General features: G+C 41.7%; 1 protein-coding gene across 4 annotated transcripts; it reads left to right on the top strand.

Annotated features, from left to right (window-relative positions):
- Window positions 1–4438: 4438 nt before the first annotated feature.
- CLVS2 (clavesin 2) lies at window positions 4439–59032 on the top strand. Of its 4 annotated transcripts, none has more exons than XR_012158040.1 (7): window positions 4439–5025; window positions 6093–6466; window positions 17462–17636; window positions 48237–48347; window positions 52829–53049; window positions 54306–54410; window positions 57797–57882. XR_012158040.1 is itself a non-coding variant. In XM_073337199.1 (7 exons), the coding sequence occupies exons 1-6, from the start codon at window positions 4990–4992 to the stop codon at window positions 54371–54373; spliced, it is 927 nt and encodes a 308-aa protein (XP_073193300.1). In that variant the 5' UTR covers window positions 4439–4989; the 3' UTR covers window positions 54374–54410; window positions 57797–57882. The 4 variants fall into 4 exon arrangements, 3 of the variants coding, with proteins under 3 accessions (XP_073193300.1, XP_073193297.1, XP_073193298.1); XM_073337199.1 differs by having other exon boundaries at window positions 54364–54410; XM_073337196.1 differs by lacking the exon at window positions 54306–54410 and having other exon boundaries at window positions 4442–5025; window positions 57797–59032.
- Window positions 59033–72089: the final 13057 nt, after the last annotated feature.

A 72089-nucleotide genomic window follows, 5' to 3' on the forward strand; every position in this document is an offset into this window, starting at 1 on the left:
GACATGAATAAATGGACTTTAGTTACTCACTTGCTAGAAATTAAGCTTAGATTTACCTGCATTGCTGAATCAGGACTTTATTGGTGCCTGATAGATGAGCTCTTTTGAAAATCTGGCCTTATGTGTGTAGCTGCACTATGGTAAAATCAGGAGCAGAAATGCTGCTGCTTCTAAAACTTAGAATTACTTACTTGCAGCAGTAGGAACGGCCCGAAAGCCTTGATCCCTTTCCACAGAGGGAAAAGGCATCAAGGAACCCCTGGTGTAATTACTTCCTTATAAGCCCATCCATTATTTCTTTTATCTAGTTACACATTCTTACATTCTTGTTACAGCTCCTACACTCCTCTGTATATTAATTTTGTTAAACAATTTCATTCTAAATGAGAATTAGCATCTCTGAAGACATCTTCAGTAAGAACCTCTGCTTAATTGACTTATTTTTGTTTCAAATCTGGTAACTGATTTGTAGTACTTGTAGAACTGTTGTGATCCTAATTTTTAATTGTACGAAGTTTGGGGCTAAAGTGACTCTAAAAGCATCAAGGAAAAATAATAGTTTATAAATGCAACAGGAAATAGGCTTAGATTTACATAATGGATTTATTCACCCGTACCATTTTACAGAGGGAAAAGTAGGGATGCATAATAAATAAATTACATCATGCCATCAATATGTTACATTTAACTACACTGCTGGCTCTGTTTTTCTTACTGTTTAGGTTGGGTGACATTGGAAAACACATGTTTCTTCATTACGCTATTTTAAATGGGTTGGTAAATCTGCTTTCAGATGACAGTAAAATCCCTTATTGCTTCTAGCAACTCATTTATTTTAGAACAAACCTTTCACATTTTTATATACAAGAATTGAAAATAACACAAAAGCACTGTCACCGTGAGCCCCTGCTGTGGCCCATCTGGCTCAAGGAGAACATGTCCAAGGCTGTATTCTTTAAGCATCCTCTGGTTTCAGGCTGCCCAGCTATGTGCATCTTTCTTAATGTCCCTGTTCTGGATCCATTCAGTCCAGGAAGGGCCATCTGTTTCAGTTATTTTGAGGACATTTCGGTCTTTGTCTGTACAATTCACAGATTTTTATCAAAATGCTCATAACAGGAAGCTTGTGAATTGCACTTTACTGTGGTATAGAGTGGTTGAAAATTTTTGAATGACAATTTTTTAAATAGAAAAAGGGCCTTTGCTAAAAATGAAATGCTCACAGAGCATTTTTTGTTCTGGGAATTTTTTTTTGGACAAAAATCAAAACCATTTTTGTTTTCTCTGTCTCCTCCCCCCCTCACTGATTTTTCCCCTACCCCCTGCCTCTTTTTCAGTGATAAAATAGAAAAAGGGATCAAGGGGGTGTGGGCTGAGAGAGGAGAAAGTGAGGAAAGAAACTGAAAAGCTCCAAATTATTGAAAATTTTTAGGAAAAAAATTTGCAAAAAATTTCTAAATCAGTTCTTTTTTAAAAAAAATTGAAATGTTTCAAAATATTCAACACTTGTAGCAATTTTCTTCTGTTTTTCAATCAGCTCTACTCTGGTATCTAGATACAGGAATGGTGAAAACCAGGATAGTAGGGACCACTGATGTATGGGTGTTTGCCATTGCAAAAAATAGATATTTTACAAAATGTGGTGTTTTCTTATGATAGGTCGCAACTAGTGTGCATAATGGGCCTGATGTTACAAGGTGCTGAATAACTTCTTCTTGTGTTGACTTGGATGGGAGTTTGGGGCACTCATCACATTCCTGTACTCCTGCGTTGGTTTACTGAGAAAGGTGTTATCATTGCTGTTCACTGTATATACTTCTATGTTTACCTGTTTCTTTACACAGTGATGAGTATGTTTTGAGTATCTGAGTGCTATTTGTTCACTGGATAGAGGATTTGGTTAACTGATTGGGGGAAATTGATTTAATTTAGAATTTTGGGTGGGTTTTTGGGGTAATTTAGATCACTTTTTTCACTAGCTCAGGAAAATCTGAATCTGGCTCAGATTCACAGAGCTGTTAAGGCTCCTAATTTCCTTTGATTTCAATGGAAGTTTGCCACTTAAACACCTTTCGTAGGTCTGGGCCTCTCTCCTTGCCCTTACCATCCTTTCCATTGCTTTTCCTCTTTTGCCTTTGTACCTCTTTAAGTTTTGGATTTTTAACTGGATAATCTTGCAAAGAAAACAGTGTAATATTGGATTGGGTAAAAGAACTATGTACGTGTTGTAGTCTTTCATGCACACCCAATGACTTTTAAAGCTTAATAACATTTATTTGCATACTAAGGGCCCAGTCATGCACTCCTTTCTTAAGCAAAGCTCACATTAGCTTCAGTGGGGGGCTAGATTCACAAAGGGATTTAGGCACACAAGTCCAAAATGTAGCTCCTCAAAACCGTGGCATAGCTGCTACTTAACCAGGTAGGTGCCTAAAGTCCCTAGGAGCCTAAGTTTCTGCTGCTAAAGTCCCTTAAGTACCTAAACATCTGCAGCTGGGCATGCACATAGGCACCTCAGTCCTGTTGCCTGGACAACTAGCTCACTCCTAAACCCTGGTGGGATCCTCAAACTAGGCATTCCTTATCTATCTCAACTGTGGGGCCCAATACAGTAGGTGTGTTTAGAGGCTAACCGATCAAACCTTGCACAAAATGGCATAGGAAGAGGGAGTACTAATACCTCCTTATAAGTTGTAGCTTAGTGGTTAGTATAGTCACCCGCATGTGGGAGAACCAGGTTCAATTATTATCTCTGCCAGATGTGGAGACTGGATATGAACCCATAGTTCCCCCTCTTAGCTGAGTGCACAAGCTATTGGGCTATGTCCTCTCAGTCTCTCCTTTTGAAACTGTTCCACTTTGTGTAAGTAGTCATTGGAACAGGGACTTGAATTTGGGTCTTCTACAGCTTAAGGGAGTGCTCTAACTGATAGGCTAAAGGTTAGAAGGGTGCATCTACTTCTTTGGGTTTTTTTTTGTTTGTCTGTTTTTGTGTGTTTTTGTTTTGTTGCAAAAAAGGACTTTGGCAACTAACTCCAGGAGAGGGTTCATAGCTGTGTAGTCCAAGCAGAGGGAGGAGTTTTCTTCCAACCCCGATTTATGCACCTAACTTCCTTTGAGGAAAGAGGCCTTAGACCACACCCTTCTCTTTAGCATTTTCTATTGGCTAATTTAGGCAAATCCATGCTCATCCTGCTGGCTTTTGTGGATCCCATTCATAGGCATCTAACCTGCCTGTGCATTGTGTAGGGAGCTACAGCACCTAACTAAGGGCTGGGAATTGAGTTAGGTGTTGCAATGCTAAGGAGCTAGAGCTAGGAGTTTAGCCTGAGTAAGAAGTGCAAGCTCATGGTGAAAGACACCAGGGAAAGACAGTAGTCTTCACTAAGGGCTAAATCCAATTTTAAGAAGCAGAGTATTCCTTTGTAATATAATGAATTCAAAGAGGAATGGCCTGTAGCTCAAGGAAAACTGGGAGTTTTATTTATTTTAATTAAATGGAGGCTCTTTTCCCTTAACATTTCTGTTTTCAGAAAACTCAACCAAAAAGGAGTGAGTATAACTGGAGTATAAAACCAAAAGAAACAGCCAGATAAAGAAGAAAAACAAAATTCTGGCACTGCAACCAGGACTTGATCCTACAAAGATATATGCATGTGTTTAATTTTAGAAATGTCAGTAATCTGAAAGGATTCAAAGAGATTTGCATTTGCAGGATTGAGGCCTAATTTGGGATTGTGGTTTTTCTGTGTATTTCTATAATCAGAAAACCACAGTCAAAAGAAGCCGTGTTTGAGTTGTCAGAGTGCAAATCATCATTGAAAAAAAATCTTAACAGAAAACCATGTTCAAATGTCTCAAAACTGGCCAATCTGAATTTTACTGAACTTTCCAAATACATCAGAAGTCACTTTTAGGCTGAGAACAAGCAAGAATCATTCTCCACAAAGGGTCAATGGTTTCCCCAGCAGTTGTGTGTTTCTGAATTAAAGAATTTACAATTAGAGGGTCACAGGGGCTGCTATAATTTACCATTGCTGAACCCCCTTTCTCCATCCCATACACACTGCCAAGTAGTTCTGGATTTCTCTTCTAAACTTTCCTGCCGCAAAGGCATTTTTAATAACCCAAAGCCACCAATGTGTGGGGGTTGTTTTGTTTTTTTGTAGTATCTCAAATGCATTTAGAAGAGGGATGGTTCCTGTAGGAACTAGACACTAATGAGTGTCAATATGAATCGAAATCAACAATAGCTGCTAATTCCACTGCAGTTCGGCTCTCTGTACACAAAAGAGTGGGAAGGACTAGATGGGTTGGGGGAAAGGGAGGGCAGGGGGGCGTTTCTCAGCTGCCGAAATATAAATATTCCATTGCAAGAGGCCTGCTGGTGGCCCAAGGAGGGGCAGGGGAGCAGGTGCAGGGGGGAACCGGGGGCATGGGCTGGAGCGATCTGGGGGCTGCTCTGTGGGTTTTTCTCTTTCTCCCGCGGACAGCAAGCAGGGGGAAGGGCGTGAGCGAGAGAGGGGCTGATCTGAGCTGGAGTCACCGGCAGCAGCCGCCTAGGGAGCCCTGATTGACGCAAACCTGCCAGCAGCCGCGCACTGAACACGAGGCAGAGCCGCAGCAGCCGCACAAGAAGCCGCCGGCTTGCTCCAGCCCAACACAAAGGCGGCGGCGGCGGCGGCGGCGCGGAGCCCGCGCTCTCTGCAAGCGGAGCCGCAGCATCGCCCCGGCCAGACACCAGCCGGGCTCCGCCGCAGGTCCTGGGCTCCGGGCTCCGGGCTCGGCGACTCTGCCTCTCCTCCCAGCTGCCTAGCTCCGGGCTTGCCGGCGAGAGGAGCTGCTGTTGCTGATGGATGCCGGGAGGTGCCGCATTGCCTAGGTTTTTGTTTGCCTGGCGAGCTGTCTTCCCAGCCCTTTTTTCCTTGCTGCTAAGTACCGTGCGTTTTGCAAAGCGATTGAATTCAGCCGTCCGGGAGAAGGAGGAGGATGGGCTGGAGACCAGTCCCTCCGAGGCGGCGTGCGGTGCGTGGGAAGACCTGGCTGAGATAAAAAAAAAAAAGAAAAATAAATAAAATAATAGAGCGGGGGTGGGGGAAATACAACAACCAGCACCAGATCCTGCGGGTACCATCTGAGATCGCTGTGTACGTAGGTGGGGAGAAGGAAAAAGCCCACCCCAAGCCATAGGCAGTTTTTTTCTGGAGTCCTTGTCTGCGCTCAAGAGGATCTTTAAATATAGACCAGCAAACGAACGACATGTAGCTTTTTTCCTTTTCTTTTTAAATCAAAGAAAAATGCCTCTTAACCATGGCAGTCCTTGGTCTTAAATAAATGGTCCTTCTTTTGGAAAGCAACCTCTACCGGGAACTCTCAGTTTGAGGCACCACCTTTATTTAATTTATTTATTTATTATTATTATTATTTATTATTATTGGTGTTGTTTCTCTAGTGACTGCAGCATCAGGGGTGAGATCACTGTTTGCACGGGGGAGGGATAAAAACCTCATCCCAAATCCAGAGAGAGTCCTTCATCCTGCTTTTTGGACTCGCTCTCTGTGATCATGTGGCTCTTAAAAAACCACCACAACTGCAGCTTTTTATTACACCGATAAAATGCCTACTTAACCAAAGGGGCAAACTTGGGTCTTCTGGGGGAAAGAACCCTCCCCCCTTCCTGGAAACTCTGCTGGGGATCCACTTTATTAATTATTATTACTAGCTGTTGCTGGGCTTCTTCCCATAGTGATTTGCAGCAATAGGGTGTTTGTGTGTGGCGTGGTGTTATTGTTATATTGGCTTTTCTCTCTACAGTGACTGCAGCATCAGGCTATTGGGGTTCTGGGGGAACGGTTATTTGCCAGGTGGAAGAGGGGTCTCATAAGGGACAGGAGCAGCAGGTTGCTGGGGCTAGGGGATACATTCTACAAGGAAGAGGAGCAGCAGGTTGTGGGGAGATTTAGGGAGGGGGGTACATGTTCTAAGGAACAACTGCATCAGCCTTTTGGGGTTGTGTGGGGGTGCATCCTGTAAGGGAAAGGAGCACAGTTAGCAGCGACAGAGGAGGGAGCAGCACTATGACTCATTTGCAGGCAGGTCTGTCCCCAGAGACGCTGGAGAAAGCCCGGCTGGAGCTGAATGAGAACCCGGATACCCTGCACCAGGACATCCAGGAGGTGCGGGACATGGTGATCACTCGGCCAGACATTGGCTTCCTCCGCACAGATGATGCCTTCATTCTACGCTTCCTGAGAGCCAGGAAATTTCAGCACTTCGAGGCATTCCGCCTGCTGGCTCAGTACTTTGAGTACCGGCAGCAGAACCTGGACATGTTCAAGAGCTTCAAGGCCACTGACCCTGGCATCAAGCAGGCACTGAAGGATGGCTTCCCCGGCGGGCTGGCCAACCTTGACCACTATGGAAGGAAGATCCTGGTCCTGTTTGCTGCCAACTGGGACCAGAGCAGGTAAATACTGAGCCCAGACTCTAACACATGCCCCTTCCCACCTGGCTGAGATGCACTCATTCATTAACCCACCCACCACCATTGGACTGCATATCTTATGGTCCTAAAAGCTCATGCTTCAGGGTTTCAGTTGGCCACCAGCCAGGGTCAGGAAGGGACTCTTCCTCCCAGTGTATTCTGGGTTTTTTTGGGGTGGTGGTAGTTGTATCTCCTTCCTCTGAAGCATCAGGAATGGCCACAGCTAGAGATGAGACTTTGGACAGGGTGAGCAAAGGCTGTGAGATGGCACCAAGCATTTTCTCTCTCAGGTGCTTGGCTGGTTCATGTGCTCAGGGTCTAACTGATCACCATATGTGGTACCTGTAAGGAATTTTCCCCCAGGTCAGATAGGTAGTGACATTGGCGGGCCATCACCTTCTGCAGCGTATGGGTGCAGATCATGTGCCAGGATCATCTGGGTGTATCTTCCTTAATCATTTCCCTGCCATTGCAGGGGCCTTGGACACTGGTGCACCTAAGTCCCTCCTGTGGCACAGAACAGTCTAGTCTCCTTTGGGCTGTAATGCTTTTGGTCTGATTTCAGTTGTTGAGTTTAGCATGTAGGTGCTGAGTGTTGGTGGTGGCCTGTGATATACAGAAGGTTGAGATGATCTGGTGGTCCCTTCTGGCCTTAAACTTTATGACTTTATGATTGAAACCTCCCCCCACCACTGATGAAATCCAGTAGTTACAGGATGATGGGGAGGGCAATAGGGACACACCCTGCTTTACACACAGCAGGACTGGACCGCAGCATGGAGCAGGAAAAAGGAAATAGCGATGACACATTTTGACTTAAAGCTCCCTCTGTGCACTGCCCTGTATATTCAGGGCGGAGGATAGGGACTCCTTTTTCCCTTATTGATGGATTAGGCAAAGGACATGCTCCTTGATTTACATTCCTCTGCCTCTTCCCCAGCTGAAATAATGATGCATTTAAAAGAGGCAAAACAGATAATTTGTCCAACTGGCCTGACAAATATTTATTAGATCTTGTCTCAGCTCCTTTTGCTTAAGCACACAATACATCTCAAGTAATGAAAGAGAGGGCTGCTTGGTAGTGCTCATTTGCATATCAGTAATACCCACAATGCTCTTCCAGCTCAGGGCTAATTCCCATTTCTGAAGAGGAACTGAAAAGTCTGGACGCACATGAAGCTCAGGCTCTGACTACTTTTCCTCAGCCAGAGAAGGCAAGATTAGTTACTGAACCATCTAATTATGTATGTGTCAGACTGATGTTAAACATCTCTTCCCTTCACCTCTCCTACTCTGCATCTGACGGTCTCCTTGGTGAAATTATCAGTGAGATGGGAGGGGTCTTTATACAAGTTTTTTGCCGCAAGGTTTCAAAACTGAATGAGGCTCCAAGGGCCCTAAAACTGACTGTGGTCCGTTCTGGCGTGAGGATGGCTTAGTGAGCTCATGCAAGTGCTGTGTATTATTATCAAGGCCGGGTATGTGAGCAACGGGCAGCGTGTTCTGTGGGGGGGGGGAAATTGGTTTAAAAATGCATCACTGGGGATGCTATACATAATTTCCTTCTGTTATTGGTGGATCACCTATAGCCTTCAAATTACAGGCAGTTTAAACATTGTTTAACTTTCAATACAGATCTATTCATGGATTCCTTAGGTGCGAACTATTTATGGCCCACTCCTGCAAACTATACTCCTGCGAGTAATCTCATTAAAATCACTAAGGTTACCCAAGAGAGCAAGTACTATTGATGTGTGCAAAGGTTGCAGGATCAGGCACTGCCACAATAATAATAATAAATAGTTACGTCACTATAGCTCCTTACCCTGTAACGACAACCTCAAGCCTTTTCTTAAATTAAGAAGCTGGTAATATCCTAAAAGAAAGAGCAAAATGACAGGAATAAGTGGAAGGACATGACAAGTTAGACATCTTTTTGAAGTTGTACTTCTGCTATGATGAAATTCTCTCACCAATCTAGTCTGGCCTGTCTCGAGTATGATCAATTTTCTTCTTCATAATTGCACTCTGGTAAAATAAGTTTTATGTGGAAATACGCAGAGCACTAGTTCTTAGTCAAAGTACAAAAAAATAGCACTTGTTAATCACTTGTTTTTAATGTGGCAAGAGTGGGTTTATTCTCCTGTATTAATAGTGAGATGTGTTCTTATTTGATTTAAATTACATGAGATCATCTGGGAGAATATTAAAAAGACAAAACATAATTACAATTTTATGTAAGTTTAACTGAACACATTATTATTTATATTACAGTCGTAGTGTGACTGAGATACCCCAACTGAGATTGAAATCCCACTGTCCTTGCCCTAAAGAGAGAGTTATTTGTCCACAGGGATAAGACAGACAAAGGGAGGAGAACAAAGGTACAGAAAGGGGAATTGACTTGCTGAAGGTCACACAGCAGGTCAGTGGCAGATCTGGGAATAAAACTTAGATTTCCTGACTCCCAGGCGAGTATCCCATCCAAGGGACTGCACTGCCTCCCCACGAATGCAGCTGACCTGATATTCATTTAGTGCCTGATCCTGAGTGGTGCTATGCACCCGTCTCTCACATTGATTAAGCCCTTAATGCGTTAACAGTACGCAAACCAGTGTGCTTTTTACTTATAACAAGACTTTTCAAAAGCTTCTGTTCAATCAGTGAATTTCCTGCATACTTTCTTGACTAAATTAACAGTGCGCTACAAGCCAATAAATATAATTTATCATATGTGTGCAATTTATTATAGCCAACATATTAACAGTTCCAACTAAAAAGTGACAATTGTTTTTTTAAAATGAATAACAGCCACAGATCAGAGGATTTATATAGCATCAACAGTCATTTATATAGTTCCAATTACCATCAAACCAATTAAAGGACTTAGGAATAGGAAAAGAATGAAACAAAACATTCCTATGAGAAAACAAGCCCATGTGCCAAACAAGACATTACATTCACTAAATTAAAGCAGGGCCTGAAAACTCTACCAGATGCCCTACAGTCTGAAAGACTAAACCAGAAACCTATAAAAAAGATGGGGTGAGGTTCTAGTGCAAGGATTAAGGGGAATGTCTTAGTGAGCAGTCCACCACTTCTCTCAGCAGTTGGGTAGGGAAAAGGTGATGGGATTCCTACCAGGGGCTGTGCCTGGGTTGTACATAGGGCTCAATCTTTCATATTAACTTCTGATTAATATGAGGTATATGATTACATTTGGATAATAGGTGTATAATTTATCTATTTTATGCTTCCAACTGGTTGCTGGAAGGGAGATTGTCTTCTCCTCCCGCACCCCCCAGGCATAGCCTTTTGATTGTTGGGAGCAAGGATCTCTATTATCTTACTCCTTCCAAAAATTTTCTGGCTATTGCAGTGGGTGAGGGCTTTTTTTTTGTATCCTCATCCTCCACTACCCTTTGTGGGTATTTTGGAATATCTTCCTAGATAACTACCACTAATGTTTGCTTCAACTATCACTCAGAGCTTTCCCAAGAATGGCAGAATAAAATTGGCATTATTCCTGTCAGTTTCACAGCTGTCTGCAGGGTTCTGAATATCAGCGGTGAAATTGACCAGACTTGTTAATTTTACTCTGCTGTCCCCTGGGGAAATCTATAAGCTGAATCAAAGGCACTGGAGCGGTCTGTTGAGGACTCAGGAACAAGACACTGCACGGGTTCACATTCAAAAGGCTGTTTTCACAACCACATGGGTTAGAAACTTTTTTAAATGGCAGCTTAAATTCCTCAAACATTAAAGGCTCATCCTACTCTGCGACTCCCTAGTCACCAGATGAGTTAGCAAGTAGATTTTTGAAGCGATGAGTTGAACAAAATGTCAAAATAATTATGCAAATAAATAGTAACACTACTTGGATATTAAGGTCAGTCTATGTGTGAAATAATATATTTTTTTAAAATATGAATTATAATTAATGAAAACACTATAATAGAAGTTTGTTACTCTGGGTATTAATGGCAAATCCAAAAGATCAAAGCTGTAAGATCTTTGGGGCAAAAGCTATACTTCCCTATGCTTTGTACAACGTCTAACACAGTAGGCTTTTTGATCTTGATTGCGGCTTCTGGGTGCTAACACAATAGACATAAAACAAAAGATTTTTAACTTTAGCTGACTTTTATGAGGTCTCCTCTTTTGTCAGTACCCACACCTGTACCCAGATTGACAAGAGTCAAGGAGATCTGAGGCATCTCTTGTAGTTGAGTTGTCTTGCCAAAACCTTCTAAAATTATCTACCATTGTTGGTTAACTAGATACTAGATGCTAGAGACTGAATGAAGTGATTTTTTTTTTGGAGCAGTGACTTTACAAGAGCTTCTTTAATGGAAGCCTTCACCAGCCAGGGTGGACATGATTCTAAAAGGTTGTGGTATGATTATATTCCCAACACATCTAGTACCTCAGGAAGCTACACTGACCTAAACTCAAGTGGAGACCACTTTGCATCCACAGAAGCAGACTGAATCCACACAAAATTTCCTCATAATGGTAGGGACTCACGTCAGCCATAGAGCTAATGCGACATCTCAGAGGAACCAGACTGTCTGCTATTCAAAACAAATGGGAATTAGCTGATGCAAGATTTGACAGATGCTATGGTAAAGGCAAAGAAACTCTACTTTGCTTCCCACATAACTCTGGCATAAGATGTTAAAAACATCTGACATAGGTGATTTGATTTGACATAAGACTTCTGCTACCAGTGATCTAGCTGTCTTCTTTCTAGTTTCAGTTGTTGCATGAGGATGAAGCCAGGGCACAGGATGGTTGCTCTTCTTCCTCCTCCTCTCCACCCCACCCCAACTTCTTGCAAAAAATGCCATATGCACCTAATTCTAAGCAAGGGTTCACATCTGAGAATCCCATGCCAAGAGAGCTGCTTCCTTCCAGCCTATATTGTAGGTGCTGAATTCTGTGAGGGAGTGAAGTTTAGGACACACCCCTCTCCTCAGCATCTCCCATTGGTTGGCTTATCCAAGGAGCTGCCTAGCTTGCTTGTTTTTTGAATTATATTCTTAGGTATCTGTCTCTCTCCATTCATTGCACATAAAGCCTGGGCGCCTAACTCAGGCCTTGTGTATCTCAGTGATTTCCTAGGTGCCTAAAAATTGGACGTTGTGATGCTTTTTGTGAACCTAGCCCACAGTGTTCATTCAGTACATGATCACCTGTTTCCAGCTTCGTTACTTTTAGCCTAGAAAAACGTATCAGTATTGTATAAATCATGGTTGTATAAATAGGAGGCAATAAATACAGTTACTAGTGAATTCTAGATTATTTAAAAGAATTAGTTACACACTACTAGCTACTGTATGTCATGTGAGAGGCTATATGAAAAAGTGTGACTGTCAGCCATTAATAAAACAGGATTTATTTCTCCAGCAGTGGGGTGCAGGTTAGCTCTAGGTTATTGTAAAGCCATACATCATAGCAAATCAGACACAATGCACATTGCTCACCTGAAACCACTGTCGCAGTAATTGGAAAACTGGGGTCAGAGGAAAATAAAGCACTCAATGTCCCCTCAATAAACAAACACCCTGAAAGCTGAAAGGCCTGGAGGTCAAAATAACTTAATCTGCTGGAGTCTTTGGGTCTTGCTGTGAAGAATGGGCACATGCTACTTAGCACGCACACTGAGCTGGCCAATGGCTGTAACAGTACAGATCGGTGGAATAAAATGATGGCTTCTTTCTTTCACGCTGTACAATGGCAGTAGTTAACAACTAGCAACTGCAACAAATCTCATCTCGTTCCAGTTATATTTTGTGCTAATGCTTGCAGTTGATGCTACTTTTCGTTTTTGCTTTGTGACATTTCTCTAGTTAAACTGAAAGTTATCTGAACACTGCACATGGATCTTAGCAGTACAACCCAGGGGGTAGGATGGGCACCTACGGAGGCTTTTATAAATCCAAGGAAATCAAAGAAATTGTATATAAAAAAATTGTAAAATTGGGGGTACGCAGAACACTAAAATATCAGCCAAGTCTCAAAATTCCCATTAGTTAGCTTTCTTTTTGCATCTCTTTATATAATACTTTTGATGTCAAATTTTTATGTAACTAGAGCTTAATACATTTAGACTAGTGCACCTGTTTTTGAACAATGCTTGACCAGTGCAGCACCAAAGTCAAGGGTTTTTTCATAGGATCTGGGGAGGAAGAAGCATTGATTGGGGCGATGACAAGAAAAGGAGAGAGCAGGCAAGCAATAGGGAGGAAAGGGAGAAAGAAGAAGAGAGAATCAAGAAAGAAAAGGAGTGGTCAGGAAAGAGACAACAATTAATAAAGGGAAAACATAAAACAGGAAAGGGGTGGGGCTGTAAGGAATGAACGTGTGTGTATTTATCAATCTGCAATGAATAGAGGAGACTGAAGAAAGATTGGAATAAGGAGAGAGGATAAAAAGAGGGTAAATGAAATTAGAGAGAGAGAAGGTCAAAATAAATGTAATCCCATGAGAAACACATTTTAGGTTAGCAATACTTAAACAGTTCATTTTGGAGGGCTCTGTCTCAGGAAATGCTTGATCAAATGGCCTCTGAGGTGCACCACAAACTCTACCCGGGCCCCTGAACTGGCCTAACAGTTTTCAAGCTGTTCAGATTTAGAGAGGATTCAAAATTCCTTTTTAAATGGAAACAATGTTGCAATCTGAACTACGGAGCTACTAATGGTTACTCCATAATACATCTTCTAGAGCTGCCCAGGTAAATTAGTCCACAAATATTGCATTATGGATTGAAGAATGTATGGAACAAGAATATTTGACTAGCTTTTGAGGTGGTTGAAAACTGGATGGGGGGGCAGGTTATTCATCCAATGATTTGACTAACAACTACAAAATAGTTATCCAGCTCTACATTCCGTTACATTTCCTAATAAGTCCCTGGAAAATGTTAGGAAATATGCAAAGATAGAATGTTGTTGCATGGGACTTGAATTAGTTTGTTATTGGCTACTGGGTATGTAGCTGCATGATTATAGGTATCCAGTTTTTAAAAAAAAATTGCATGTCTCAGTGGCAAGTAATTTTCTACCAACCACAGTCACACACACTTCAAGTCCAGATGAGAATGGAACATGTGGTATGGTTCATCATATAGCAGGACAAGTCTGTCACAAGCCTGTGACAGGACTTCAGTTTACATGTATTGTGTAGAGTGGACTAGAGATGAAGCTTTATGCAAATAACTCCGTGCTATGTAACAACTGTAATATAGCTCCTTTATTCGTATTTCATTTTATAGAGCTTTTCTGCTTTGACTTTAATACACAACTTGCACTTTGCAACACCTAAGGTTTCTTCTATCATGTTGGATTTAGATTTCTGGGTAGCCTCAGCATTTGCTCAGAGTAAAAACTGTGTTAAGTGGCCTATAATTGGTGCTTAATTTGTAATGAAAGAGGTGCCAGGGCACAAGCTGGGCGGCCAGAGAGCAGTGGCACTGGCTGGGCACCCAGCTCTGTAGGCAGTACCGCTGCCAGCAGCAGCACAGAACTATGGCATGGTATGGTGTAGTGCCACCCTTACTTCTGCACGGCTGCTGGGGGCGGTGCTGCCTTCAGAGCTGGGTGTCAGAGAGTGGCAGCTGCTGGCTGATAGCCCAGGGCTGGGGTTATGAACTGCCAAGCTCACAGATGCCAGAGTTCAGCCCAGCAAAAACTAAGCACTGCCCATAATGGATTTTTCTTTCTTTTGTGATTTTCAGCAATGTAGCTGACTTAAGTAATATAGCAAAATCAAGAAAGAAAGCCCAGTATAGATAAACTATCTTACCCTGGCATTTTGATTATCTCTTATTTTCAGCTAATTTCCTATCAAGGTGGTGTTTTTTTTGTTTGTTTGTTTGTTTTTAAAACATGAACAAGTTCCTGAATGGTTCTAACTTGATTTATTTTATTTCATGGATAAATTGGGTGTCTTCTCCTGATAGCAAGTGAAAGCATTTTCTGGTAGTTCTATCATTGTTCTTCTTCATTGGAGGGAGAAATCCTTGCCTTTTTCAGCTGAGAACCATGAAATTATAAGTTTTATAGGCCAAATTCTGAGACTCATACTCACATTGAGTACCACCTTAATGGGACCTTTTTGTGGAATAAGGTACTATAGAATGTGAGTAAGGGTATCGGAATCTAGCCCTGTAGAATCACCGCTCCTTCAACACTAGGGGTGAAATCCTGACTCCATTAAAGTCAATGGGAATTTTGTCATTGACTTTAGCAGGGTCAGGATTTCACTCTCTGTGTCATGATAGCTTAAGGGTCTGATCCAGCAAACAATATATATGTGGCATTCTGGATCCCTGACAGACTTGCTTTGTAATGGACTAATGTGTTCAGAAGAAATGTTGTCTGTCCCCCTGAATGAAAACAAATCTCCGCAAACCCAGCTCAGCCCACTGGAGACTTGGGCAGCATCTTGGCATTTAATGTAAATGAGCTGCCCACATTCACGTGGGATTGCGTAAACCAAAAGGGTGCCTACCATTTTAAGGACGGCATATTCCCAGTGCATGGCCCCAACGGAAGAGAGAGATGCCCTAGCCATCTTTAAATACCTTATGTACTACAGCTAGTCAGATAACCTTTTTGGTGAACATTTTCATGGAATATTTTCTCTTTTTCATCAAAATTTTAACTTTTCTGATCATCCCTAATACAAGTTAGTGTGCCCGTGGAAGAGTATGCCTGTGCCTCTTCCATTCCCCACCACTGGAAAGGAGTGCGGGACACTCTGTCAAAGTGGAGCTCTCATGCTCCCAAACAAGAGAGCTGCAGCTGCTTCTACAGTAGAAAAAAAGTGGGAGTCTTTTATAGTGCTTGTGCTACCAACAGTGCAATATAGACCGTACTGGGTGTTTTCAAGACCACTTTGATTGGGTGTCCTGCACCCCTTTCCAATGGTGGGTTAGGAGACAACTACATAGGAAGATGCATGATGTCTCAGATTAACATATACATATATCTATCTGTCTGTCTATCTGACACACAGGATTTGATGACATGGTGGTAAAAACTTGGTGCTTGGTCTACTCTGTGGTTTATACTGAGCTTTGGGATAGAGCTGACAACTCAGGTTCCGTTTTTATTTTTAAATGTTTCCTCTTTGACTGAAAGCTCAGTGGTTTGAGCATTGGCCTGCTAAACGCAGGGTTGTGAGTTCAATCCTTGAGGGGCAAAAATTAGGATTGGCCCTGCTTTGAGCAGGGGATTGGACTAGATGACCTCCTGAGGTCTCTTCCAACCCGGATAGTCTATGATATGGCAGTTAGGCTGGGTGGAGTCTATCGCTCAGCTTCTGGAAAGTGGCCAGTTATGGGTGGCTGTGGAATGCTGAAAGTCTCAGCCCTGCAAAGGGATCTGCTGTAGTCAGCTCCTATGGTCATGCAGGGCCCCACTGACTCCAAGAGGACACGTAGGGGTGTAAGAGTCCATGAATAGCTGGTTGAAATGTTTTTGACCATTTTGCATCAAAAAATGGAGTTTCAAAGACTGCCTCCCCCCCCCCCCATGGAAAATTTCATTTTATGGAAACTTTTTGTCAAAAAAATAATTTTTTTTGGCAAAAATTGAAAAATTTCACCTTTTGCAATCTTTCATTTGGAAATTATAAGGCAATTCCACTTTTCCCCTTTTAAAAATTTCCAGTGGAAGTAAAGAAAGAGCAAGTAATAAAGTGAGAGAGAGAAATTGGTTTTTTCCCCAGATTTCTCTTATTACCATGCCCGCTTTTTACCAGCGTGGAAAAAAAGGGGGAAAGTTTTAACATATAATAGAGAGTGGGATTTATCTCGACAAAACAACATGAAAGATTTCAAAATGAAAATTTTTCAAAATAAAAAAAATCATGAAAACAATTGAATTAAATGAATAATGTTTAATTTCTTTCAGAAATTTTCATGAAACATGCTTACCATTTTCCCGTTTGTTTTTTGGTTTGCTAGCAGATCTCTTTACAGACCTGGGGCCTTTACCAGTATTGTTCAGCTTGCAGAATAATTACAAGGGAAGAACCCCCTAGCAGCCTACTCTGGAAAGTCCACAGTTTTTGTAGGCCATACTAGGCTGTGACTCAGAGAGACCAAATTTAGGTGGTGAGATCAGCATGGAATTATCATTTCTATTGCATGTTTATTTATATAGGAATCTTTATATTTATGTGTGTGTGAAATACATCATTATATTCTATTTCTAGATGCAGCGTGTACACATTGTGCAATCTCTCTGTACTAAAATTTAATGTGTACCGTAGCAGAAGAAAATGATCATCAGATTCTAAACTGAGTATTGAAACTGCCTTGCTAGGGGGTAAAAGTACTCAGAAGGTGATTAATTAAATCTTAATAGGCTGACATTGCCTTTAACCAGAGATGTTCCAAAGCAGTGGTGTGTTTCTTTTTTTGTTTTCATGAAGAGACTCTTTTGTTGTGCTTTGAAAATTCTACAGTGTACTTTATGGATCTGAGAGTAAACAATAATGAGAGAGAGAGGTGTTGAAATTCCCTTTTGTTAGCAGTTGAAGACTGGGGAGTTGTAATCTCTACCTTTGGAAAGTTATGCCAGGGAACATTGGGTGCATGTTTGTAGTGTCGGACTGTAATGATCTTCCATGCAGCTATGATCTTAAAACAATAGAAGTTGCACAGATCTTACAGTGTATACATTTGATAAATGGGAAAATAATTAAGCAGATCAGAAGGTTGTCACTTTCTATGGGAAAATTTACATTTGTTTTGGCAGTTTATATTTTTGCTGCTTATATTTGATAGCTGATTTTATCCAAGGTTACCTATATGGTAAATATAAAATCAAAATCCATCCTTTGGTTTACGTTTGATAAATAACATGAGAGGAAATGATTAGAAGTTTTTTATCTCATGTTTTTGCATGCCCTCATCATTCCCTTCTGGTTAGCCTAACCCAGTTCACCCTCTATTATCGACAGGTACACACTGGTGGATATTTTGCGTGCCATACTTCTTTCTTTAGAAGCCATGATTGAAGACCCTGAACTTCAAGTGAATGGATTTGTTTTGATTATAGACTGGAGCAACTTCACCTTTAAGCAGGCCTCCAAACTCACACCAAGCATGCTGAGATTAGCTATAGAAGGCCTTCAGGTAAGGTTTCCTTTTTCACTCCTTACTCTATTTCCTTGGCTCCAGGTTGAAAACCTGCATATTCAAAACAAACAAAAGAGGCACATTTGTTTAAAATAGGGACATTTTCGCCTTTTGAGATAATCGGGTTGCCTCATCATTTTAGACAGCACTAATGAACTCTTGGTCTGCCCTGGCTCCCACAACAGGAGTTTTGTCATTGACTTCAACGGCAGTAGAATCATGCCCTAGTACTTGGTCCTGCAAGGTGCAGGGCACTCTGGTTTCACATCTGACTTCACTGGGACTGTGCCCTGGCTTAAAGTTAAGCAGGTGCTTAAGTATTTTTTGGATCAGGATCCAAAGTGCTCGGCGCATTGGAGAATTGAGACCCTAAATATTTACTGTAATTTACAGCTGCTATAGATGCTGATCATTTTAGAGCATTATACTTGGCCCAGAGACCTTGTGAAGGATACTACACAACTGCCAGTTGTTTTCTGTGGTCTTTAATGACTGTTAAAATGAAAAACTGTAATCTGTGAAATAATTGCTCCCTTGAACGTAAGCAGGAATCTTTATGGAAAAATACCTATGATTCACCCTTGTGGCAGTGTGCTTTGCTTTTATAAGGCCATATATTCCTTTTCTTTGTTTTTTTCTGATTTTAATTATTTAAACATTTTCATTACTTATATAAAACAAGAGAACAACCTTATCTTTGCATTTTACTCACTTGGATATTGCTAGCTTTGCAGGAACTGTGTAGTGCTGGGTCAAGTTTTGATCTAATTCTTGAAATGCCTTAACCAGAGCTCAGTCTACTACCACATTGGTGAATGGTGAGAGCTGAGAGACTGTGATCCTGATTTTCCCCTCACTTACTCTGGTGGAGCTCCCTGGTCTTGACTGGAATGCAACAGTGTAAGTGAGAGGACAATCAAGCCCCATATATGAAACAGTGAGCTAAAATGAACAGTCTGTGTGTAAGCTGGGCTGCGAGGACAAAGAGCAAAGATGCAGGTTGGGTTGTTATGCTTTGAACAGAAATCACATAAAGTGACTCTGTGGCACAAGGTATTTGAGAGACTAAGGGCACCGTGTGTGTTTTATTTGTGTGGGGGTTTTCCTCTTGTTTTTGGAAAGTTTGGATTTAGTATGTGATTTTTATTTTGCAATATCAATCAGCATTTGAAATAATTACGGGGGACAACTAATGAGATAACAGGAATGGGAGTGAGGTCATAGGGCTAAACGAAGGGAACCTGACAGGGACACCAAGCAGAGAACCCCGGACAGTGCCCACTGCTTCTTGAAGGTGTCAAGGGAGCCAGCGGACGCCGCCCAGAGGAACTCTTTCCGGATGCGTGAACGGAATGAGGAGCGGAAATAGGCCCCACAGTTGTAGCAAACCCCATCAGCCAGCCTTCTCTCCCTGGTTTTGTAGATGGCCATTTTGGCCAGGGCTAGGAGGAGGTTGACAAGGAGGTCCCGCGATTTTGTGGGGCCATGGATAGGGAGTGTGTAGATGAACAGGTGAGGGGAAAAGTGCAACCAAAAACGTAATAGGATATCCAAGAGGAGCCGGAATAGGGGCTGCAACCTGGCACACTCCAGGTACAAGTGCACCAGGGTCTTCCTCACGCCGCAAAAGGGGCAGGTGTCTGGGAGGGGAGTGAACTGCGCCAAGTACACTCCCGTGCTCACAGCTCCATGAAGGATCCGCCAGCTGATGTCCCCAGTGGGCCTCGGAACCAGGGTGGAGTGTAGGCTGGCCCACCGGGGTTCCTCACCCTCCAGAGGTGGCAAGAGGTCCTGCCATTTTGTGTCAGGGCGGGACGCAAGGGTGAGGACGTGAAGAGTGTGGCGCTCGAGGACGTGAAGAGTGTGGCAGGTATTTTCTTGGCGCAGTCCAGAACCAAACCGGCTGCAAGTCATGCAGCTGGCTCGCGGTAAAGGGGTGGGATGGCCTGGCAGGTCCATGGGGCAGGAGCCCGATGAAAAGGTCCGTAGGGCCTAGAGTGGAGGGTGGGCTAGGCATGTCCTCTCGCAGGACCCAGTCAAGGAAGACCTGAGCAGTGGGCGGTAAAGCGGCCCTCACCTCCTGAAGTACGCGCTGGGGAGTGTGAGGCATGGAGAGCCCCATGCGCCGAGCGAGCGTCAGGGGATGCAGCCAGTCTCTCCAGTCGTAGTCCAGGAGGTCTTTGACTCTGGTGAGGAGGGAGTGAGAGGCAGGCATCATCCCCATTTTAATCACTCTTTACCTGTGTTTCCCATCTATAAAGTCAAAAGTTCCCATTAATTTTGCATGCCCAATATAACATGCCTATGATCTGATTTTTTTCAGACAACTTAACATTTAACTCAATTCAGATGTTTTGTAACTTCTGAATGCTTGACTTTGCAACATTATTAATGTGTTTTAACATTTTTGGGGGTGAAATTTCTTAGGTTTTAAAAAATCAGACTGAAAAACCCCCAAAAGTCCATCACAGAGCATTATAAGAACACCCTTATCGGTCATCAACAAGGTTGGAACCTTTAGATCTACCACATAGCTTCTTCCTTAAACACCTCTTCACTTTCCACCCTTACGCTGCCACAACGTCTAACTGGATTGTAACGGGGTGGCTTGCCGTTGGGCTGGAGAGCCTGGGGCTAAGCCAGCCCTGGTTACAGGCTGAGCCCCACCTGAGATGAATCAGGTGATTCAAATTTAAAAGGCAGCTGGAAGCAGTAAGAGGGTTGCATGGTTGGGAGAAGTAGCTGGGATGTCTGGAGGCATGACAGTAATCTCAGGAAATGGGGCTGTGGAGCTGGAACTGATGAATGACTTTGTGTTTGTTTTGGGACTTTTGAGTTCTGTTTTTGACGAAGTGTGCTGCCAGCCTGCTTAAGGGTAAACTAATGGATTTTGGGCTGAGAAGGTGACTGGAAGCTGAGTGAGTTCTTAAAGGGGCCCTGCTGAAGGGGAAATAGAACTGGTGGTGGCCAAGGTGCTACATGGTATCTAACACCGCGGACTCCAAGAAATACAATTTCATTCATAATATAGCACTTTGCTGACTCCTGGCATAGGTATGTTATGGTGTTAATTAATTGTCTTCTATGCTCTATCTGTTTGCGTGGCTCTCTTGCCTTATCAGCGCTGTTATGTTGTGGTCACACCAGTTATAGACACAGTTGTATGCTTTAATAATTTTCCAAGGACCAGTGAGACCACAGAATTACTGATCTGAATGTCAGGTGCTGCTTATAGCCTATGTACGCAATGAGATTAGAACGTGTTGAAATTCAATATCTTTAGTCAGTCAGGAGAAGCCATGCCTTCTCAGTAACAAACTTGCAGTCTGGGTTTCCCTTTCTTACAGTATGTGGCCTGGTTGACATTTTTATTTATAGATATTTCTATTTGTATGATTTTTTTTTCCTGTTAGAAAAAAAAATGAGTACTTTGCACAATTGTGACCAGGTGACCTAGTGAAATCTAGGAAGTCTGCGTTACAAAAATAGGCCAGCTTTAGTGTACAAGGTCTCTAACAGCAAATGAAACATCTATGCCACCCATTTGGTGGTGATACCCAGGTACTAAGTTGCATTTGTCACCAACTTTTCGCCACGTACCTACCCTCAACTCATTCCTCTGGTCTATTACTAATGCTCCAAATTTCTGAGAAGCTTTCAGAATGCCACCATTCTTTTTAGAGATAAGGTGGGTGAGGTAATATTTCTTGTTAGGCTAACTTCTGTTGGTGAGAGAGATGATTTCAAGCAACACAGAACTCTTCTTCATGTCTGAGAAAGGTAATAAGTGTCACAGCTAAATACAAGATCAAACAGTTTAGCCTAAGTAGAACAGGAGTACTTGTGGCACCTCAGAGACTAACAAATTTATTTGAGCATAAGCTTTCATGGGCTAAAGCCCACTTCATTGGATGCATACAGTGGAAAATACAGTGGGATGATTTTACATACACAGAGAACATGAAACAATGGGTGTTACCATACACACTATAATGCGAGTGATCAGTTAAGGTGAGCTATTACCAGCAGGAGAGAAAAAAAAACCTTTTTGTAGTGATAATCAAGATGGGCCATTTCCCGCAGTTGACAAGAACATGTGAGGAACAGTGGCAGGGGGGTGGGGAGGGGGAGAATAAACATGGGGAAATAGTTTTATTTTGTGTAATGACACATCCACTCCCAGTTTTTATTCAAGCCTAATTTAATGGTGGGAATAGAATGAAATGTGTCTGATTTGATAAAGGGGTGAGCTGTTGGCTATGATAGGGTTCCTCAGGAACAACCCTTATCTTAGTCAAAGCACATCGGTACATGATAGGCATGTTCACTATGTAGCTACTCCCCACCCCCTTGAACTCCCATCCAAAAGTGGGTATGCCGCCCTACATTCATTCTAAGCGTCTATAAAATAGCTTAGTAAATTAAGAATCAGAGCCAAGGCTAGAACCCACATTAGTTAGCTGCACAGTCAGTGTGTAACCCACAGGGCCTCCCAGCCAAGCTGTTGAAGCTTTCTGATCCTTAATTACAATATCTAAAACTGTAGTAGCTAATAACACTTTTCCATCTGTAGCTCTCAAAGTACTTGGCAAAGGTGAGTCAACATTGTCACAGCTGGCCTAATGAAGTGCAGACACCTGAACCAATTTGTATGAGAGGCAATAAGCTAAGTCTGCAATACCAACTTGGAGCCAAGTTTCCTAAGTGACTTGTCACAACTTAGCTACTGCCAGTTCCTTCACTGCATCATCCAGAAAACATACCTAAGCAGACTTCCCCTTAGGCTCTGGTGGCACTTGGGAGGTGGGGTGAGAGGAATTCAAGAGGAAGCAGCATTTTACCTGGAGTTTCCTTTTTATTTATGAAAAGTAGTCTTGGCTTGTCGGAAGCCCATGAAAATATTCTGTTGCCATGGCTCTTCATCAGCTGTACTGCCAGAGAACAATGTCAATTGTTCAAACAATACGAATATTGGAAACATTTCATACTTCTTGCACTTGAAAACTACCTCTACATTAGCCAATGTTAAGCTCTAACCATGTTTCACTTCTCTGATTGAACAAATTAAAACCGAGATTGCCTAGGCTGAATAATGTTAGCAAACAAATGGCGCTGATTAGGCCATCAAGTTCACATTTCATTGAGGTGGATGGGGTGCTGCCGGTATTGGAAGAAGAAGTCCTTATGGTTCAGGCTTAGGGCTGGGAAACAAGAGCAGGGAGTATATTCCTGGCTGTGCCACTGAATTCCCAGGTAACCTCTGCCAATTCAACAAAGCACTTTAGCATGAGCTTCTGACCTTCCTGACCATACAGAATTATTTCCTGCATTATAGTTTCTGGTGTCTTGATTTTAGAAGGCCAAAGTAGAGCTGGGGGGAAAAAATGGGAAAGTGTCTCCAGAATAGCCAATAGACTAGTGTTTTGGGTACTCACCTGGGATGTGGGAGAACCCAGAATCAAGCTCCTGCTCTTTCTGATTCAGGGACTTTAACCTGGGCCTTCCTTGTCTAAGGTGAGTTCCCTAACCACTGAGCTATTGGCAATTCTGGGGGCCTGCTTTCTCCCTGGCCAGAACCGTCTCCAATTTATCATCCTTCTTGAATTGTGGGCACCAGAACTGAACACGGTATTCCGGCAGCAGTCACCCTAGTCATAGATTCATAGATATTAAGGTCAGAAGGGACCATTATGATCATCTAGTCCGACCTCCTGCACAATGCAGGCCACAGAATCTCACCCACCCACTCCTGCGAAAAACCTCTCACCTATGTCTGAGCTATTGAAGTCCTCAAATCGTGGTTTAAAGACTTCAAGGAGCAGAGAATCCTCCAGCAAGTGACCCGTGCCCCATGCTACAGAGGAAGGTGAAAAACCTCCAGGGCCTCTTCCAATCTGCCTTGGAGGAAAATTCCTTCCCGACCCCAAATATGGCGATCAGCTGAACCCTGAGCATCTGGAATTGACAACAATATGACATACCAGCATTTCGCTCAGAACTCTTCTGGCACTCCAGTGATGGAGTAGAGCTAGTCACTTCATTGTGGCGTATGTCGGAGCTAGCTTTCCTGCTGTAGCGCCTCCATAGGTAAGGTGGAGTTCTGCTTCTAACAAGGGGTTGCTTCTAAAGCAGGGATTCAACCTCCTTGTTTTGTAGGAATAATTCAGTATGTCTTCATCAAATTTATCACATCACCTGTGACAGGATTTTCAGGTAAATAATTACTTTGCCAAGTTAAAATGATTTAAAAGTGAGCCTCTTTAAAAAAGCTTGAGTCGTTTTGGGGCACCTGTAGCTGACAATTTGATACTCAAGTTTCAAACTTGCCACCTTGTTAAAACTCACTGAAAACTGTGCTATGCTCCTCAGTCTTGAAAGGGGACTCTCTGAGGGTATGTCTGCACTGCAGCCTGCTTCCTAGCATGTGTGGATTGACACATGCTAGCTCTAATTGAGCTCGGGTGCTAAAAATAGCAGCCTGTCAAGGTCCCTTCCCCACTCTGAACTCTAGGGTACAGATGTGGGGACCTGCATGAACCCCCCCACCAAGCTTATTTTTACCAGCTTAGTTTAAAACTTCCCCAAGGTACAAACTATTTTACCTTTTGTCCTTGGACTTTATTGCTACCACCACCACGCATCTAACAAACATATAACAGGTAAAGAGCCCGCTTGGAAATGTCTTTCCTCCCAAACCCTTTCCTGGGGAAGGCTTGATAAAAATCCTCACCAATTTGCATAGGTGAACACAGACCCAAATCCTTGGATCTTAAGAACAATGAAAAAGCAATCAGGTTCTTAAAAGAAGAATTTTAATTAAAGAAAAAGTAAAAGAAACACCTCTGTAAAATCAGGATGGTAACTACCTTACAGGGTAATCAGATTCAAAACATAGAGAATCCCTCTAGGCTAAACCTTAAGTTACAAAAAGACACAAAAACAGGAATATACATTCCATTCAGCACAACTTATTTTATCAGCCATTTAAACAAAACAGAATCTAATGCATATCTAACTAGATTGCTTACTAACTCTTTACAGGAGTTCTGACCTGCATCCCTGCTCTGGTCCCAGCAAAAGCAACACACAAATAGAGAGAACCCTTTGTTTCCCTGCCCTCCAGTTTTGAAAGTATCTTGTCTCCTCATTGGTCATTTTGGTCAGGTGCCAGCAAGGTTATCTTAGCTTCTTAACCCTTTACAGGTGAAAGGGTTTTTCCTCTGGCCAGGAGGGATTTAAAAGTGTTTACCCTTCCCTTTATATTTATGACACAGCCTAACTGGGGAATACACTGGTGGTGTCGTGGGCAGCTACTGAAGTATGTAGCCAGGGAGTCTGGGCAGGTTTGTACTCAAGCTGCTGCCCGCAGAGCTATAACTAGGCATTTTAGCGCCCAGGCGAGCAAGCATATTTGCACCCCCTACTGGTATTTTTGACATTTTTCCACCCCAATCAGAGGTGATACATAACTGTTGATAATGTGGGGGCACAATTTAAAGGTTCAGGGGGCTAGCCCACAGAGGTTTTCAAACTGTGGGGTGTGCTCCCAAGAGAAGCGAGGCTGGATCGGGACATGCCTCTACGGGAGCTCGGAAAGGGAGTGTCACCTTCACCTCCTGACTCACCTCAAGGGTCAACCAGCCTGTCTGGGTTGTAGTGTGTAATCAAAAATATTCGTGGGGGGCATATGACCCCCCAGATACCACATTTGAAGTGTACACACGTGTTACCTCTGGTCCCATTTTTCTGCTCCTGCGGCTTTGTGCCCTGGGTGGCTTCTCCACTCACCCGTCCTATTTATGGCCCTGGCTGCCCTTGCTACCCCCTCTCACTCTGTCTACACTGGTATCTTTAGTATGCTAGGTCAAGCAAAACTACTGCATGTGTCTACCTGTGCTGGAAAGCATGCTCCTGGCTGTGGTGTAGACCTACCCTTAGGTATATAGTAGAGGGGCCAGGAGCCTGGTGGGACATTAAAGGGAAGAAGAGTGCAGGGAACCAGGGACAGTGGATGGATGTGAACAGAGGGGAGCGGGGGATTGTGGGTCATGGAGGTGAGGTGCAGTGGAGGCTTGAAGGGCTGGGGGATGGGGAAACAAGTGTCTTATCCACCCAGTTAAATTATAAATGCTTGTACAACTTCACTTCATAAGCAAAGAATCTATTTCCAGTATATAAACACATGCACTGTACTACAATGTTACTGATGTACCTTTTTTGTTTTTGGAATGAGTAGATACAAAAATCAAGACCCAGTCTTGTGAAACCATACACTTACATATACTGGCAATATGACTGAATCAACCCATTGCATACCACCAAGCTACTCCAGTTTTATTCATAAAAATATTTTTCTCTTCCACCAGTGCATCACACTGTGGCTCCAGCAGTGGTTCTCAACCAGGGGTCCGGGGCCCCCTGGGGAGATGCAAACAGGTTTCAGGGAGCCACCAAGCAGGGCCAGCACTCTCTGGGGTCCAGGGTAGAAAGCCAAAACCCCAACCCGTGGGGCTGAAGCCCAGGGCCCTGATCCCTGCCACCTGGTGCTAAAGCCGAAGCCTGAACAATGTAGCTTTGCCCCTTTTGGCATGGGGCTCGAGGCAGTTGCCCTGCTTGCTACCCCCTAATGCCAACCCTGGCTTTTATATGCAGAAAACCAGTTATTGTGGCACAAGTGGGCCGTGGAGTTTTTATAGTATGGTGGGGGTGGAGGGCTCAGAAAGAAAAAAGTTGCAATCTCCTGGCTTATAGAGTGACTGACCTTGGGACTAGAGTCCTTTCAGAAACTTTACTGCACATGTAAGCACGATATGAAGCCAACTGTGTACATCAACAGCATATTTTCATTGCAGAAAAGAGACAAAGTTAAGTGACAGTTACTGATGAGAATGGGGAGGAGAATTATCCGACAGTGAGGAACTGGCTGAATCCCTTAACTGTTCACTTCCAGATTCCTTAATATTTGGGCTTTTTAAGAGCTAGTGGGGGTTTTATTTGGAACCATTTATTATTGATTTGGGGCATCATCTGGACTCTGTTGAGGCCCACTTCCAACCTTGATTCTTTCTTGAAGCTTTTCGTTTGGGAATATTGAGCTGTTGATTCAAACTTCCACATTTCCGTTAGAAAACCTGAGGGCATCTTCATACCTTTGCTATTAATATACTCAACCCTATTGCTCACAACAAGGAACCTCAGGCAGTGAGTGCGGGTGCAATATAATGAAAACACTGAAGAGAAACTGACCACCCTATATATAGCACGTTAATTGATCGCGGTAGCCATGGAAAGGGGAAACTTCAGAGAAAATCAATGCAGGATCAAATGAAGGCGACACTCAAACCTCTGAAGAAACCAGTATGGAAAGCCAATTAAAATAGAATCCATTTGATGACACATGGGAACAGCTAAGGCCATGTGTGCTCTTATTGTAAGTGGTAGAAATGAAGCCAAAATAATTGGACTGTCACTACCCTTCATATACACTTTCTTCTCCTGCCCAATTATTCTTTTTGATGAATCATGTTACCATTGTATGGTCTTGATGTTGCTTTTCCCCTCCTAAATGTCCTCAGCTGCAGGCTTGACAACCTGTTGCTTTTTTGCAGCAGACTCTGATGTCCCAGAGGTGACAGCAGCACCGGATAACTGAATGGTGCAGTCTGTTGTCTCTGGCTTTGTGGAACTGCAGTGATGACTGAGGAATACTGCCAGGGTCTGGGCACACTGCTGTCATAGATAAGCAAATGGAGAAGATGTTTCTATTAACACTTTCATTTCTGTTCCCTTCAGCCAGGTACTTCCTACTATAATAGTAAAGGCTTGTATACCTTCTAATATTTGTTACTAGTGCCCGTCAGAGGTTGCGTGAGAGCATTTGTGTGTTTGCCTTCAGTGTACTGTTTGTGTGACTGGCTAGAAAAGGTTAGCAGAATCTGCAGGAAACTTTGTGTTTGTCGGGGGCGGGTAGGGTGTTTTTGTTCTGACCCTTTAATGGATAGACAACTGGGACTCAAAAGGCCTTGGTTTTACTCTTGGGTCTGCCACTGGCTTGCTGGGTGAGCTTGGGCAAGTCACCTTGCCTCTCTGCCTCAGTTTTCCCATCTGTAAAATGGGGTCAATGATAGTAACATGCTTTGTAAAGTGCTTTGAGACCTACTGATGAAAGTGCTATATAAGCTAAGTATTTATTTTTTCACCAGCCTTACTGGCTTGGTATGGGGCTATTTGCCTCTGAATATTTGTTACTGAGTATCCTATAGAAAGATGGAGCCAGTAACTCCTAACTGCTGCATGGTTATTGTAGTGATAGTATCCTCCAAACACGAACATCCAGCTACGCACATGCACTGAAGCAGCCTAAAGAGGTGTGTTTGCTTTTTATATTTGTACCCATAAACAGAACAAACAGAACTGTATTTAGTCTAAAAAGGATGACAAGAAGTGAGTGAGGGAACAAATCAAATGTTTGTGCCTCATATGCATAGTTGTCTAAGCTAGAAACTTGTACCTCCTTTCCCTTGACACCTAAATGTGATTGCATTGAAATGGGTAAAAACTCAAAGTTGTTTCTATTCACTGAATTTTGTGAAATAAACTTAGCTACTGTATCTTTTGAGAGACTTGCCATATGTTTGTCTTTTCTAAGTGACACCCACAGACATACTATCTATCAAACAGATACATAAATAATTCTCTCCTGTTTTTTCTCAGTGGTGTTGAATGGTAAAGAAGTTAATCAACTATGAACAATTTGTCCCTCTTCACTAAATTGATATTAAAACCATCAAGAAACTGTATTAAAAACATTTCACTTTCTATTCCGCCTTGGTTAACTGAGTTTGTGCCTAGGTAGCATTGAGCAGCCCCTTACTTATGCTGATGAATAATAGTGGAAATATTGTCAATTATCAACAGCTCTTCAATTTTTCTGTAATCCCACACAATTCCTAATGATGTTAACAGTTGCCATGGTGAGCCTTCATCAGACAGTCTCAATATTTCATTAAATCACAAAACAGGAAGGCCAATATAGGAATTACATTTTTAATTAAAACTGAGATTTTTTTTTCAGCACTCTGTACAGTTTAAAGAAGGAAAAGATGGTAGGGATATAGGAAGTCTCATTTCAGCATAACTGTTACCTGTATGTTTGTACCCCCTTCAATCTACATGCTAGAATGATCTACATCTTCAAACAGTATATGTGGAAACAGGAACCAGTGAACTGCAGAGCACCATTTGGAGTGGGGAGGGAGGAATAGATTTTATTGCACCCCTCCCCCGCATCCAGATTTGAGCGAGTGGTTTGGGCAGGGCTCCAGTGCCACTGAAGTTCAGCCCAGGGAAGAAGTGCTTGGACAATGGCCCGGGTAGCCTCCACACCAGACCTAATGGAGCAGCTCTGAAGGCAGTGCCTTCACCAGCAGCAGCAATCCCATACCAGGCCACCCTGACTTCTGCCCTGCTGCTGGTGGCGGTGCAGACTTCAGAGCTGGGCTCCCGGCCAGCAGCTGCCCCGCTCCAGCTGCCCAGCTCTGAAGGCAGTGCAGAAGTAAGGGTGGCAATACTACAAACCCCCTACAATAGCCTAGCGACCCCCTTTTGAGTCGGGCCCCCCCAGTTTGAGAAACAATGACTTAAAGGCTTTGCCATTTTTAAATACATATTCATGCTTTGTTACAACACGGGAAGTTTAAGATTTCAGTATCTGAAACCATGAAATTCAAATAACTTACCGCTTTGGGTAGCACTAAGAAAATATTGTCAGGAACAGAAAAGATCCCTTCATCCCTCAGCATTTCTGTGATCACGTATCCTTGAATGCAGTATGTGTGTAGTTGGAGTTTTGTACTTAGGAGCAATGCTGCCTAGGGACTGTGTCGGCCTTTGAACCGTTAGAAAGTTCTGGGCCAACTTGCTCCATGCATATAGCTCCTTTTCTTTCTGCTCTTTGTCCCTCTTTCTTTTTCCGCCTCTTCCCTTACTTCACAAAGTGAAGATAAAAATAAACTATTGGAGTTTCTACACATCATGTTCTGGCCTATGTTTTAATCAAATTAATTCATTAATTTTAAAAGAAACCCATTTGGGGGAGGTCTCCATGCTTAGATACCAGGCTACTTTAGACACACCTGGGAGAGTTTGTTTTTGCAGTGGGCCTCATTGAGAGGACATTCATGAATGAAGAAAAAATAAATGGGGTAAGTATTTAGCTCTTGCTAAGTCTTCCCCACTTCCAATTGAGACCAGCCTTTATTTTTTTAGGTTTTGCAACAAGCATCTTTGCACTCCTCCCCACCCCCGCAATAATTCCCCTTGTGTGGGAGGGGAAAGAAAAATTAAATTTTTCTCCAAAGCCTCCCCATTATCCTCCTTGTAATGTCTCCTTAACACTTCTATCATGATGCCTGCAATACTCTGAACACTGGTTAGGCAGCTGGTGCGCAGTGGTCACTGCTTATTATAATAATCATGATTGGCTGTTAATTTGTATTTTTCTTATCTCATATCCACATGTTATTGCTCATTGTATACTTGGATGGTAAGCTCGTCTGGGTCAGAGACTCTCCTTTCATGAAATGAGTATGCATAGTGTAATGGGACCTGAATCCTGATTGGGGTGTCTAGATGCTACTGCAATACAAATAATAAAGTAGTCTAATCCCTGTAGGATGTTTTGGGGCCTGGGTGTGGAGAAAAACATAACTGGGTAAGAGATGAATTATTATAATGTGGTTGTTCTTCATGAAGAATATCTTGTATTTTACAGTTATTTTCATTCTGCATTCCAATCCCAACAGATTGTTTAAATGTAAGTTTCCGCAATAGACTATAATGGCTTTTAATGAGATGAACATCTATGTGATATGCATCTTTTTTTAAATAGGGATTTATATGGTAGATGGGAATAGCTCCAAATCTCCATAAATATGTATTTAAACAATAGCCTCTAATAGCTCCAGAATAGCCATTAACGTCTATCTAATCAATAATATAGATCATTAAAAGTACTAACGTAAAGACAAATTTAAGAACTTGTAGAAGTCCATATGTTTCCATTTTTATGAACTATGTTTATTCTTTAATTGCATTTAATTTTTTTAAAGTGCTCTTGGTTTGGCTGGGAGATTTTTGCTGTGCTGTAACTAACTTGCAGCTGCCACTGGGGAATGCCTGTGAAAGATGCTGTACCTCAGAACAAGTTACTTGTTGGATCTGAATATTCTTTTTTTTTTTTTATACACTTCTATGGGGCAAGTCCTGCTCCCTCACTGGAGACTGTGCAGGGCTCTTGATGCAATGGAACCAGTGCAATTCTGGACATGTGCAAGATTTGGGGAGTCTGACTCTTGGGGAAGACAACTTTGGGAGTGTTCTGTCCCTAGGCATGCAGCCATATTGTGGGGGAGGAACAGAAAAACAAGATTGAAATGAAACCAGTGGATCTACCAACGCTTCTTCTCCATGGATCTTCCCAGTCAATAGTGTTTATGATGACAAGCCTATATTTTGTATGACTACAAGGATCACATCCTCCATCAAAGAAATACAGTAATCTCTTGGGTGGAATGCAAATCTGTTTAACAGTGTATAACTACTCCTTAAGGTAGTTTGACTTAAAGTAAAGAATACTGTAGCACAGTGGAGACTATAGGAGGAATTTAGGTAGGCAGAATGTGATAATACAAGTTGGAATTTGGCCAAGGCATTGAGGCTAATGCCCTATATCTCATACAAAGGGTACCATGGGATCTTTCACAACCACAAGTGGTCAAGTCCTCAGTATGACATCTCATCTGAAAGTAGGCAACTCCAGCAAGCCCAGTACCCTTGTAACACTGATTTGGAGCATTATCTCAGTTGTGTCCAGAAGAAAGAGATGTTAGGGGGCTTATTCCTTCACCCACATACTTCCCTGGTCCTCCTCACATGAACAGAGAGCAACAATACCCGAAGTCCAAAGGTGCAAACAATTTGATGTTTATTGGGGTGAACTTCCAGCAAGCATGATTCCAGTTTTCTTCCTTAGTGTCCCCCTTCCCAGCTCTGACACCACAGAACCTTACACCTGTGTCCCTGTTCCCACTCCTGCCCTCAGCCAAACATGATTCCAATTCTCCCCCCCCTCCCAATTCCCCCTCCACTCACTTCCTGATTGACTGTGGACTATATAGTAAAACTTGAGTTCTGCTTTGCTATACCTTAACCAATCATTTTCCTGAAATTTAACTAACCAATCCTAACATATTGTAACATGATTATAAACCAATTATATCCCACCACCTTAATTAGTTTATACCCAGCAAAATTAATTATACAGCAGACAGGAACAATCACAGAACCAGACAGAGATTAGCAAAGACAGACAAACAATAGCAAAGTGGGAACAAATGACAAAACAATACGACAAAACAATGACAAAACAATACAGAAGTGAGGATTTCACATCCCAGCTATTGATAAGTGAGTTCTTGCCAGACAGGATGCTATCAAACTAAGTTTCCTTTTACATCTTCTAGGCACTTCCCTTTCTCTGGAGGCGATAGGCATTATCAGGACAGGATTGTATTCCTAACAGCCCAATAGCACCTTATTTCAATGTGACTAGTTTGGAATGTGAGGATCTGACCATTCGCTTCCCAGCTTATGGCTACCTCGCCAAAGATCTTAGCCTAAGAACAGGGCCTCCAACTGTCACAGTAAGAGAAGGACCTTACACCGGCAGACAGTGATTTTGATTCTTTCTTTTATACCTCTATAACTAGCTAAGTGATAAGAATACACCTAAATTCTTAGAGTATAGGCCTTTACAGACAGGCCTGAATATCTATATCCTAACAAGAGCGCCACTTACTGAACTGCCAACACCAATTCAACAGCACTAACTTTCCCACCAAAATATTAACTTAGTTTTGCCTTGTTTAGTTTGTGAATTCTGACATGATCATAGCTCAAGGTGATACAGTTTCAGGCAATAACATTTTTTCGGAAAGCAAAGCAATCTATTTGGCAGCTGAGGGCTTTGAGCAGTGAAGATGTTTTGGGACATATATAACACTTGTAAATTGTTCGCTTCATCGCGTAACTGACCAAAATATAACTACATGGCATCCAATTTCTGATCATAAGATTGTTAAAATGTTTTCCCCTGATGCATTTATGTTTACATTTAAACAGAAATGTTACAGCTTTTGAGAATGCATGGGATCTTTAATTCAAAGCAGGTTTTGAAATACAGCTATACTGCCTCATAGGAGTTGTTGTTCAGTTGCCTTATGTCCCCATTTTGAACCATGGCCAGGGGCTCCCATGATGAACTGCCTCTTCTCTCCACAAGGAGACTCTCTGGCAGATCATTGGATGTGGAGTTCAACCAGAGAGTCCAGCCTATGGAGGAGAATGGGAGATTGAGTCACCAAAACTGCAACTCCCATGAAGTGTAGCAGCAGCATTTCCAAATTTAATATATTCCAGTTAAATTTTTTGCTTTCCCTGTGAAAAACCCAGTTTTGACCCATTTTAATTCTATGGTTGCCTTTTGCCTTTTGCATATTGGCAGCTTTAGTCTGTGAAACTGGAAGTCTTTTTAACAATACAGCTTGCTGTGAGGACTTAAACATCTGCCTCTGGCTTGATCCAAGTTAAATGGGACATTTCTTTAAAATATATATTTTAATAAACATAAATCCAATGACCCTGCAAGCTATGCCAGTGGGAGTTTTATCTCTTGGTACAGCCACGCAAGCTGGACAAATCAGAGAATAGGGACCGGTGAAAAGCAGTCCACAAGCATCCAGGTTGGGGATTGAGCTATCAGCTAACAACCGATCGTCGTTTTAAAAAGTTATCTCATAGAAACAGAAGAAGGTAGCCATTTTGGCAAACAACATGATTGAGAGAGCAGGGTCTTGTATGTACATGTGCAACACCTGTGGAAATGATTCAGAATAAACAGAAACCCAGGTCCTTATGTCTAACTTTATGCCTAGCATCTCCTATCAATAGACAAGCAAGAAATAGTATTCCTTTGGGAGGAGAAACAGCGTGCTACGCCCGCGATGCTAAAACATGCTGTATATGCAGGACCGGCTCTAGGCACTAGCAAAGGAAGCACGTGCTTGGGGCGGCACATTCATAGGCGCCGACTTTACCCGGCGCCGGCGGGCGCTCATGCCCCTCGCCCCCAACTCCGTCCCTTCCACGCCCCCATTCCAACCCCTTCCCCAAATCCCCGGCCCCACCTCCTCCCTCCAGGTGTGCCGCATTTCCCCTCCTCCCTCCCAGGCTTCGCGTGGCAAGCCCGGGAGGGAGTGGGGAGAAGCGGAGCGGTGGTGCGCTCAGGGGAGGAGGCGGAGCAGAGGTGAGCTGGGGAGGGGGGTCACAGGGAGGGCTGCAGGAAGTAACCCTCGGGGGGGGGGAGAGAAACCGCTCCCCACCCCAGCTCACCTCCGTTTCACCTCCGCCTCCTCCCCCAAGCACACCACTGCTCCACTTTTCCCCCTCCCTCCCAGGCTTGCCGTGCGAAACAGCTGTTTCACGGCAAGCCTGGGAGGGAGGCAGGAGAAGCGGAGCAGTGGTGGTGTGCTCAGTGGAGGAGGCGGAGGCAGAACAGAGGTGAGCTGGGGAGGGGGGAGCTGCCGGTGGGTTCAGAGCACCCACAGAGTCGGTGCCTATGGGCACGTTTCCAGGGGCGGCATTCCAGCCAAAAAGGGGGGGGGGAACCAAAATTGTTTTTGCTTGGGGGGGCAAAAAACCGAGAGCTGGTCCTGTGTATATGTCAGCAGGTTCCTCTGCATGAATTATCACTGAGTATAGTTAACAGTGCTGGATTTTAAAATGATTTGATGTACCTTTCAAATAGAAGTTATTGTGTATCAGAGAGTCTAAATAAATAATCTGTGCCTTTCTTATTTCTCTGCATCCAGGTGGTAGGTAGTGTCCTTTCTCATGGCTGGTGTTCTGCTGAGTAATTGCCCTTTTGCTTTGGCTGTGTGTGCTAGGTTTTGGTTTTGGGTGGATTGTTTTGTTTCGTAAGCATGATCTGGTTGTTTCCCTTTTTACTGTGGTAACATCAAATTTGTCGTGTGTGTGTGAACTATGTAGATTAAAAATTAAACAGCTACTTTGATACATTGTTGATCTACCAGTAGAACGCTGAGGCCTGCCTGCTCAATCTGGTGTATAGATAGGAAATTCTATCTTCATGTCTTATGCGGATAGTCTGACATCTGAAATCATTAATCTTTAATTTGTAGTAATCCATTAAGTGTGTCTTTTTTTTTTTTAAAACAAATTCTTAGGGTTGCCAGGTGTCTGGTTTTTGACCAGAAAGTCTGGTTGAAAAGGGTACCTGGCAGTGGTCAGCATTGCTGACGGGACACTAAAAATCTGGTTTCTGCGATCAGCTCCCAGCTGAGAGGGCAGAAAGACCAGCACCTGCTAATGGAGAGCCTCAGTGGCAGCTACAGGGGGCCTCTCGCTGCCCGTGGAGGTGGCTCTGGCTGAGGAGGGGGCAAGCCAGGGGCTGGGGAAGGGGAGCACCTGCAGGTTCGCACTGATGCTGCAAGCAGAGTGGGTGAGGTGAAGGCAAGCTCCAAGCACACTGGAGAGGCCATGGGAAGTAAGAGGGCAGCCCGCTACCAGCAGGGCGCAGATGTCTGGAGAGGGCCATTTGGAGAGCAGCCCCTGGTCCCACTCCACTAGGGTTACCAATTTTGGTTGGACGTATTCCTAGAGGTTTCATCACATGACATATTTAATTAAAGATTAATCTTTAATTCCTAGAGACTCTAGCACAATCCTGGAGGGTTGGCAACTCTACTCTCTGCTCGCCCCCCACTGTCCACAAAATGGCTCGGGCTCCGCATGGGGCTGCTTTCCCTAAAGGGCTGGGTTTTGACTCCCGGCTTCATGCATGGTGCAATCACCATGCAGGTAGGAGCCCGGCTGCCCCTGGGCGCCACTCCCTGGGAACTCGGGAGCCTGCTCGCTCCAGGTGGCTGAAGTTGGCAGGCTCTGCCGCTTTGCAGACCACCCACCCTAGCTGCAGTCAAGGAAGCATGGTAGCCGGGGCCCCAAGAGCTCCTCGCCATGGGGTGTGGAGGAACCAGGAGTGGAGGATCATTAAACCCCTCGGGAGAAGCGGAACCAATATTTCCATGTAAGTTTTCTTGAGCCAGCCACGGCGAGCGGGTTGTGACTACAAACAATGGAAAGTTCCCAAGATGGAAGTGAGCAGCCCTCTGCCCCCAGCTTCACAGTCCCAGATGGATAGGGGATGCCTGAGCATGTTTAGGACTGTCCCGTGCCTTGGTGTTGGAGGTCTATGGGAGCAGGGAGTCAGGACTCCTGGGTTCTCTCCCTGGCTCTGGGAGGGGAGTGGGGCCTAATGGGTTAGAGCAGGGAGGGGCTGGAACTAAGGGCTCCAGAGCTCTATTCCTAGCTCAGAGAGGAAAATGGTGTTTTGTGGTTAGAGAAGTGGGGGGACTGCGAACCAGGACTCCTGGGTTTATCCCTGGCTCTTGTCTCTGGGAGGGAAGTGGGGGCTAGTGGGTTAGAGCGGGGAGGTGGGGAACGGCTGGAAGTCAGGACTCTTGAGTTCTACTCCCAGCTCCTCCACAGACTTGTTGTGTGACTTGTGTGAGTGGCTTATGAAGAGAGCCTCCCCCAACCCCCAACAGGTAACTGGTGGGATGGGGAGAGTGCGATGCTTCCCGGGGTGGGGTGGAACCTTGAGGGAGTGGGTGGAGCAGGTTGGCAGGACCTCAGGGGCAGGGGGTGTCCAGTTTTCAGAAATTGGAAAGCTGGCAACCCTATTTCTACATGGTCCATTATCTTGGATGTTTCAGTTTGGTAAATGGAGGTATAATGACTTTTGCTATCTATTTCTTAAAATAAGATCTGGTAATACAATTCATGAATTTATAAAGCTTAGAATTAGCACGTCGGACATAATTTTTTTTTTTTTGGTCTCCTATTGTGACCTGGCTGCTGCTGTTGCCTGACTAAACCTCTTCCTTGCTTGGTGTGTTGTTTTTCCTCCTCCAGAGGTATGAGAGTAACTCTGTGACATGGTCTCCAGATTGTCTTGCCACCTTCCTCCTCCATCAGTGGACAGATTGAAACAGGCCATGTCTACTCACATCAAGGCAGAGTGGCTCTGATTTTGTTTCAGCTTGTCATATGGCTTCACTGATAGAGGGTGCAGCTGATGAAAATAATTCTGTCTGCTTAGTTACGAAGGGAAGGTTCTTGAATGATCAGTTAAAAGATGATAAAACTCATTCAGGATTTAATGTTTACTATCATAGTTGCTGCAGGGAGGTCTTCTCTTCTGTCAGTCTTTTTTAATACTTGTGCCATTCATCGAGCTTGGTACATGAGTGCACATGAGTCTTCTGTTATATATGGTGCAAATCAGCACTACTGGTATAAAACTAATGTAAGTAGAGAATCCCAGGATTTGGAATAAACCATCTACATAAATATTATGTATGCATATTCTCTCCACCAAAAATATGTATATCTATACTGTGCTATGTCCACATATATACCATCCTGCATATTGAATGCAGACCAAAAGTAGCTGCTTGTGAGTTTCAACCAGACATTATATAAACAAAACTTATAAAATTATAGGGAAATATTTGGATCCAAATATTATGGAAAATTGCTGAGATGATATGCAGAAATAATAAATGAAATCCCATATTTTTCCTGTGATTTACTTACACGGTGTTTGTAAACAAATTGTATGTGGTGGGAATCTAGTTAGAGCTCTACAAAATCCATTAAATGTTTAAAATTCATTCTGAAATAAATGGACTCTTCATGAAATACTGCTTTTCCATTTTCTTCTTTCCTATCTCCCTGTGTGCAATTTTTGGAAAAGCCTGGTTGGAAGGGGCATGTTATATTGACTTGAATATTTTATATTGCCCTGCATGTAAGTAGGGACACATCTTATGTATTCCTCCCCAAATTAACTGCTGTTTGGTCATTTCCATTCTCTTCTCCATTCCCCACTATTACTATATCTTTCTCAAGTTTCTCCCATTTCATTATCTTTTCATTTTGCCGTTATCAGAAGCTCTTTGTTTCCTTCCTTGCTAGAAAGTGGAAATTAGATGGCTCATGAGATTGGTATATTATAATGGGATATAGAGACTTTCACCTCTAGGTAACCAATTCAAATTTTATACAGCTAAATTCTGGAACAATCACAGCACAAGGTAGAGGCTATCTGTGGACTCTGTAAAATGTCCTTAGTCTCAATGGACTGGGAAAATGTCCAAATCACTAAAACCATCACAACAATTGGCCCCTTTTGAGTAGCCTCAAGCAGAGAGATCAAAGACTGCATGTTCATGGTGATAAAAATATTCCATCTTTCATAGAGGTGGTCCCTTTGGATCAGAATTGAGGCACAGAGGTGGTGTAATGAGAGAAGACTGAATTGCATTTTATCTGTCTATTTGATATGTATTTTGTTGAGAGAGACTTTTTCGTCTTTAGCAGTACCAATATGGCACCTTTCATGAGCAGTAATTTCACACTGATTATTCAAAATGCTAGGAAAACATTGTTGCTATATTTATGCACAGTGCAATTTTCAATAAAATCTGCCTGCTATATAATTTAACAAGATATTCACAACTAAAGCTAGGTGGAAAATGGAATTTTTTTCCCCATGAGAATTTTCCTAGGAGAAGTCCCCCATTGGAAAATATCCTATTGATAAATAATTGTTTTCCCACAGGAAAATTAAAAGAAATTTGTGTGTGGAGCAACCTGCTTTTCCCCATTTTCTTACCATTTTCCAAGTAGCAGAAGTGTGAAAAGTTGTGGTGGGGTTCTACGTTGCAAGTAACTTTTCGAGAGCGTGAAATGCTGAGACAGTTGAAGTGAGAAACTCACTTTTTTTAAAAAAAGAAAAGGAGGACTTGTGGCACCTTAGAGACTAACAAATTTATTTGAGCATGAGTTACAGCTCACTTCATCGGATGCATTCAGTGAAAAATACAGTGGAGAGATTTATATACACAGAGAACATGAAACAATGGGTGTTACCATACACACTGTAAGGAGAGTGATCAGGTAAGGTGAGCTATTACCAGCAGGAGAGCGGGGAAAAAAAAATCTTTTGTAGTGATAATCAAGGTGGGCCATTTCCAGCAGTTGACAAGAACGTTTGAGAAATAGCGGAGGGTGGGGCGGGAGAGATAAACATGGGGAAATAGTTTTACTTTGTGTAATGATCCATCCACTCCCAGTCTGTATTCAAGCCTAAGGTAATTATATCCAGTTTGCAGATTAATTCCAATTCAGCAGTCTCTCATTGGAGTCTATTTTTGAAGTTTTTTTGTTGAAGAATTGCCACTTTTAGGCCTGTAATGGAGTGACCAGAGAGATTGAAGTGTTCTCCGACTGGTTTTTGAATGTTATAATTCTTGATGTCTGATTTGTGTCCATTTATTCTTTTACGTAGAGACTGTCCAGTTTGGCCAATGTATATGGCTGAGGGACATTGCTGGCACATGATGGCATATATCACATTGGCAGATTTCCTATTTGATATCAGTTTTGTTTTTTTAATTTTTTTTAATTCTGCAGTTTTTGACCCACCTGTCTGGATTGGAAAGGTGCTCAGGGTACCAAATAAAATATCACTACTGTCTAAATCTTCCAGATGAAGGCTTTTTCTTCTACAGTAATTGTGGTTTTTGCTTCAGCCCTGGATAGCTTTAGATATGTAAGTGTATAAAGGATCAGGACCTTAGTGCAGATATCTGGGGACACTACAAATATTTTACAATATACAGCACACATTTCACTGCAATCTATTTGGAATGCCTTGTTGTTTGGATATCTTCAATGAAGGTTTATGTTTGGGAGCAGGTCTAAGGTTTATCCATCCCTAATGTGGGCAGTGGTGGCTCTCAGTTCCCAGATTAGTTCAGATTTTCTGCTCCGGGGAAAAAAAATCCTTGGCAGGTGTTAACGTTTTGGACCAGTCCAAATTTTTCAATTGTTCCCCTGTTTTTCCTTCAGTTTCCTGTTTAATGTCCTAAAAATGAAGCTTGGGAACTCTGTGCCTTATATCGGGCAGAAACGTTCTAGTGTCTTGATCAGGTTTCCAGTACAAAGATACAGCATATATACAGATATTGCATAAAAAGTATATTGTAGTGTGCTGTTAGACACTGCTTAAAACTGTATTGACTCCCCTCCCTCATCCCCTGCCCCCCACCCTACCCCACCCCCCCAAAAAAGATGGACTCTTCTGAATAGCTGTAGGAGATCTGAATTTTTGTCTGCAGGAAGAATTATCAAACAAAGCACTGATATTTAAGCTTTTAATAATGTAATATGGTAATTTTGGGCTTGTGGTTTATTAGAATTCAGTTGCCCCCAGTTTTGGCTCTACGTTCCACAGGGCTGGTCCAGCTGGTCTCCTTCAGATGCTAGGGCTCTGATTCATCAAAGCACTTTAACACATGCTTAGCTGGAAAAGACATGAATAGACCCATTGACTTCAAGGCTGAACTGGGGCCTAATCCGTCAGGTACTGCACTGTACTTCTCCGAGATGGCTGGCACCCAAGGAATTCAGAATGCAGGCTTTGGAAAGACCCTTTTTCTAATATGAAAGAAAGCTGAGCTTTCCTATAGATAAAGGTGCTGATGCAAAGGGTGGGATTTTCAAAAATTCCTAGAGTTCTAATTTCCTTAACTCTAACTGATTTTCAATGAAAGGTGGGTACCTTACTGTGCTTTTGAATATGACTCATTATTACCTGCATTATAGTAGTGCCTGCAAGCCCAGTCAAAATAAGTGGGCCCTGGTGATAGGCCTTGTACAAACACACAGTAGGTGACAGTCCCTGCTTCCAAGAACTTACCATCAAATTTAAGGCCTGGTCTACACTTAAAAATTAAATCAACCTAGCTACATCTCTTGGAGCTGTGAGTGCATAGTTAGATTGACATAACCCCGGTGTAGATGCAGCTAGGTCAACAGAAGAGTTCTTTCATCAGCTTAACTACCTCTTCTTGAAGAGGTGGATTACCTACGCTGATGGCAAAACCCCTCCCATCAACGTAGGAAGCGTCTATATTATGGTATTACAGTGGCACAGCTGCAGCTGTGATAGTGTAGACATGCCAAAAGACAAGATGCAAAGTGGTAACAAGTAACTGGGGGTGGGGAGGAAGGGTAGAAAGAGAATTAGAGTAACAGTTGTGGGAGCATGGGGTAACAGACTTGCTGTGTGCACACCTTGATGGTGTTGAGACGTTTCAAACTGAATAAGAATTAAATAAACAAATATCAGTAATACCTGAACACTGGTGGCATAAAGTCAATTGAGCACATCCAAAGAGGATGATTACGTCCACACGCAGTTGAAGTAGAATGATCCTGGTTATTTGTCCGTGGACCCAGGCAGTGTGAGTTATGGGTAGCAGTCTTTATTTCTTCTCTTTGAGCCTATGCATATAGCGATAACAGCAAAATCTGAACTGAAGAGAGTACTGAACTAGAACACTGTGCCAATGCAACTAGAGAGCAGAAACCTGGCTTCTCTGGCATGTGCCATGGCCTAGAAGTTGAAAGCAGCAGGTTGCTGGAAAAGAAGCATGTAAAGACAGACCATACAAATTATGAGAAGCAGCAGGGGGTGGGAGGGGCAGGGGGAACCACTATGCTGTGAGTAAATTAGGGTTCCTTGGACTTGGATCTGAAAATGCTGTAATAAGGCAGTTTGTTCAGGACCATTCCCCTTAACTGTCTTGGTGACCTTAGAGAAGAGGCTAGTTATCATAGAATACCCGGGTTGGAAGGGACCTCAGGAGGTCATCTAGTCCAACCCCCTGCTCAAAGCAGGACCAATCCCCAATTTTTGCCCCACATCCCTAAATGGCCCCCTCAAGGATTGAACTCACAACCCTGGGTTTAGCAGGCCAATGCTCAAACCACTAACAGTCATGATCAGGCAACCTTACATGAAAACATGTAGGGCTCTATCTTTTATCTGACCGCACACTATTAACAAGCATGTGTAAGCCTTGGCTCATTAGGGCTGTGAACAATACTAATTAGCAGTACTACTCATCATACATGGAATGACTGTATTTAGAATTGATTATTTATCAGATGTGTACTTATCTTGCACTATTCCACACAATCAGTGATGTTTCTCAGTGGTTAATATGAAAAAATCCACACAAACAAATGTAATTAGTTGCCGGTGTTGTGAATAAAGGAAGAGATTAAGTACACTCTGCTTAACCATTCAGTTATGCTCCATCAGCTGGCTAATCACTTCTCCAGTCAAGTGCATAGCTTGCTTCGTGGCTCCTTCCTAGATACATGTCTCTTGTCAGTTTTTGGCATGGGATTTCTTTTTCATAGAGTCCATGAAGAATGTGATTCCTGGGTTACAGACAGCTCTGCTGCCATGCAATATGTCTCTAGGGGCACTTGCAACTGTCACCGTGTCTGTGACTTAACATATATAAAAACACAGGAATCGTTGATTTGGAAGAATTTCTCACCTGCTGATTTGTAGGATGGCCATCTGTCTGATGGATCCCTGGTGTAAAAGTTAGTTATATGTGAGTAGTGCCAGAATGTCAGATACATTTCAAGCTCCAGAGCTACACTCCTTAATACACCTGTTCTTAGTGTTCCTCCAGCATCTGCTGCTACTTATGCTGCCTCTTTCTGCTCTTATAAGGCAGTATGTTCTACTGGAGTGAGCATAGGACCTGAATTCATGAGTTCTAGTCCCAGCATTGCTGCTAACTTGCTGTGTAACTTTGGTCCAGGCACTTGAGACTTAAAAATCGGAGTCTAAGTCACTTTGGAAAATGAGGCTTGGAACCCTAAGTCAGTAGGGCATTGCAAGGCTGAGTGGAACACCACCTAAGTCTTTATGGGTTCCTCAAGTTTTGGGTGCCCAATTGGAGACACATTACAGGTGCCTGATTTTTAGAAAGTACTGACCACCTGCTTTCTGAAAATCAGGCATCTCAAGTTGGGCACCCAGAACTTGAGGTACCCAAAATCATAAGTCACTTAAAACCCCCCTCACCCCCCCAAAAAACCTTAAAAATCGTTGAAACCCTTTGAAGAAATCTTCAGTAGCTCTAGGGTATGCTTACTTGCACAGTGAGACAGCAGCTACCATCTCGTATCCAATGACATCGATTATGTCAGTGTTACTCCACACATATCCGGGGCCTTCAGCATAACCAGATTCAAAAGGAGGAGGAGGTGGTAATTGCATTGCCCTAAGTGGCACCTTCTCCAGATACTCCTTTTATCTGCAGGGAATACAGTGACTTGACAGTTACCCGAAGGATCAGGACGTGATCCATTTTGAGCTAATGTTGGATTACATATACCTGTCATACTGAACCAGAGCATGTGCATAGATACCTTTTCATTTAGGAACTCCTCTGCCCACTACTTGGGGCATTTTCTAAGCAATAAACCAGAAATATTTAATAAACTCGATGATGACTGATACACCCACCCACCATGCTTATTCACTAGTCTGAGTGTTTCTGAGTTTGTTTTGGTGAGTGTAACTGTAAATGGGGGGGGGGGGGGAGGAACAACAGAAATAGTTATTCATGCACTGAAGTCCTGTGTGGCTAGCTTAGTTCAATGTCTTACATATCTCCTGCATAAGGATAAGTGCTTGATCTTCTGAAATGTTCTGGAAGATAATGGAAACAGTATAGGGACCATAGGTAGTATTTCCTACCTTTTCCTTGTTCCATTCCACCCTTTGTAACTCCATCCCCCACATCACACATGCCTGCTTTGTCTGAAGACCTGTTCAGTAGCTCTTGCACAGTGGGACCCAGCATGCTGCCCTTTGCTTCTATGCTGGAATGGCAAACTGGATTAACTGAGTTCAATTTCCTGTGGATATGTAGAACCCCCTGCAACTACTGGGGCAATGTCACCAAACAACTTTTCCTTCCAAAATATTTCTTCTAGTTTCTCTGATATGTGGATAATTTACTATCTTTTAAACATCACAATGTATCTTTTCAGCATGGTATATGGGGATTTATTTTAGTGACAAGGTGTATTAGGGATCCAAGTTCTCACTCATTCTGCTGTAAATCTTCTCCGTGTTGGCAGGACCTAGGTGTTTGGCAAAATGTGTAATGATCTCTTTGTGGCACAGCCTTTCTGTATATTTATGACAGTTCTTGCAGACTTTCCTGAGGAGCTGTGATCATCATGTGTGTACATTTGACTTCTGAGTTGTGGAAAGACAGGTGTCAAAGGTATAAATAACAGGAGAAGAAAGGATTGGGTAGCATGCAAGACTTTAGAACAAATTTGAAGGAAAGAATAATTAAAGACTAAATAAAGAAAGATTCTAAATAAATAAATCTAAATAAAGAAAAGAAAAAAAAGGGAAATTTAATAGATTAAATCTATCTGGACTTCAGTGAAGGATTTGACATGGTACCATATGGGAAATTATTAGTTAGTATAAGAATTGAAAGGTGGGTAAGGAAGTGACTGAAGGGGAGATGTCAGTGGGTGGTGCTGAAAAGAGAACTTTCACCCCAGAGTGAGTTCACTAATGGAGTTTCTAAAAGATCTTTCCTGGGACCAATCTTATTTAATATTTTCATTAATGACCTTGGGACAAAAAGTAGGAGTGTGCTAATGAAATCTGCTGATGACCAAGTTGGGAGGTATCAGTACAGAGGAGTATCAGAGTCTTTTACAGGAAGACTTGGATGACTGGAGTAGTAAGTGCCCAGTACAGAGTGCCAGGGCCATGCATGTAGGGACTAAAAAGTACTTCTGCTATCAGCTGGGGTTCATCAGTTGGAAATGACAGAGGAGGAGAGAGACCTGGGTGTAAGGTGGATCACAGGATGAATGAGCCACTAACATGATGTGGCTGTGAAAAAAAGACTGGATCAGGCAACGGACATGGGTTGCAAAACCCAGTGAATTGAGAGAGACTGGGGACAGGTGTGTGTACCTGGTAGTGTGTGACTCTTCTGAGGGCCTGAAACACTATTTGGCTCTATTAGGAGTCCTAGGACTGTATTAGGCAAAGTACTTACAGTGGAGATAGGGAAGTATTAATGCATTGTACAAGGCAATGACAAGACTTCATCTGGAATACTGTGCACCGTTCTGGTCACCCATGTTCAAGAAAGATGATTCAAACTGGAACAGATGCAGAGAAGAGCTACTAGGATGATTAGAGGTACGGAGGAGAAGAAACTAAAAACTTGGCTTGTTTAGCCTAGCGAAAAAATAGGTTGACATGGGATATGATTGTTCTCCATAAATACATTGAGAAGTAAATCCCAGGGAGGTAAAAAAGCTATTTAAGATAAAGGACAACGTTGGCACAAGAACAAATGGATGGATATACACTGGCCATTAACAAATCCAGGCTCAAAACTAGAAGATTTCTAACCGTCAGAGGAGTGAGGTTCTGAAACAGCTTCCCCATAGGATTAGTGGAGGCAAACAACCTAACTCATTTTAAGATGGAGTTTGATAAATGTATGTATGGGATTATATGCTGGAGTTGCCTACAATGGACACAATGACCCAGAAGCTCCCTTCCAATTCTGTGGTTCTGTTTTAGCTGTTTTCATCCCTGGAGATTGAGCCAGATATTGTGATATGGAGCCTAGTGATTTTGATCAAATAAAAGAATTAAAGAGTAAAGGAATTTAATAATTGCTTGGGCTGAGATCTGCAAGACTGACGAGGGAATTTTGTGTGTTCGTGCATGCACGCGTCCTTCCTTTGACGTTACTGGTTGTGGTAAATGGTACCTTTTTTGCTTTTATAAAGATGAGACTGGAGTAGGGACTCACTCTTTATAGTATGGGTCCATCTTGAGTGGAGCTTCTGGGAGGAACAAACCACCTCTCATGCTGCATTTTATTCTCTCACAGGATCAAAAGTCCTCTTAGGGCTAAAGAAGTTTCTCAGAGCTCAGCTGGTTTTTCCCTCTGGGGATCTGAGAACTGGCTAACATGGGCATTCTGCACAAGACAAACAAATGATGAAGTAATGAAATATAGTAAGGATTCAAGTGAAAGCTATTATATAGCTCATCAATGTACCTAAATATTATCTAGTGTAAAGAAACCGGTACTCCTCCTGCAATGTTTTTTTATATATATATATATATATATATATATATATATATATATATATATATATACACACACACATATAGGTGAAACTGGGAGGCACTTGAAATTATTGGTTTCAGAGTAGCAGCGGTGTTAGTCTGTATCCGCAAAAAGAACAGGAGTACTTATGGCACCTTAGAGACTAACAAATTTATTAGAGCATAAGCTTTCATGGGCTACAAACCACTTCAACGGATGCACTGAATGAAACATATAATAAGAATATATATATATATATATATACATACAGATAAGTTGGAAGTTGCCATACAAACTGTGAGAGGCGAATTTAGTTAAGATGAGCTATTATCGGCAGGAGAAAAAAAATTTGTAGTGATAATCAAGATGACCCATTTAGACAGTTGACAAGAAGGTGTGAGGATACTTAACTTAGGGAAATAGATTCAATATGTGTAATGACCCAGCCACTCCCAGTTTCTATTCAAACCCAAGTTAATTGTATCTAGTTTGCATATTAATTCAAGCTCAGCAGTTTCTCATTGGAGTTTGTTTTTGAAGCTTTTCTGTTGCAAAATGGCCACCCTTAAATCTTTTACTGAGTAGCCAGAGAGGTTGAAGTGTTCTCCTAACGGTTTTTGAATATTATGATTCCTGATGTCAGATGTGTATCCATTTATTCTTTTGCATAGAGACTGTCCAGTTTGGCCAATGTACATGGCAGAGGGGCATTGCTGGCACATGATGGCATATATCACATTGATAGATGTGCAGGTGAATGAGCCCCTGATGGCATGGCTAATGTGATTAGTCCTATGATGGTGTCACTTGAATAAATATATGGACAGAGTTGTCATCGGGCTTTGTTGCAAGGATAGGTTCCTGGGTTAGTGTTTTTGTTGTATGGTGTGTGGTTGCTGGAGAGTATTTGCTTCAGGTTTGGGCGGCTCTCTGTAAGCGAGGACTGGTCTGTCTCCCAAGATCTGTGAAAGTGAGGGATAATTTTTCAGGATAGGTTGTAAATCTTTGATGATGCACTGGAGAGGTTTTAGTTGGGGGCTAAAGGTGACCGCTAGTGGCATTCTGATATTTTTTTTGTTGGGCCTGTCCTAGTAGGTGACTTCTGGGTACTCTTCTGGCTCTGTCAATCTGTTTCTTCACTTCCGCAGGTGGGTATTGTAGTTGTAAGAATGCTTGCTAGAGATCTTGTAGGTGTTTGTCTCTGTCTGAGGGATTGGAGCAAATGTGGTTGTATCTTAGAGCTTGGCTGTAAACAATGGAGCGTGTGGTGTGGTCTGGGTGAAAGCTGGAGGCATGTAGGTAAGTATAGCGGTCAGTAGGTTTCCGGTATAGGGTGGTGGTGTTTATGTGACCATTGCTTATTAGCACAACCTCTTGCACCTATGCCTAATGCAAGAGGTGTAGCTTAGACATCAGAGGGAAGTAGACTATCCCAGTAGCTGGGCATATGCACACACATGGACATAATGAACTCGGTGGCAATATTCCAGAACAGGGATAGTGAAATCACTTGCCTCTTCAAGTTTTCTTTCTGGCAGTAAAAGGGAGGGTGTCTGTTGCCTGCTATATCAACTTTCAAAAATAATATGCATACTCGATCATATAATAGTATTGCAGTTTTTGGCCCTGAGAACCAAAATACCGCATGCAAATAACCATACAAATGAATTCTCCACCCTCTTGTGTTTCTTTAGTAAAGGTGTCTGGCGAAACAGCCAAAACCAATTTAGAAAGAAATGGTTGGCTCAGTACAGAAGCTTGCTCCATATACTTCAGCTCACAGCTTCTGAATATGTGATGAGAACAAGGCTCATAAATATTGTATGATCATGTTTAATGCATTTTAATCTTGCAAAATGTAAACAATATTGTATACATTTTGACTTGCAGCTTAGGTTTACATTTGATTTTTAAGACTGGAACAAGGAAATAGGAACATTTCTACTGTATTTCAGCAATACTGACAGAGATGGGAATGTGTTGCACTACTATTAAGATTAAAGATAAATGAAATTGAATGGAGAAAGGCAGGGGAAAGCATGTTGTATTGGTGGATTCTGGGCAGATCATAAACGTGTAAAGTATACCTAGGGGACAAAAATGCCCTCTTTATTAGAATGCTGTTCATAGAATCCTAGGAATGCAGGGCTGGAGGGGACATCAAGAGGTCATCCCAGTGCTATGAAGCCCTTTATAATCATTCTGTCAGGAAATTGTGTGCCTAAAAGTATTGCTACTCTGGAATGGAATGTTGGACCATCATTGAGTGGACACCATTTTGGAAAAGAGTTCTTTAAGGTTAAGTAAGCAAATGAATGCATTTCAGCAACAGAAAATTGAGTTGACACACACAATATGTCTTCTCTTAAGAATCTACTTTACTCATGATGTATGTTTGTTTTATGTTCTATAGGACAGTTTTCCAGCTCGGTTTGGAGGAATTCATTTTGTCAATCAACCATGGTATATCCATGCCCTCTACACAGTTATACGGCCCTTTTTAAAAGAGAAGACGCGGAAAAGGGTATTCTGTTTGTTTTTTATATTGTTAAACAATTATAGTCTGCAGATGTATCCTAGTGTATTGTAAATAGACATGCTCAAAATCTCCAATTGGTATTTGTGTAATGTATTTCAATATAGCTCTTAAAGATTTCTGTTATGAAGGGCTTCTCTCCTGCCTCCAAAAAAAAAAGATTTAAAAAACGACTTCTGGGTTTTTTTTTAAATACGTAGTGCCATATTCTTCCCTGATGCAACTGCATTGACATCAGTGGAGTTACTCCAAAGATACGACTGCCGCCAAATGCACATACTGTATAAAATGTTCAGTATAAATGCCTATGGAAAGGGATTTGTGTATGTGCATACCACACTAACTTCTGAGATGTAGTTTTAATTTGCCTCATGTACATCATTTGTAATTAAATCAGAGTTAGATTGTCTGGTTTCACCCATATAGCTGTCCTGATCTGTGGGGAGCTTGCTTCTGAAGTTGAGCTATGGAGTGGGGACAGGGTGTTTGAAGGCCAGAAGAGGGTTGGGGGACAAATAGGGGTGTGCAGTCAATGGGGTTCTTTTTTCCTGTGTGGAAGTAGGCTCTCTTGGGGTATCCTTACACAATTACGACCATATCCTGAAAAATCTTTTCCAACCCTCCTCTTCTGGACTTCAAACAACCCCCCAGCCAACTGGGCTCATCAGAAGCAAGCTCCCTACAGATAACAGAATGCCAACTGGGTGTAGTACTTTGCACTTGTCCTTCTTGAAGCGGAATCAGACCCTGCCATAACAGATACAAAACCTACAGACGTATTTCCACTGCTGTGATGACCAATACCCCCCACAACACATTTTTCAAGATCCATGGGTCCTACACATGCCTATCACATGTGGTGTACCTCATCCAGTGCATCAAATATCCCAACAGCAATTATGTCAGTGAAACCAGACAATCACTATACTCTGAAATGAACTCACATAAGATGTTTTTGTCTCATCGTTTTTCTATCACACATGGACAAACACCTTTCACAAAGCGATAACTTCACATCTGACCTATCAGTCCTTGTCCTCAAACGGAACCTGCACAACTCCTTCAAAATATGAACCTGGGACCTGAAATTCTTAGAAAGTCAGAGCTGTAGAACTGGAAAGGACCTTGATAGGTCATTGAGTTCAATTCCTTGGACTTAAGTAAGATTAAGTAGTATTCTAGATCATCCCTGACAGGAGTTTGTCTAACCTGTTGTTAAAAACCTCCGGTGACGGAGATTCCATAACCTGCCCAGGTAACCTGTTCCAGCAGTTAACTACCCTTACGGTTAGGAAGTTTTTCCTAATGTCTAACCTAAATCTCTTGCTGCAACTTGAGTCCATTACTTCTTGTCGTGTCCTTGGTGGTTAAGTAGAACAATTTATCACCCTCCTGTTTATAACAACCTTTTACTCACTTGAAGATGGTTATCATATCGCGCCCCCCGCCCCAGTCTTCTCTTTTCCAGACTGAACAAACCAATTTTTTTTCAATCTTTCTTTGTAAGTCGTGTTTTCTAGACCCTTTAATCATTTTTAACGCTTTCCTCTGGACTTTCTCCAATTTGTCCACATTTGTTCTGAAGTGCAGCATCCAGAACTGGACACAATACTCCACCTGATTCCTGATCAGTACTGAATAGACTGGAAGAATTACTTGTTTCTTGCTTACAACACCCCTGCTAATACATCCCAGAATGTTGGTCACTTTTTTTTCAACAGTATTACATTTTTGACTTCTCTTTATTTTGTTATCCACTATAACCCCACTGATCCTTTTCTGCAGTACTCCTTCCTGAGCAGTTATTTCCCATCTTGTATTTGTGTAACTGATTATTCCTTCCTGAGTATAGTACTTTGCACTTGTCCTTCTTGAATTTCATCGTATTTAATTCAGACCCTTTCTCCAGTTTGTCAAGATCACTTTGAATTCTAATCCTGTCCTCCAAAGCCCTTGAAATTTTCCCAGCTCGGTATCATCCACAGACTTTATAAGTGTACTTTCTCTGCCATTATCCAGGTCACTTATGAAGATATTAAATAGAACCAGATCCAGGACCTCCAGGGATCTCTCTGTGGGACCCCACTCAACATGCCTTTCCAATTTGACTGTGAGCCATTGATAACTGCTCTCTGAGTACACTTTTCCAACCAGTTTTGCACCCACCTTATAGTAGGTTCATCTAGGCTATATTTCCCTAGTTTATTTGAGAAGTTAATGTGAGACAATATCAGAAGCCTTACTAAAGTTGAGATATCAGGTCTACTGCTCCCCCCGTCCCCATCCACAAGCCTTATTACTCTGTCAGAGAAGGAAACTGGGTTGGTTTGACATGATTTGTTTTTGACAAATCCATATAGACTGTTACTTATCACCTTATTATCTTTTAGGTGCTTCACAATTGTTTTGATTATTTGATCCATTATCTTGCCTGGTGCTGAAGTTAAATTGACTGGTCTCTAATTCCCTGTGTTCTTTTATTTCCGTTTTCCAGCCCTCTGGGGATCACTCCCATCCTCCACAAGTTCTCAAAGATAATCGCTAATAGCTCTGAGATCTCTTCAGCCAGTGCTATTCTACGATGTATTTACTCAGGCTCTGCTGACTTCAAGACACCTAACTTGTCTAAATAATTCTTAACATGTGTTTAGACTCAGATCCTACCCCATTTATACTGATGTTCACTGTTAGTCATCAGATAACTGTTAATCTTGTTGGTGAAAACTAAAACAAAAAAGGCACTCAACACTTCAGCCATTGATATATTACCTATTATTTTCTTTCCCTGCTCATTAAGTAATGGGCCTACCCTGTCCTTGGTCTTCCTCTTACTTCTAATGTATTTGTAAAATGTTCTCTTATTACTCTCTTTGTATCTAGGTAGTTTAATCTCATTTTGTGCCTTGAGCTTTCTAATTTTCTCCCTACATGTTTGTGTTGGCTTTTTTATATATATTGACTCTTCATAAATTGACCTATTTTCTAGTTTTTGTATGACTTTTTGAGTTGCAGGTAATCTAAGATCTCCTGGTTAAGGCAATGTGGTCTCTTACCATACTTCCCATCTTTCCTGTGCATTAGGGTAGTTTCTTCCTGTGCCTTTAATAGTGTATCTTTAAAAAAAACAAAACAGAAAACTCTCTTGAATAACTGTTTCCCTTGACTTGCTTCCCATGGGACCTTACCTACTAATTCTTGGAGTTTTTTCCCTCCTACAATTCCTTAGAAACATGAACACTTCATTTCATGATAACTTTCGCCCAAGCTGCTTTCCACCCTCAAATTCTCAACCAGTTCCTCCCTATTTTTCAGAATCAAAGGTAGAACAGCCCTCTCCCCAGTCACTTTTTCCACCTTCTTCAATAAAAGTTGTTCCCAGTGTGTTCTGAGAACTTGTGAATAATTTTGTGCTCCTGCAGTATTATTTTCCTAACACATGCCTGGGTAGTTGAAGTCCCCCATCACCACCAAGTCCTGTGCTTTGGATGTGTGGGGGTTTTTGTTTTTTAAAAAGCTTCATCAACATCTTCCCGGTTAGGTGGTCTACACTGGTTCTCCGCCAGTGGTCCATGGTCCCCAGCAGGTTTCCTGGGATAGGCCTAGTTAGGAGGTCTATGGCACTGGCTCTCAACCTAGGGGTCTGTGGCCCCCAGCAGGTTTCAGGGGTTGGCCAGAATAAACTGGACTTCAGCCCCGGACGGGGGCACTTGGGCTCGGCTTCAGCCGCAGGTGCAGGGCTCGGGAAGGGAGCACCACCTCCACCCCCTGACTCACCTCAGCAAGCCACCCAGCCTGCCTGGTTTGGGGGTGCAAAACCAAAAATTGCAGAGTCAGTGCAGAAGAGAGCTCTTCCCCTGTTATTGGAAGGGATTGCCTCACAGTCATTGACAATGCAAGGAGGCAGCGGCTCTCCAAGGAGACACATCACTGCTCTGCCCTGCTACATCAGCACTTGTAATTGTGACACGCACACACACACCCATCCCCCAGATGTGTCACCTCTGGTTGGGGAGCTGCAGGTTTGAGTCTTTAGATTTAGGGGGTACCTGGGTAAAGAAGGGTTGAGAACCACTGCCCTAAACCACTTTTGTTTCTGATAGAACTCAGAGAATGTTTGAAGGCTAGTTGGTAAACGTCAATATTAATTTCTTATGGAATTACAACACTTAAAGAAAAAATATGTATTGGATTGTGTCTTCTCATTTTTTGTATGCTTGTCTTCTTAGGCACTTGATCTTGCAAACTCTTTAAGTGGAACTGTTCATATGCTTAAAGTGATTCACCTGTGTATTTGTAGGCTCATAGACACAAAATGATAGCTCAAGGCAGGGATTCTGTCTGCCTCTGTTGGTACATCACCTAGCCCAATGGGACCCCAGTATAAACATTTATTTCCAGTTATAATCATTATATTATTTTGAGCTGTGTTGATTTGTGTCACTTCTTTGGCTTTATCCTCATATGTACAGATATTTCTGCATGGTAATAATCTCAACAGTCTGCATCAGCTAATTCATCCTGAGATCCTACCTTCTGAGTTTGGAGGGATGCTGCCACCCTATGACATGGGCACATGGGCGAGAACTCTGCTAGACCATGAGTATGATGATGACAGTGAATACAGTGTGGATTCCTACAGCACTCCTGCAAAAGAACTAGAAAAAGATCTCTCTCCCAAATCCATGAAGAGGTTTGTTAAATCAGCTTCTGGTGGTGTTAACACTTCCCAAATTCCTTATAATAGTTGTTCTTGATGCCACAGATAATTTCCCCCAAACAATTTATAATCTGGGAAATCATTTGAAAGAAGTCTGCTACACTGATTTTCATAATAATCATAATCGGTGTAATTTCTACAGTAGGTGTACATGGCACTTTATAGATAAGAAACGAAGGTCCCTCACCAGGTTGCTTACAATAGGTTAGACTACATAAGGACCAAGTAGTGGGGAGAAAAAGAGAGAACAGAAAGTGCCAAATCTCTTGGTATGCTGCGATTTCTTTGTGTATGTAGTGTAATTTGTTATCTTACAGTTATATAGCACGAGGACAGGACCAACTGGAACAAGTCAGTTTTTTAGGAAAGAGCTGAAGGAGACCAAGAGGGCTTGGCACATTAGAGGAGTGATAGTATGGAAAAGAAGTGCAAGACTGCAAATGGAATGATAGGAAGGCAGAGTTGTCAGAGTGCAGGGCATAGGTGGGTAGGAGTCGCAAGAAATGAGAGCAGAAATATAGGCAGGAAAGAACAATGTAGAGCCTTGAAAGTGAGGATGAGGGGGCAAAATCTGCTTTCAGCAACTGGTTCAGATTCAGACTTGAAGATCTAATTCAAAGAGTTTGAGTTTGGTGTAGAAAGAGAGAGGAAACCAGGGGAGGAATTTTAACAGAGGGAAGTGTTTTCAGAGTTGTGGACAAGGAAGATAATTTTGACTGCAGAACATTGTGTGCATTGGAAATGGAAGGGATGAGAGCTGTAGAAATAGAGAAAAGGGAAGACGTTAGTTTATTATTATTTGTATATTGGGAGAAGCGATAATTCTCCCTCACTTTACAAGTTTTATGGGAGTAGAGAAGAATGAACCTGAGAGACAGAGACAATGATGGAGTTATTAAAAGAGATGGAACAAATAGGATGGTATAGGGCTTGGGTGGGTGAAGATGAGAAATTTGGTTTAGCTTGCACATGATTAATGAGGAGTTATGAGACATAGATAGTTATGCAATCTTGGACAGAGGGTGAGAGCAGAGGTGGAGATGTAGATCTGCAGGACTCATCGTTATAAAGATGGTATCTGATGCCATGACAGCAAATGATCTCACCTAAGGGGGTGAGTATAACAGGAGAAAGTCAGAGGGCAGACCCCCGGAGGCAAATCTCTAGTGTAGACTAGAGAAGCACAGCAATGAATTGACTGACTTTCTCATTTTGTTTTTCTAATGTAGAATATGCATCTATTTTCTTCCCATTTTATTCCTGGCTTGAAAAACCCTTCACTTTTAGCCTCAAATGAATCTTCAGATTCAATGAACGGTATTCTTTCCATCTGGGTAAGTGTTGTAGACACATGAGAACAGGAGAGGGTATTCAACAACAACAAACACTTTTTATTTCTGTGTGCATGTAACTTAACTGAATGTGTTGCATCTGAAATGCACGCCTTCAGATTTCTGCATAGTGCATCTGCAGTGTACACTGGAATTCTCCTTCCCAGGCTGTTGAATACAGAAAGCCCTAAGTGCAACTTCTGCAGAAGAGAGGAGCAGTCAGGATGCTGGACAGAAAGCCCTGGGGCTTTGGTGTATTAAATATAAAGTTGAGGTTAAGATAGAAAATGACAGAAGTAAATAATTAAATTCAGAATTAAGGCTGATGCCCTCTCCTTGACTGACTTGTTTTGCCTCGGTATCACACTGGTATGGTATCCAACAGCACACATGCCTGATTTGTTTTGCCTTGGTATGCAGCAGCACACACTGTTGTCTGACATCTCTAGTAACAAGAGAGCAAACGAATAGTGGAGTGACAGCCGTATCTGAGTTTCCTGGCTTTTATATGTATCTCAAAGCCAACTATTTTCTTGTTTAACTCCTTTTGCTATTTCAGTAACTATTGCCCTCACAAACTAAAATCCTGCCAAGAATGTCATTACTCTGTCATTCAGCTTGCTCCTATACACCTTGTTTAAATCCATAATGTATCCTTCAGAAATGCCTGGGAACTCATTCAAGTTCTCGGGGATTAGGTGAACCAAACTTGAGAAGAAGGATGATCTGTTGGTAAAGAAACCTGAGTTCTAGTCTCTACTAAACTTCCTGTGCCAAATTCTCATTTGTACTAAGGCTCCTTTGCAACTCAGCTTTGTGCTTCAATTCACCATCACTAAAAGGGGGGTTAACAATACCACCCTATTTCACAGGGGGGCTAGAAGATTTTTTTTGAAATATTTAAAATACCTTCCATCTAAGGAAGAATGATTACAGAAATGAAAAAGTGCTGCTGTTGTTACCTTGATGTGTCACTGAAGTACCACAGCATGGAGAGAGAGAGAGGTGCTTTAAAGAAGCAATAAACATTGAGAGATGAGTACAGCAAAAGCAGCCACAGATTTTTAAAGCTAACTTCATTGATCTGGATATTAAGGGGAGAGGTTACATTTTACTGGAACATGTCTTTCCCTTTGAAGGCTTATTCAGGTTTTTTGTGGGTTTTGGGTGGGGGGCTCTCTCCATGCCCATATGTGGCTTGACTGAAGTCAGTACATATATGCCCTCAGTGTCCTCATCCTCTCTCTCATTTATAATTATTTGGTGACAGTCATGGTGCCTTTCCCTGCCACCGCAGGGCCCAACAAATTTCAATGGCCAGCGTGAAAGGGATGCTGGTGATGGATTCTTGGCCCCACCCACTCCATTCCCACCTTGCTCACTTGCTTACAGTGGCAAATATGGGGTATACAGCTGGTTGCAGGGAGTGGGATGGAGGGAATGTACACCCTTGCAAGGCCACTAGAGTCAGGGCATCATTAAACCCTTAAACAGCATAGCAAGAAACTAGTGAAGGGTGACTGTCATCTCTGTATTCTCTTCCAGATTGTAAGCATGTCAGCTCTGTGTCATACTTGATTGTTTACTAACTTCATGAGCAAAAGGGTTCACTGAAATTCAGTATGGTTCCTTAGAAATGACAATCGCAATGCCATCTGTGTCAGAGGGTTTTTTTTTAAATTGCCTGTTGAGGAAGAGTGAAATATAACAGAGAAATTAGCCTTGCACTCGAGCACACCAACTTATTAACACTACTGAAGGGTTCTCCTCCTGAACCTGGGGACAAGTGCCGAGTTCCAGCATGTACTTGGGAACAAGTGCATTATTTTATTATTACTATTATTAGGTAAGAAATAAATATTCATGTAAGAATAGAAAGATAAACAAAGGGGTCTCCAGAAGATATTGTAGTCAAACATTTTTATATTTTCCCGTTATTTGTGAGCTATTTTGCCTACACCACTTTTCTCTTTCTTGTTCCTACCTTGTATATGAGTGCATGCATATACACTCAGACACATATAGGGTTATGTGTCTGCCACCAAAATATTTCCTCCTTCCATCCCACAATGTGAAGGGTCTCTCCCAAAAGTACAGGAAGTTGTGACCGAGGACAGGCAATATTTCAATGCCATGCCACTGATAGGTTTAAGGGATGAAGGTAGAAACAGCGGCTTTATACAATTGGAAAAGAGAGATTTCTGTTTTTTCATTGGGAAGAATTATTATTTATTTACATGTATTGCAGTAACAGCCAAAGACTTGAACAGGATCAAGACCCCATTGTGATAGGAGCTATATAAAACAGACAGAATTCCTGCCCTGAAAAGCTCACATGATTATTATTATTTATTGACTGTACTTGACGAGAAAGATAGACCAAATTCTCTCCTGGTGTAAATGCATAACTCCGTTGACTTCCTTGGAGCACTGGTTTACACTGGTACAGCATTTGCCCCAGTATGTTTTATTTTTTACCATGTAAGAAGTGCAGGATTCATAGTGTTCTTAGCTTCTCGTTAGGTGCCTGAGTTCTGTAAATGGTATAATAGGGAACTAGACGGCTGACGCTTCACAACCTTTACTGGCTTTTGAAATGAAGTATTTTGGTTTTGGAATGAACATGTAAGGCTGGAAGCCAGACCTTTTCTGGAAGTGATGCTGTCCAGTCTCAAAAGCCCAGCAGGGTGAAGGCTAGTTAGTACATGGATGGAAGGTTTCAATGGAAAACCCAGGGAGCTGCAGAAAGTAGTGTTAGAAAGTGCCATCTACCAAGCTGCCCCCTTAATCAAGGCTGCAGCAGGGTATTCTAACACCAGCTTTGCACTTTTATATTCCCTTCCATCTGAGGATCTCAAAGAGCTTCACAATTATCAGTGACTTTAGCCTTACAATCCTTCCCTGGTTAGCCCTGTAAAGCTGATAATGGAGGTTGAGGGATGTGTTATCTGCTCTGGGAGGCCTACTGGCCACGGCAGGACTCAGTGGGACTGGCTTAGTGGAATGCCCTGCCGGGTGCACTTTTCCCTTCTGAACAGTAGTAGAAACTTGTGCCTCTAACTAAAATGTGCTACCAACTGCAGTGTTCCATTAGCCAGCAGGCTCTCACTCTTTGGAGGAGTAGGTCGGTACATGAGCTGGCAGAGTAGACAGCTTGCACTATATTGCGTGCTAGGGAGAGATCCTGCCTTGTTGCTCTGTTCTCTACTCCTACATCAGCAAACCAGCACTGGCCCTTCCCTGCATTTGTTTCATGAGGGTATTTCTGATCACTTGCTGTGATAAGATAGTTATGCCGCCTGTACCATTATTTCTGAGCCCTTTGAAAGAACTGGTGTACTTTTGTTTGTCTCAATCAAGAAAAGTCAAAACATGTTTTCCTTTTACAGATCTCAGTCAGTCGTAGATCCTGGGGTGCCAAAACGTCTGGATAAAAACGAGGAGGAAAACATGCAGCCTCTGCTTTCACTGGACTAACGGTTTCTGAGCATTGAACGTGAATTGGGGTGGAAGGCACTGCTTTTCAGCAGCAAGCAAACCATTGGGAAGGCATGTACCAGCTGGAATTCTATTTATTCATGTTAATGTAGCATAATGTAATCAGGCAGCAGGTTATGCTAGTCTGTCTAAAATATGGGTGCCCTGGGTTGAAAAAAAAAAAAGAATTTATTCTGTAAGTGCCAACTTGTTTGTAAATATTATGTAATCTTCCACTTTGAATTTGTAAGTTATGGTAGGCGAGTAATATGGAAAAGTGATTATTAAAATTTGTCTGTGAAAAGCACTGTAAAAAGGGAACACACACACATGGGTAATTAAGTTGTTTGTCCTTTCTATAGGAAGCCATCTTGCAGCTATCATATTGACTGTTTTTTTTTCTTTTCCCTGTCATGCTCATGCAGCATTCAAAGATAAGGGAGAATATAAGAACTTGGAGATAGGTAAAACCACACTGGTTACAACACTATCTACAGGAATTAATTTCACCAGTAACCTTGTGGTTTTGGGTGGTGACTTGGGATAAGTCATGCATTATCAGGGAAAAGAGGTAACAGATGAGCAGGGAACAAATGCCTCTCTTGCCCTGTTGTTTGGCTGTATGGATTTGTGAGTTTTTGTTCTGTTTAGTTTACAAGAGAAGTTTGGGGGTTTGGAAGCTGCTTGGCTCATTTGCCTAATTTGGGGCTTTCAGTGTGTGCCATATTGCAGTCACTTCTGTTGCATATTGTGTTCACTTCAAGAATTTTTCCAGAACATTCTCCTCTCTTGGAGTGAAAAAATATTCATCCCAATGCAGTGTAATAACTAGTATTTTGAACTGCAGCTGCAGACTCAGGGTTAATTATGAAACCCTGTGCACTCGGTGACTGAATACATATATATTTTTACCAATCTCTAACAAACATATAAAGTGGCATTGTTAGACAAGTATATTTAATCAAGGGTTTATAAAAATAAATCATACCTATTCAATGTACTTAGAGATATTATAGATTGTATATTGAGACTGTGATCATTAACATAGTAGAATCTTATGTACAGCATCCCACTTCAAGCACGGATTAATATGAATGAGGCATAGTCAAGCTACTCAACATAGACATTAAAGACATTTTTGTTTCGGTTGTGGTGTAATTGTATATATGAAACATGTGCCATATTACAGAAATTCTCTTACCTCATAAGAGCAACCAGTTTCACTATGGACTGAACCAAGCCATCTGAAATCTGGGGGCTATAGGTTCATGTCTGTTGTGTTGATATGCATATGCATCAACATAAGAATGTGCCCATGAAATTAAAACTGCACTCAGACAAGGATGGGAAGACACAGGAAAGCTAAGACAATACTGCTGAATAGTAGGGGTACTGTAGGAACATATCAGAATCAGTTAAGGTATTCTTACTTGATCCCTAACAGCTGGGAAGAACCTTGGGATCCCCTAGAAACACCAATATTGAGGTGTCTGTGATTCAAGGAAGATCTTCCACTACAGCAATGATGACTTTTCTATTTAAAACGCAAAGATATTATTCACAGGTCACATATCATTTCCAGTGGTGGCTTTAGAGCAAAGAATTAATATAGAATTTTAAGTAAGAAATCCCACAAGAGAACTGTATCTTTCAGCACTAAAGCTATAAAGATACATGAATGTTGGTATTGTCAGAAGTTTGTCCTGCCCTTTCCAAAATGGCATCCTCTCTTTTTACCCAGAAACCACCATAAGTCACCTGACTAGTACAAGCAAAACAGAATCATAGAATATCAGGGTTGGAAGGGACCCCAGAAGGTCATCTAGTCCAACCCCCTGCTCGAAGCAGGACCAATTCCCAGTTAAATCATCCCAGCCAGGGCTTTGTCAAGCCTGACCTTAAAAACCTCTAAGGAAGGAGATTCTACCACCTCCCTAGGTAAAGAGAGACAGCTTTAGTACTTACTTATTGATTGATTAGTAAGATTGCTGAGAGGTATATGTCTGCACTTAATGCTTCAACATGTGATTATATTCCAGGAATCTCTTTGAACAAATCATTGCATTTCTACACACAAACTATACCCTGAAAATATAGTTATGAAATGAACAATATACAGGGCCTGAATTTCAAAAATGTTGAGCCCTGACAGTTCCAACAGAAGACTGTGGGAACTGTAGGTGCTCACACCTTTGAAATCCACCATCTCCCAGATTTTATAGAAACCTCATTTTCAATGGTAGAAACAAGTGTATTTATTACTATTGTTACCCTTTTAACAGACTACGGAACCAAGTTATGAATTCTGTGCTATTACGCTATCACAACCAGAGTAACACCATGCGATATATCCAACTTACACCCCGAAGGCTCATAAAGATGCCATATTTGGATGTATGCTGCACATACTGGGCACTCAGGGATAGCAAAATCGTATGTTCACATAAATCCTGATCTTGAAATCCTTACTCAGGCAAAATTCTCACAATAGAAGTTTTTTCCTGCACATGGGTTTCAAAGTTTTGCTCAGAGTTAATGTTCCTTGTCTCATCATAACTAAAGATAGCGATGGTCCAAATCTTGGTTGAAGCTTTGTGGAGACAAGGCCAGATCCTGGTGTAAATCAGCATAACTCTTGATTTTAATCTACACCAGCTGAAGTGCAGGCTCACTAGATTCTGTTAAATGTAGGAATGAGATCATTTGCCTCTTAAATCTTTATGAAGCTTCATGGTAGAAAAATATGTAACTTTATGAAACTTCTTATACCAACTGGCTAATTGTTTTTTGTTTTTAATTCTTTACAGGATGCACTTAACTGCAATTTATGTAATGTGTTCTGATGCCTAATCTAGTCCTTACTTTAATGAGCATTTATAGATTCTTTCCAAAAAGTAAAACTAGGATACAGTATAGTGCTTACATACTGGAGAACTCATCCTTTTGCCAAGAATCAAGCTAACCTTTCCATGAAAGAGTCTCATTACTGAAGAATTGAGCTTCAGTGCATTTTGTTTGGTGTCTATGTCTAGCAGAAGCAATTTCATGTTACAGCAGCAATTCCTGACACTGGATAAGAATCTGAGAGTGAATAAGAAAAAAACAATTGTTGCACAAAACTTTTCACTTAACTTGTCAGCATCTACAGAGAAGGAGTTTCTAGCTTCTGCTTCTTGTAGAAAATATTCTTTAGCAAAAGGAAAGCCAATTTTGTCTAAAAATAGGGTTAATTTGTAATAGTTTTCAGTCCATTTTTCAGTCTAAATTTCAGCTACCTTCATGATTATGGAAGATGGATGATTCGTTTTTGTACTGTATCATTAATGCTTTAGTTGTATAACTTCAAACATAGGTTGGAATCTTGTGTTCCTGCTTTTGTTTGTTTGGACAGTATTAACCCAAGTTCTGTGCTATTTTGCTTAAATGTCAGGAAAAAAAGAAATCTTTCATGGAAAAGGAATTAGATAGCAGTATTAAATGCAGCTGGTCAGGTGGTTAAGTGAAGAAGACATATGGTTTAAAAATGATAGTTACAGGTCTTAAGCAGGCTTTAATAATTTCCCTTAAACTATGTCTCTGTGTGTAAAACTGATGCTTGTAAAATACTGAGAATTCATGGAACCTTTTGTGCTCAAAAGACCTAAGCCAGTACCCAAGGAACTCAATGGGGATCTTTTTGTTCACTTCACTGAGCATTGGATCAGGTCAGAGTAACCTCTTATAAATACCAAAATTTACATGGTTTCTCAGATCCAAAAGTGATTACATGTAACATGGTTTTTATTTCAGTTACGTCCCAGAAGGAGCGTAAGTTCCTTGTACAATATAAAAAAGAATTGTTTTAGACTCCAGTGAGTATATTATGCCTCTTCACAGAAATAAACCATTGTTTTAGTTTAATCAAGTCTACATGCTGAAGGAAATATATATTTTTGTGGTGTACATTTACAAGCATTGTTTTACCTCAGTGCTTTACATGGAGAAATGTCCTCTGTGCTGTTTAATCGCAAGCTCAACAAATTCTAAGTATAGCACTAGACAAAATTATACCTTTCCTTTTTTGTTAGTCTTCTTACTTAGGCCTATACTATAATGGTGACTAAAAAGGTTTCCAAACCTTCTGAGAACCATCATGCAAAAGGGTTGGGAACACTTAACAAAAAGAAAGACCATCTGACTGCATGTCCTCTTCTGCTCTGTTGGTTTTGGCATTACCTCAGGATTTCAGGAAAGGGTAGGTTTGGGGAAGCAGGAGAAGAAATGCCCTCAAATCAGGCATCAGAGATGGATGTGATTTTCCTTTTAAAAACAGAAAAACCCTTCAGTTGCTTTTGGGGGATGATTTGTTGGGATATCACCAGTGCTGGGTAGATGGCCGTAAGGTAGATGTCTATGTGAAGGATAAGGGAAAGCAACACATGGGGTTGGCCTTGAGAAGTTACTTCATTTCAGGGCTTCTAGTCTGGTATCATAGGAGTGGAATGGCATCTTATTATGATATGAAAGTATTCACATCATCCTGCATATCGTATTGTGCTGGCAGCTTAGCCTGCATTTTTGTGGTACTGAGAATAGTGCGTTTCATCCATAGATCTCAAAGAGCATTACAAAGGCAAGTAGATCGTTATACCCTTTTTTTTTTTCAGATAGGGAGGCAATGGGAAACAGAGTTAGACGTGTGCGGTTCCTAAGAGAAGGCATATATATGGTACTGGTATATGGTAGGAATGATATTTTTGGGGTGTTTAGCTCACATTAATATCTCAGTAATTTAAACTGCCCCTATTTTCGTTTGAGAAAATTATCAGATGATTAAATCTCAAATTTCCTTAGAAATTCCCTAAACATTCTAGCTTGAAAGCCTTCGAACCCAGAAATGACCTGCATTCCAACATTCCTTGGTGAATTAGGGGCACAAATAGATATATACTTGCTGCTGCAGAAATGAAGAAGAAAATGTTTCCCACAAACTGTTGTGGCCCTAACCCTTGATTGCCTTGAGAACATGTAACAGGCCCGTACCTGGGATTTAAATTTAGCGTACATATTAACGTTGAGATATCTTTCAGCCAGGTTTTCATATCTTAATTCTCCAAGAACATGTCCATATCAGTTTCTGAGATCCTGACCAATTTTTCCACATAGGGGTTTAAAACCACAAAACGATATTGGTCCCTGGTTGGATGATTATCATACAGCCCAGCATACAGTTTTGTCATTTTTATCTTTTCCATAGTATGGCAGTTGTTGATGTATGGTCGAATCACAGCTTACAAACTCTCATTACTTTTTCTTTCATGCCTCAGTGCTACTTGTTCCTTGTGAATAAATTGGTTAAATTTATACCAAATGATGTTTGGGAGGATAATAATGGAATAAAGGTTCTACACCGACATTCAGAATAATTTTATGTTGTGGTGGCTGTCCACTCTTTTGAATGATTTGCCACCTGAGTTGTTAATACTGACTTTGAATGGGACAGAACAATTACAAACAAGCAAGGAAATTCTGAAAAGTGAGCTCATGGAGCGGCAGGGACGGATTTGACTTTAGTTTTTAATAATACAGCACAACAAACTGGTTTAAAGTGAGGCCAAAGTATTTTGCCTATGAGAGTCCTTCCACCAAGCCAACTACTTGCTTGACCCAATGACTGGGAGTGCATATAACTACTGTATTGGTTTGGTGCCAAAACAGATCAAAAAAGCACATGAATCAGAAAGATTCAGTGCCATTCATTCACAAAAAGACTTCTCCAAAAAGTTGTAACAAACAGTGTGCTATTAACTCAGAAGTAGATGATAGCATTTGAACAGAAAACAAATGACAGGTTAATAAGGTGCCTATTTTGGTGTGGAAATGCTGTTACATTTCCAAAGAGAAGTTGCTGCACCATGAACAACGCTCGGTATTGCCCAAATGCAAGGATTTCAAATTGGGTCCCTTGCTTAATAATAAAAAAAAAAAAAAGAGAAAAAGCAGGAGAAAAGGTAATACAAAAAGATAAAATAAATATATTCAAATAGCAGCAGTCCCAAACTTACAGCAAGATGGATGTCAAAATGCTGTAAAGAAACATTTTGTCTGAAGGATTATCGCTTCCAGTAAATAGAATATAGCTTTTCTTGTGCCCTTTGCCCATGTTTCTGGACTAGCAGAGTTCCGTTTTTGCTCTGTTTGGTATTGATGGAGTTTCCTGAAGCTTCACAAGATGGCTTTAATTACAGTATATAATATGAAACTATGTTGCAATGACTGATGGCCTGTGGATGCTATGTAATGGTTATAGGGTCCACAACTGCAAAGGGGAAAATATTCCTTCTCTCAAGGGGAAAATTCCCACTTTGTACAGGCCCTAGGAACCTTGAACCCAATTCAACATCTGTTCTTTTCTCAAGTATTTAGGCTTGGTGACTCTCCCCATCTCAAAAAGAAAAGGAGTACTTGTGGCACCTTAGAGACTAACCAATTTATTTGAGCATGAGCTTTCGTGAGCTACAGCTCACTTCATCGGATGCATGCCATGGAAACTGCAGCAGACTTTATTTATACACAGAGAATATGAAAAAATACCTCCTCCCACCCCACTGTCCTACTGGTAATAGCTTATCTAAAGTGATCATCAGGTGGGCCATTTCCAGCACAAATCCAGGTTTTCTCACCCTCCACCCCCCCACAAAATTCCACTCTCCTGCTGGTGATAGCCCATCCAAAGTGACAACTCTTTACACAATGTGCATGATAATAAAGTTGGGCCATTTCCTGCACAAATCCAGGTTCTCTCACCCCCCTCCCAAAAACCACACACACAAACTCACTATCCTGCTGGTAATAGCTCATCCAAAGTGACCATTCTCCCTACAATGTGCATAATTAAGGTGGGCCATTTCCAGCACAAATCCAGGTTTTCTCACATCCCCCCCACCCCCATACACACACAAACTCACTCTCCTGCTGGTAATAGCTCATCCAAACTGACCACTCTCCAAGTTTAAATCCAAGTTAAACCAGAACATCTGGGGGGGGGGGCAGGAAAAAACAAGAGGAAATAGGCTACCTTGCATAATGACTTAGCCACTCCCAGTCTCTATTTAAGCCTAAATTAATAGTATCCAATTTGCAAATGAATTCCAATTCAGCAGTTTCTCGCTGGAGTCTGGATTTGAAGTTTTTTTGTTTTAAGATAGCGACCTTCATGTCTGTGATTGCATGACCAGAGAGATTGAAGTGTTCTCCGACTGGTTTATGAATGTTATAATTCTTGACATCTGATTTGTGTCCATTTATTCTTTTACGTAGAGACTGTCCATTTTGACCAATGTACATGGCAGAGGGGCATTGCTGGCACATGATGGCATATATCACATTGGTGGATGTGCAGGTATACGAGCCTCTGATAGTGTGGCTGATGTTATTAGGCCCTGTGATGGTGTCCCCGGAATAGATATGTGGGCACAATTGGCAACGGGCTTTGTTGCAAGGATAAGTTCCTGGGTTAGTGGTTCTGTTGTGTGGTATGTGGTTGTTGGTGAGTATTTGCTTCAGGTTGCGGGGCTGTCTGTAGGCAAGGACTGGCCTGTCTCCCAAGATTTGTGAGAGTGTTGGGTCATCCTTTAGGATAGGTTGTAGATCCTTAATAATGCGTTGGAGGGGTTTTAGTTGGGGGCTGAAGGTGACGGCTAGTGGTGTTCTGTTATTTTCTTTGTTAGGCCTGTCCTGTAGTAGGTAACTTCTGGGAACTCAGACTAACACGGCTGTTACTCTGAAACTTCCCATCTCAGTCACTATATAGAGTAAATGAGCTCTTCAGTATGACTTTAGGGGTCAGTGTGTCTCACGAAGTAGACAGGTCCCTGACTGACTAAACATCAAAGACCTGGGGGAGTAAGTATTGTGCCCTCCTTGGTTGACAGCTCCATTTCAGAGGTCATGAGGCAGAGAGGCGGCAAAGAGACAAAGTACCATTGAGAAAAAGAAAAGCCAGGTGCCCTGCGAAAAGAATGGCAAATTAGGAAATGGAAGGGCTGCCCCAACAACCCTAGTGTGATGGTGAGAGAGGCCTTCCTTTTACTTTGTATGCTGCACAGCAGTGGTCAGGAGGGAGGGGAAATGTTTTCTCCTCACTCTAACACAATATCTTATTTTTAACCTTGACCCGTATGCCAGTCTGAGTCTTTTCTTATCTCATCTCTTCTCTCTATTTCTGCTGGAATATTTCCCAGCAGCCTATGCAGTCATTTATAGCAGGACAAACAACCAGGCCTGAGATTCTCTTGTAGTGGAACAAGAGAGCTGGAGATCTCTTTTGCATGAAATCAGTACCTGGGCCTTCCCTGTTTAAAAGGCTGCAAATATATATGGGGTGGGGATTATCCTTAAACACTTAGAAAGATGCTCGAGCTCTTAGGAAGCTATAGTTGATCTGTCTCCGGTATTAAGCAGTTCTGCAAGTGATGTTAATTGGGCTTGGAAGGATTAGATTTTTATCAGTAAGTGTCCGTAAATGTTGATTTCACTGTGCGCACACAAACATGAAAAATAATTCGATTGATGATCATTGAAATCTACAAATAGGCAAAATAAGAAAAATGGTACTTGAGAACTTATTTAGGAACAAAAATCCAGTGATTTTTAGATGCCTGATTTAGGCTTGTTTCAAATGGATTAGTAACTGAATAGTAAAAAAAGGTAGTATTTGTTGTATATTTTGACAGTTGATGTTGACAATTTGTGTTTTAATGGGTTATAAAGCTTTAAATTGTTGAATCTCAACATTTAGTGTCATTAAATAATTGTCTTCCCCCCACCCCCAATGTCCCACAATTATGAAAATTTTATTTGATAAAAATCTTTAAAAATAAACATCAATATTATCCATTGAAATTATGTAAAAAAAAAAAAAGAGTAGTACCAGGCTTAATGATGATGATAGATATTAGTCACTCAGATGCTAGATGACTTAAAGGAACACTAACAACTTTGAACATCACACTTCTGTCTGTAAAAGTATTACCTATTACTGTTGCAAGTAACACCGAAGATTACTGTAATTGAAATCAGGGCTTTCCCTCTTCTCTTCAGCTTCAGAACTCGTTTGCTTCGTACCTTTGACAACGCTTCTTATATAATCACCCTCACTGTTTTCCCCTATATGTGGTTTTTCATGAGATTTCTTTGGGTCTGTCAAAGAGCAACAGGGGAAAAATATATATTTTAAATAGGAAAGCATTTGCAAAACCACAAACATTGGCAAGGGGATTCAGAGACAGGTGTAGTACCTGAAACTGCTTCTCTTTTTGCAGCTGACTAGATTTCAGGTTGATAGTGCTTCTTTTAAATTGGTTCTCCTCCAGTTTTTTCATTCTGTAGACCATATTGCAAAAGAGATACTGAGATCCTTTCCCAGGACTGCAACTTTTCTCCTTCCTGCCCCCTCCCATCCCTATACCATCTTGGGTTCTCAAAATATTTCATTGAGTGAATCACTGAGGAACAGGGCTCCATAGTCCACTGGTGATGTGCAGACAATAGTTTTGAGAACTATTTTAAATGTTTCCCTTATATAAATCTATGGTAACAGGGTGAACTGGTAAGTTTATAACAATAGCTGACCTCATCCACAGAGGAATACAGGTAAGGTTCCAGCTAAGGGTCACTAAGGCTCTCGTGTTCTGTACTTCTCAAGTAGCAGTAACCACTAAATACATTTTTCTCATGTAACAATCTACTTTGGAGCAATATAGAAAATACGCATCAGCATCATATCAAATATACAAATTACAGAACTAATTTACAAATAGTGCTTGTATCCTTGGGATAACTTTGTTTTTTATTTCATAGCCTAGAACTATTAGGATTCGGTGGGGGGTCTGAAACTTGTAATGCCAAGACAAAACTATCGATCATGTTCTCTCTATATATATTTTCAGTAAAAATTCTTTTCACAAGTGGTGCTCCGGTTTGAATTTCATTCCTGGGCAGTAATAACATAGTTTTGTTTTTTAATCTGTTGTGTTCCGCCCTATAATCTGCAGATTTAACAATTTTGTGAAACATTGTCACTGTTTATATTGTATATTTAAATATCATCAGTTCTCTGTGATCAGTGGGCTACTTTGGAAAGCGAACGCCTTTAAATCATTGTTGGTTACTAAGGAAGAATGACATTCTGTTAAATAAAATATGACCAAATGAAAATTAAAATACATATATTTTTGTTTGTACACAAGGGTGTTTGTCAGCCTGCTTGTGCTAAAATGTGTGAGGAGGAAATACTTTGCTTGAATGGGTTGTAACTGACTTATGTTAAGAACAAGGAGATATAATTGAGTGGAAAAATCAACATTTGTGTTAACTCTGGTGATACTGGATGACACTTTAACAATTCAATAGTAGGTGCTGGAGAGGTGGCACATTTTCACATTCACAATACTGTTATGTGCTGACACTTATTGGAAAAGTGTGCAATCTGGTCATCAGTATATGCACAGATGAAGAATGCCAGGAAATGTATCCCAGGAATAGGTCATGCTTGTCAATAGAACTAGCTCCTGCATCTCTCAACCTGCTCCTTCCTACTTCGCTGCTGTGTACCGTATCTTATCTTCCTCTCACATTTATTGGCGTTACATCTGGGTAGGAGAGCCAGGAAGGGCGGAGTCTGATGTGACACCACTTTAAAGTTAGAATAACTCCACTGAAGTCAGCTTCTCCAAGACAATGATACCGTTCCTATGAAAAGGCAGTCACAACATAGCAGTAGTGAGGAGGTTGAAACAGTGTTTGCACAACATCATCATCACTCCAGATCCTCTTGATTCGTCCCAGATTCCAGGGTGCTAGTGATGGCTGATTTTTTAAAATGTAGTCATGTTTTTGGCTGATGACTTCAAGCATTTATCTCATGTCACTTTTGCAGTCCTCTTCCCTTGAAGCTTATGGATATCTAATCAATTTTTTTAAACTTCTTTTATCTAGGTTTTTACCACGCAGAGATCAAAAAGCTACTCTTTGCAATTTTACATTGTGACTGTAAGCTCAACCATATCCTATATTTAATGATGAGCTTCAGCAGCATTCCTTGTTTAAATGTTGGTAAGGTACAATTTCCAAGGGTCAGTTCTGATTGCCTGGTTACTTTAAAAAAAAAATTATAACATCCTCATTACCCTTCCAGACTAGGAGATGCAATGGTGCAATGATGCAATTGCCACACCAGTGTTTCCTGCCTCCGTTAGAACTGCAACAGTCCAGGATAGTACAGTGGAGAACCTTGTTTTGAACAAATGCAATTGCAATGGTACTGGCAAGCACTCCTATGTGAGGTCATAAATCATGATACAAGCATGGCAGATGCATGCACTGCCAAAATTCTCTAATAGAGGCAAGGATTTACTTTAGCCTTATCAGCTGCATGAGTAACCTGATGATGCTGGTTCCATTATCAGTGAAGTTCCTACATGCTGGGCTATGGAGAAAAATAAATTTAACACATCAATACTTCTTCAGCGTACTTGTACACGGTTGGCTGGTTAAGAGCATTTTTAGTTGCTGAACCTTGACTAATCACCCCTTCCCTCTGGATAGATTACCAGACTGTTTTTTTCCCCTTCATCTATTATCTTAAACAGCTGATGCTAGCCAGCCAGCTCGACACCTGAAAGAATATCCATCTGATAACATTATCATGAGGGCCAAGGTGGGAGATTTTTTAAGGACATCAGTCCTCAGTTAATGGGACAAGTTGTTGTCCCTCCTCCCATATCCACATAAGCCTCTGCTCTATTTACTTGTACACTTCTTTCATGTAATTTTAATGATGCCTCACCCACCCCAAGCTTGCAGAAGAGAAGTCAGATTATTTCCTTGTAATGAAAGTTTGGTTTGTGTGCTATTTAAAAAAAAATAAAAAAAATCAGTGAACCAAATTGTATTTTCCAATGAAGCGCTGGTGACTTAGTAATTTTATGTGCTATGAGCAGTCATTTGATTGAATAGTAACATTTTAACCCCACATCCTTCTATCAGATTATTTTTTTCTGTGGTTGATAATAAGCCCTATACTAATTTTCAAAAAAATTGAAATCTAAAAGCAAATTTACTATGTCTGTGTTTGCACCTGTTTTGTGCTTGTTATTCTCAAACATTCTGGGTAATTGAGTGTTGTTTGCATGAATGTTTATGGAACGCACATTCTAGGCTTATATGCTTGAGGATATGTACAAACTGGTTGATTCTTATATGGGAAGAGACATTGCTTGACAGAGCAGGGAACCAAGTTCTCAAAACACCACTCCAGAGCTCTGATAAAAAGATGAAACAAGAACATAAGAATGGCCATACTGGGTCAGACCAAAGGTCCATCTAGCCCAGTACCCTGTTTTCTGACAGTAACCAATGCCAGGTGCCCCAGAGGGAATGAACAGAACAGGTAATCATCAAGTGATCCATCCTTTATCACCCATTCCCAGCTTCTGACAAAGAGAGGCTAGGGACACCATCCCTGCTCATCCTGGCTAATAGCCACTGATGGACCTATCCTCCATGAACTTATCTAGTTCTTTTTTTTAACCCTGTTATAGTCTTGGCCTTCAGAACATCCCCTGGCAAGAAGTTCCACAGGTTGACTGTGCACTATGAAAAAATACTTTTTTGTTTGTTTTAAATCTGCTGCCTATTAATTTCAATTGGTGATCCCTAGTTCTTGTATTATGAGAAGGAGTTAATAACACTTCCTTATTTAATGTCTCTACACCAGTCATGATTTTATAGACCTCTATCATTCCCCCCCCCCCCCCAGTCATGTCTTTTCCAAGCTGAAAAGTCCTAGTCTTATTAATCTCTCCTTATATGGCAGCCGTTCCATACCCCTAGTCATGTTTGTTGCACTTTTCTGAACCATTTCCAATTCCAAAATATCTTTTTTGAGATGGATCTACCACATCTGCATGCAGTATGCAAGATATGGGTATACCATAGATTTATATAGAGGCAGTATGATATTTTCTGTCTTATTTTCTATCACTTTTGTAATGATTCCCAAGCCAGACCTCACCCATGGCTGTGAAGAAGGAAGTTTACTAATTTATCTGGGGAGGGACAACTTTCCCACTTCCTTTTACTACAACCTTCAGGAATGCTGAGTGACCACCACCTTCATCTCATTCTGTCAGGGCACTGCTAGTCACTGGCCTGTTGCCTCGATCTACAAAAAGTTCTCAGAATGGGAAACTCCTTCTGCTTTTCCCTCTCCCCTGTCCTGAAGCAGTGAGAATGGGGAGCAGTTCACTTTTTCTGAGCTCTGGTCCTGAGAACCATCCCAGAAACCCTTGCATGGTTAACCCACTCAACCAATATAAGTGTCAACAATTTTTTATTTCCATTGTTAGGGGATAGTCACATATAAGACAAAGCATTTTACAAAGTTTTAAAATTATGCCAGATGAAAATGTTGGTGATACCAAAGCATTGTGTTTCCCTTGGGTTTTTTTGTATGTTATATCACACTTTTGCTGCTGATGCCATGCTAACTAGAAATAGCAAGAACAGTCTGACAGCTTGAAGTGATCTAGATAACAAAGTATTACCTACAGCAGAGAAACTCTCCTGTGTATTGGTCTATCAGCTGGAAATTTTTTGCCCATAAGGGTTTTACATTATTATTAGGTCCACTTAATGGTCATATTACAAAGGCCTAAAGAAGAAATAAAGAGTGAGCAGCATGTTTCCACAAAGAATCGGGGGGGGGGGGGGAAACTAAGAACACATTTTGTGTTTGCTTTTTCCTGCCTGCGCTCTGCATTTCTTAGAGATGTTGCTTTCTTTTCTTATCCTTTAAAAATCATAGCCTTTGCCCATGCCCTATTCAGTAACATAAAGATGATTTTACTTTTAACTATACAAATTCCAGGTGCATAGGCACTCTCAAACCTAATAGCAGCTTATGTTCATGTCGTGCTTTTCCTTCTAAAGAACCCCACAGCATTTATTGACTAAACCTAGCCTTAGAGTAACCCTACAGGAGGGGTGAAAGTGTTCGGGAAAGCTTTGCAAGGAGACTGTTGCGGGGTTTCCAGTCCACTCTCACTTAAAGAAATGAGGTTTGTAGCCTCCCTCAAGCATCATGATCTTCAAATCCCGGAAGTTAGGATAGTAGAAGACATGGAAGGGTAGTGAAAGCTGCTAGGAGTTTATGTAAGTCAGTTA

This window comes from Lepidochelys kempii, chromosome 3, assembly GCF_965140265.1.
Source record: "Lepidochelys kempii isolate rLepKem1 chromosome 3, rLepKem1.hap2, whole genome shotgun sequence".
NCBI classification, from domain to species: domain Eukaryota; kingdom Metazoa; phylum Chordata; order Testudines; family Cheloniidae; genus Lepidochelys; species Lepidochelys kempii.

Bases quoted from the DNA above. Each gene is read 5' to 3' on its own strand.
- CLVS2 (XM_073337196.1), top strand. From the start codon at position 4,990: ATGGGCTGGAGACCAGTCCCTCCGAGGCGGCGTGCG. The intron at 6,467-17,461 runs GTAAATACTGAG...TATTATCGACAG, and splicing joins GCCAACTGGGACCAGAGCAG to GTACACACTGGTGGATATTT. The intron at 17,637-48,236 runs GTAAGGTTTCCT...TATGTTCTATAG, and splicing joins TAGCTATAGAAGGCCTTCAG to GACAGTTTTCCAGCTCGGTT.